This window comes from Suncus etruscus, chromosome 2 (assembly GCF_024139225.1).
Source record: "Suncus etruscus isolate mSunEtr1 chromosome 2, mSunEtr1.pri.cur, whole genome shotgun sequence".
Lineage (NCBI taxonomy): Eukaryota > Metazoa > Chordata > Mammalia > Eulipotyphla > Soricidae > Suncus > Suncus etruscus.
In genome coordinates this window covers 81,863,511-81,935,599 of record NC_064849.1, presented here as the reverse complement: position 1 = coordinate 81,935,599, position 72,089 = coordinate 81,863,511, and positions in this window count along the sequence as shown.

Here is a 72,089-nt window from a genome sequence, read left to right as displayed (position 1 = left end):
TAATACTTCATTTCTATCTCAGTGTGGATCATCATTTCTTCGAGTATTCAAAAACTATATTCTGAAACATTTGAACAGGCTTCTAAAATTTTCTCAGAATATTAAATCCTTTGTTGAAATAATTACTTTCATGCTGTTAAATACTACTCCATATAACTTTACTTTTATATGTATAAGTAATATTTAATAATATTCCTTGTGCCAGACCTGTAATAACTCATCTCTATGCAGTTTATTATGTACATTGAATAAAAATATCAGAGGGCAACAATTGGCCATATTCCAATATGTCTTTGACAAAAAGTTAATTTTAAAGAAGTCACCCTAAAGTTAGGACAAAGGTCACCTTTTGACGAAATGGTGAGATATACATGTTCCTTAAAGATTTCATGTGGAGGACACAAAATCAATAGATAATGTAGGACTTTATATTTTTGATGTTTTTTTGTCCCCTTGAAACTTTCCTTTTTGTTTCCTGAAATCCATTATATTATCTAAACTATGTATAGATAATGTCAAAGATCACATGGTGATTTTGATGATTTTTTAGTGCTTTCACTGTATGTAAGAAATAAATATATTAACTTTAACATTTAAGAGATTTCTCTTAACTTTTTCCTGTGAATGTGATGAAATACTTATTTTCCAATCTCTGATAGACCAGGCTAGAGCAGAATTATTTTTGTATCCCCAAAACATGTATTAATTAAAGTCCCGTGGCATTCTCAAGACTTTATTCTTTGCCAGGTGATTCAGATATTTTGCAATTATAGGTTCTGAACAGTGTCAAAGTTCAATGGCCTGTTTTCTGGGATATAACTTAAAATGAGAGGGATTCATGTTTCATTTTTCAAAAGGTTTTATGTTAGCTTTTACCAAGTGGGGTTCTTCACATTTATAATGAGTGGACTGACCATATGTACTGACTCAGTAGGAATTGGAAATAAGTACTCTAGTCATTTCAATGTTCAATCTAGTTGTTTGCAAATTCACAATTTTAGAATCTTCTATTATATCAGGAACTCAATACTTTTCTAGTTGACCAACTTAGATTTGATGAATTAATGGTTGTTGATGAGAGAAATAAATTCTCAAAAGAACTATGTCTATTTTCTAGGATTTTGTTGTGTATCTTTGCATCTGTGTTCATTAGGGTTATTGGTCTGTAATTTTCATTTTTGGTAGCATCTCTCTCTGGTTTAGGTATCAAGGTGATGTTGGCTTCATAAAAGCTATTTGGAAGTGTTTCCGTTTTTTTCGATTTTATGAAAAAGTCTTGCCAGGATTGGTAGTAGTTCCTCTTGAAATGTTTGAAAGAATTCATTAGTGAATCCATCTGGGCCTGGGCTGTTTTTTTTTAAATTTTTTATTAAATATAATTTTTATTTTAATTATAATGGCTTACATATCATTGACAATAATATTTTAGGTACATATTAACATAAATCAGGGGAATTCCCATCACCAAATTGTCCTCCCTCTACCTCTGTTCCTGTCCTTCTTCCCATAACCTCTTCCCTTACTCCCAGGGCTGCTTTTGTTTTTGGGCTGACATTTGATTACTGTTTTAATTTCATCAGTAGTGATGGGGGTGTTTATATATGCTACATCCTCTTTATTCAACCGTGGAAGGGTGTAAGAGTCCAAGAATATATCCATTTCTTCCAGATTCTCATTTTTAGTGGCATAAAGTTTTCAAAGTAGTTTCTGATTTCCCTTTGAATCTCTGCAATATCAATAGGGATCTCCCTTTTTTCATTTCTAATACGAGTCATCAAGTTTCTCTCTCACTTTCTTTGTTAGTTTTGCCAATGGTCTTTCAAAAAAATAAAAATACTGTCACGATTAAAAAAAAGAACTATGTCAGCTGGGTAGTCATAAAATGTGACTGTCATTAACTTCTGGATACCTAGCCTAATTTGTTGTCAGTAATTTAAGCGAAATGTGGAGAAAGGGGGAAAGGAGCCTCTAGAAAGAATGATGCTACCATCTTCCTGTTAACTTCACTTAATTTACCTGAAATAGGGCATCTAAATGTTGAGATGGTAAAATCAGCCATGACCAACCATGACATGCATGCCTGTACTGTACAGGCTGGACTAGTCAACCATCAGGCTGCACCTGAGTTCCACTTGAATTTCATAGTGTGAAAATTTGGAACCACCATGGAGTTTCGAGGGGTGTTATGGCCTCAAATTGGATAGTGGAATTATATTCTGTTGGATAGGAAAGACAATAATGTGTTGCATGTAGTGGGTGGGGAAAGGAGAATGACTGGAAAATATGGAATGAGGAAATATATTATTTATATCTCCTTATTCCACACAAGTGGAAACTTTACTTTTATTGTCAATTTACTTTTTTATTCAGTTTTTGAAAGTGTTGATCGATATGCTCATGCTATTCAAACATATTTCTTTGTCTCCTAGATCTATTAAAGCTTCTCTCTAGTTTTGTCTCATTTTCAATTCTTAGTCCTATAATTCAGTATTTCTTTTAAAATAAACATTTATGACCAGCCAACTGGTTTACAAGTGAATTCTCAAACACTATCTCATACTTCTCTTTCTATTAAAGTTATTTCTCCAGAGTGAGCTTGTTTCCTATATTTGTATATGTCTAAGACATGAAACTGCAGACATCAAAGTTTACATCTGAAAGACTGATAATTGATCTTACCCTTGAACAACACAAACACAAACTATTAAATCACTCAAGTGATTACTAATAATAAAACAAACTAAAGAAGCACAGTATTTTTGAAATAAAAACAATTGATTCTAATTCACTGGGTGATGCTTAATATTTCATTGATTAATACTAAATAAAGGATAACATTAAGTAGATTTACAATTCAAAATAATACATATGGATGGAAAATTTGTTTCACAAGCTCTATAAATAAAAGGAACTATATGGACTTCAATGTTAGACTACTTCAGTTAAATATGTAAGATATCATTATTCACCCAATCTAGGTTGTGAACACAATATATAATATTGCATTATATAAATTATATTATTTATTATATTATAAATTATATTATAGTTATTATATTATAAATTTATTATAATATATTTATTATATATTTTATTTTATATTATACACTATTATATGCATTATATACATTTCACTAAATCATGCACTATATGTAGCAATTAATAATAAGAGAACTGGGAAAGTGTAAATTAAGAAAATAATAAATAATATAGAAGTAATAAAATGGATAAATAAATCCCTAGTCCTAGGAAGAGGAAACAAAAGATATTTCATTGTATTATTGAAATCCAACGGGGCATTGACTTTTCCTCATGGAACCTTGACTCAGAATTCTCAGTGAGCATTTGAATTGTTAGGGTTTTTACCTCACAACTGAAAAAACAGGGACACAGGCGGTTGTGTGCATTGTTGTGTTCAGAGAAGCTCTAATTGCCACAGACTCTGATGGTACATCAGGAATCTGATCATGGAAAAAAAAAATCACTATTTGCTCCTCCTGGCTTCAGATATGCATGTAGGGTACTTGTTAGTAAAGACAAGTCAGAAGTCACCTGGTCAAGTGCCAAAACTTGCAGGATTGAAGTTCTAGATTTTACAAATCAGTTTACAATGTGCAAGATTTGGGCATAGAGGCCTTAAACTAGAATTAACCCAGTGTTGTATAATTGCAGATATAATTGCATGTTCTGTGTAATTCAAATTGGAGTCCAAGATTTATTAATGTTGGCATAATACTGAATATAAATCTAATCAATAAACTGTATTTATATTTCTGTGAATCTTTATTTCTTATATCCTTCATGACAGAATTCTCTAAAATATACTGAATAAAACTTTATTTTATTGATGCGTTTTTCATAAAATAAAGTTGTGATTTGTGAGAGGTTTCTTTGTTATAGTATCTGTTCTCCCTGTAATATAAAAATACTGACCCTGAATGCAATGTATTCTTGAAATTAGTTTCAATCTTTACTTAACACAAATGTAAATATAATTTTAGCAATTTGAGCATGTATTGTTAAATGGTTGCAAATTTTAATGCTCCTAATATGTAGTATTTAAACATATACAAAATATAAAATCTATATAAATACACCACAACTCTTATTTTATAAATAAAATGCATCTATTGATGAAGAAATATTTTAACAGAATATATACTTATGTGGAAATAATTCCACCCACACATTTGTGAACTTTCTGTTGATGAATACAGAAAAAACTTTTAAATGGTTTATTCTATGAAGGCAGTATTTTGTTAATTAGCAGTTTATAATTATGCACAATAATCAAGCATATTTTAAATATTATCATGTTCATTTAAACTGAGATATTCAAAAAAGAAATAATCTCATGGAGATTTTTTTATTTGAAATATTGAATTACAATATTGAGGATAAAAGATTTTCATACACAACTTTTTGTTCTGAGTCCCTGCTTTCCTCGACAATTATTATCTTGAGTCCTACTGCAAACTCTGTCACCCTTTCACTTGTAAACTTAGTTCTCTAGACCAGCTGCAAGATATGTGGCCTTTGTTATTGTTATTCCAAAGCTCTGCTTCTTTATAATCACATATGAGATAGATCATACTGTAACTAGCCATTTCACTCAACATGGTATCCTCTAGTACTAATATGTAAATATGGTTGGTAAGTGACATGATTTCATTTTTTAACTTAGACTTAGAAATATTTTATGCTAAAATATGATTATATTATAACCTCATTTATGTTTCTTCATACCTCATAAAAAGTTACAGTCTCTTGCTCCACTTTAAATTCTAAATATTTAATGCATCTGTTAGAATTTTAACTATGTTCATGAAATTAAACAATTGCAAATTCCTGATAAAATATAGATGTATTTCCTGTTAAAAAAGACCCAATCTCCAGGATTGGTAAAATCAAAACAAAAATTGAAACAAGACATGGGAATAAGTAGTCTTCTTGACATTAAGTGTATTCAGAAATATTTGAATTTGTCAAAATTGCAGCATGATATGATCAATGATAGTAGTTGTGTATCACATTTTAAAAATAATTGGTGAAATGTCAATTGAATAAAAATTGTGATCATATTCTCATTGAATCCCTTCTGTTTCAGCCATGCCAAGGTAGATTCAACTAATAATTTTGTGATTCTCCATTTTTGCCTGGCTTGTTGTACTCTGCAGCTATTGTGGTCTCACCCTCATGGTTTCTAAAATGTAAGGACAGTTTTTTGATAACTAGATCTTCATAGTTCAGCTTGAAATTGAAAAGAAAGAGACCCACTGTTTTCTTTTTCTTTCTTTCTTTCTTTCTTTCTTTCTTTCTTTCTTTCTTTCTTTCTTTCTTTCTTTCTTTCTTTCTTTCTTTCTTTCTTTCTTTCTTTCTTTCTTTCTTTTTCTTTCTTTCTTTCTTTCTTTCTTTCTTTCTTTCTTTCTTTCTTTCTTTCTTTCTTTCTTTCTTTCTTTCTTTCTTTCTTTCTTTCTTTCTTTCTTTCTTTCTTTCTTTCTTTCTTTCTTTCTTTCTTTCTTTCTTTCTTTCTTCTTTCTTTCTTTCTTTCCTTTCTTTCAGAAAAGTTTTGACTATTCAGATGGTCCCAAAACTCCACATATATTTCAACAGCATTAGACTTATGTCTTTAAAAATATCATAGGTATTATTATAAGCCCAATTTTTGAACTTGCATAATACTTTGGGCAACATTGCCAATTTGCCAATATTGATTCTTTCATTTTTAGAATAGGGGATGCATTTCCACTTATTCGTGTCCTCTTTTATTTCTTTTAATAGTGTTTACAGTATTCTTTGTATAAAGAATTTTACTATTCTGTTAAATTGGTTCCCAGCCATAAATTGTGAATAGGAATGGGGGGGGGGTTTGCTTGTTTCAAGACATTGTAGTACAGGAATAAGGACAGGCTTTCAGACCAATAAAATAGAATAGATAGATCCTCAGATAAATGGGCAATTAGTCTTTGACAAAGGTTTGAGGGTAAATACGTGAAGTGAAGCAAAGAAAATCTCTTCACTTTTAGTTCTGGGAAAACTCATTGCATGCAAATAAAAAGAATGAACTCAGACACTTTTTCTAATGTTAAGCACAAAATGTCAAATAAAACTGAATTAAGTATCTTGGCACCTGACAAAGATCCATAAATAATATGGAGGAAAAAATAGGTAGAACCCTACACATTGCCAAGTCTAGGCTATTTTCAATTATTTAATTTCATTAGCCAAGCTAATAAATAAAGATAAACAAATGAGAATACATCAAACTCAGAAGCTCCTTCACTCCAAAGAAAGAAGGGTCCAGAATAAAAAGATGAGGAGATATTTGTCAACCATTCATCAAAATAAGGGTTAATATCCAAGACATAAAAAGCACTTTACAAGGAAAATAAAAATCAATAACCATACATATGTGGGATACAAAGGAATAGCAGCACAAAGGAAATAGTAATTGAGAATGATTTCCTTTTCCATAGGAAGCTCACCCTAAGATGGAATGGGGAAGAGGGAAAGAACACTCAAGATAATGGGGGGAGGTGACACTGGTGGAAATTGGGTGCTAGAATATTAAAACATATCAATAACACTTTGTGGTTTATCTTAAGCAACAATGCTTAAGATAAAATGGAAAAAAGTAAAATCTATTTTGAGTATTTGTGTGAGTGAAAGCAAAAAAACAAATAAAATGCTGAATTTAATAAGCTCGTTGTACAAATGTCATTTTTCCATGATAGTTAACATAAAATAAAGTGCTTTAGCAATGCATTTTTAAAGATTTACTTCCTAAGATAACTCATAAACGTATGCAGTTCAACAGATTATCATTTTTGTTCATTAGCAAAATACTGAAAAGCACAGCATTACAAATGTTAGCTTCCTTAGATTCTACAAAAATATCATTGCTTCTATTTACAGAAATAAAATTTAACCATCAAACAAAAAAATATCATATGGAGATGTGAAATAAGACAAAAAAATCAGTGTTTGGAAACATTTTAATGGATTACTCCACTAATATTATCAATCAAGTAGACAAACATCTAAAAGAGAATATATGCAAAACTTGATTATAACTATGTATATATCACTTAATTCTAAGTATTCCAGATATCTACTTAGTTTATTTTAAAGCTGAGTAAGCATTGTTGCTCTAAGAAGTAACATAAAATATAGAATTGCTTAAGAACATATAGTTAGAAATCTAAGACAGCAACTGAAATCTTCGGTCCAAAAAAGAGAGATCATGTAAAATAAGAGAAAAGGAAAATATATTTATAGAATTGAATATCTTGCCCCAAACCGAAGTTAGAGAAAACTTGGCAATACAAATGTGAATTAGAGATTTTAGTAAAAATTCCAAATGTTGAAAGGGAAATTATGATTTATCAAGGATGTACCAACATTTATTCAAAATCATCAATCCAGATGCTTTATTCTGATTTGACTAGTAACTGTTGGCTTGTAATATCAATGACATTCCTATAATAAAGACAACAAATACTCTGCTCAGCCCTTGCTATCATGAGTGGTCAGAAACCATCACTTGCTTTTGGCAAAGACAACTGTGATGTTTTGCCATGGGGAAAAAAAAAACCTTTATGCATGCTGGAATTGAAAAATGATATGGGTGTTTGAATATTCACTATCAGGGAAAGACTCTAAGAAATTGCTTAGAGGAATTATGTTTGGGCCCCAAATTGAAAAAAAAAAGTAGTAAAAATAACAGGACAGATGGTAGGGACCGATTTTTTTAATTAAATAATTTTTATTTTGACCAAAGTGGATTTCAAATCTTTCACAGTAGTATTTGAGGTACAGAGTGACATTGAATCAGGGGCATTCCCACCACCAGTGTTGTCCTTCCTCCATCACTGTTCCCAGCATACATCTCATATCCCCCTCCTTTGACCCCTGGGCTGCTAGTATAAGTGGTCCCCTCTGTGTCTAGCTTGTTGTAGATTGAGTTTCAATTATGTTGTTCATGGCTTTGACTTTGGTGTTTAAGTATGATCAATTTTTATTTCTACTCTATGTTCATATACCTGTTTGGTCTTGGTACCCTTCATTCTCCCCCCCTCAATTTTTGTGGCAGAACAAGATGATTCAAGTTATGTGGTTCTGTTTGGCGGGAAGAAAAAAGAAAGAGAAAAAAGAGGGTGGGGCAAAAAACAAACAAGAAAGGAATGGGAGGAGTCCTTCTAGAGGCTATAAATATCAATTTAAGAGAAGAAAGGGAAAATTGAAGAAAAACATAAAAACCATACCAAATAAAGAAAAAATCCAAAAGAACCCAAAAAGCACCACAGTAATAAAGACAACATCCAAACAATAACCACAGTCCTGAAATAAAAACAAAACAAAGCACATAAAAAAAGAGAAAAAATAACAATAACAACAACAATAAAAAATTAATTTGTAATTTTTTTGTATAGGCATAGTAAGTATTGGGGAGATTAGAAAGGGGATTTCTTTAGCCTAAAGATAAAGGTTTTTTCCGACATTGAAGCATACTGTCATGGGAATAACTATAGGCTCCTTACATGATAGGGACCGATTTTTAATTGTTAGTGGCTTCTTGCTTCAAAAATTGTGTTTCTTTTTCTCAGATACTGCTATAAGGGTTATGGCCCAGTGTGCCGGCCAGCAGCTTTAGTTTATTATTGGTTGTGGAAAAGGTCTGCACCTGAAAAGGAAATGGGTGAGAAAAAGGGGACCACCAAAGATTCTGATTATGGCATCAATTTATTTTCGAAATGCCATGACTTATATAGTTTTTACACAAAGGGAGGAGGGGACAATGCAAACATTTGTCAAGCATGCATTCGTCATCATGCAGTTCAAAAGGTTAGGCATGTGCCTGTTAATTTAATACAAGTTTCTTGAGGAACATCCTATTATCACACCAAATGCTCTATCTACAGATCTGAGTTTCCTGAGCTAGAAGAGTGTGACATTATGGTTCTTTTTATCTGTGTCAACTCATGGCCAGTTGGCACGTACACAATGTATAGCTCAACTAAAGGACAGGCCTGTTAGAAAAATGGCAGTTTGCTACAAGATGGCTGTGCTTATGCTAAGACTGTGAGGGAGAATCTGGCTCCCTACAGCCCAGGGTTTATTTCTTAGGTTCTAAAGAGCTTTCATCTGTTTTTAATTTCTTACCATAAATATTTCCCTTTCTTTAGGTAAAACACAGAGAGTGAATCTTTGAATAAACTGAAACTATTCCATGTAATGTTGATCTCCATGAATCAATATTGTTTAATTGATATTAAGTAATCTGGTTCCTCAGAAGTTTGCCTGTTTTTGTTTTGTTCTGTTTATTTTTTCACCTGTACAGCAATGTTCTAACTCTTGGCTCTGTCTCATAACATCATCTTAATGTGGTGTTGGGGAGTGAACCAGTGTTGGCAGTTTGCAAGGCAAGAAACTTAAGCTCTATACTATCTGTCTGGCCCAAAAGTTCACCTTAAATTGAAAAAAAGGTCTATTGGGCTTTTTAATATATTTAATTAAAAATAATTGTATGTGGGAAGGTGGAGACGTTTTTAGGGATTACCCCTGTATCTCTGCTTAGGGGAGTCACTCTGCTGGGCCTCAGCATATCATATGAGGTGCCAGGGATCAAACCTGGCAACGTACCCCTAATTTCTCAAAACCTGATATTAGAAAATTTTTTTTCTGACATTCCCTATTTTGGGATCCATGGGTAGGATTATCAAGGATGGACTTCTGAATTGTTGATGAATTCTTCTTCTTTTTCTTTTTGATGATGAGCCTATTTACGACCCATATTTCATCTTTTTTCATTTTTATTTATGCATTTATTTTTATTAATATCTTTATTTAAGCATCGTCGTTACAAACATGTTTGTAGTTGGGTTTCAGTCATAAAAAATATATACCCCTCTTCACCAGTAACTTGAGGGACTAGATACTTTTGACTTAGGAAACTTACTGAAATTTATTGTCAAGGCTGGCACTATCTACCTATCTGTCTGCTTCAATACAAAAATCCTTACTTCCTAAGCAACTAACTCTCCTAGGATGATTAGCATACTGTTCTCATAATCTAAGTTTCTGTTTGTTTTGTTTTGTTTCCTTTTCTTCTACACATGAATAAAACCTTATGGTCTTTGCCTTTTTCTAACTTAGATCAGTGCCCTTTAAATTGATTTATTTTCCTAAAAGAACATTAAGCAATTCAGTGATAATGAAACAAAATTTAGTGACATTTCTTAAGTATCCTAGTGAACAGAGACCTGTAACCTTCAAAATAAAAAACAACAGTTTCTCAGGTTATCTTGTGTTGGCCATTTTATTCCTCCTTGTGATTCTGACAGACTTGAGATTTGTGACAAAACAGGTTTCCTGTGGGAAAGAAGAGAGTAGTTAACATGAATCAGTATATTTTTCTCATTTTTTTTGTTTTTTTTTTTGGCCACACCCATTTGATGCTCAGGGGTTACTCCTGGCTAAGCGCTCAGAAATTACCCCTGGCTTGGTGTACACATTAAGTTGTCTTGTAATAACCCTAGTTTACAAAAACTGATAATTTTGTATATTTTAGAAATATAACAGGACTAGTAAAAAAACTATGCTTGAAATATGTCCTTTTGATTGATATTTGAATGTCTCTTGGTAATCCACAATATATATTTGGATATATTTCATGGAGAAAAAAGTAACATATATCAATTTTCTTATTTTAAATAAAATATTTTATTTTACAAGATTTTTCTATTTCAAATTGCTGTGAGTTTTATTCTACAAAGCTATACATCTGAAGCACATAAATTCTGAGAAACTAGTCAAATAAGAACAGTGAGAAAATTCAGGGAGAAAAACAAGATCAGTCTTAGTATTCAAATATGCCTCAGAAAGAACAATTAAATAGAATCTTTCATTCAATCCATTATGGGGAATATTGAAATAGGAATATCATACTTTGATTACAGTTTGAAAAACAGATGGCAATACATTAAATTTGCAATACTATTTGTTGTAACGTTTCTAAGGATTTATATAGTAACAATTTCATAATTTATGCAGTATGATGTGTTGATATACTCCTATTTTGTGAATTAATGCTTAGGAAATACAATAATCTTATCAACATTGAATAAGAATTAGATATTTAGGGGCTTGGTAGGTAGGGTGTGGGCCTTGCATGAGGCCTATAGGGATTAGATCCTAAAATTCTCACATGTTCTCCAGAGACTGGCAGGAGTAATTTCTAAGAAAAGGAGCAGGAGTGACCCCTGAGTGCAACTAGATATGACCCCCAAACCAATAATAATACATTTGAATGATAAATACTTTATATCTCTAGAAAAAATATCATCCAAGTATCTAACAGTAAGTTGTTAAGAACTGTTGGAGTATATTCAGTCAAACTATAAAATTAAAGAAATTTATAGACTAGGGAGAAATGTGAAAAATAATTGCTATATAAATTAATGATCATGGATTTAGTATAAAATACATTTACATCTGGAGCCTGAGCATGCAGTAGGGCCTTGGCTTTGCATACGGACAGCCTGGGACTTACAGGAGTTTGATCCCCAGCATCCCATAAGGTTCCCCCACCCAGCCAGGAGTGATTTCTGAGCTCAGAGCCAGGAGTCTGAGCGCTGCCGGGTGTGGCCCAAAAACCAAATAAAAAATAAAAAAACATTCTTTTGTTTTACCATATTGTTCAGTTTCATTAAAATTATCAGAATATAAATACTGGGTTAGAGAAATAGTATAATGGGCATGGTGCTTGAGCAGCCCAGAAGTGATCCCTGAGTGCAGGCCCAGGAGTAAACCCCAAGCATTGCTCGGTGTATCCCAAAACAAAACAAACAAAAATATTTTTCAAGTAATTTAGCTTTCCTAGCTTTATTGAGGTTTAATTGACATATGTATATTTAAAGCAATTTGTAATACATCTGAACTAGAAAACAATTTCAACTCACACTAATTATTACATTTATCATCTCACCTACCTTGTTTTTGTATGTATGCATATGAGTGTCTGCCTATGTGTGTACATATTTGAGAAAACATAATGTCTCATTAATTTTGAATTTAATTGCAGTGTTAATAACTATCATCTCTTTCTTGCATATCTGTTATATTATCTAATGATGTATATATATTTTTATAGCAAATGTTGTGGTTCCCAAACACTTTTTTGGTCTATTAATTCTTTTTAAAACAACTACACAAGTTGAAAACAACTGCAGCAACAAAAAGTAAACAAACTACTCAATTCACTTGGAAGTTTTCTTAAGTAAATAAACAGAAAACCGCCACTTGATTGTACAGAAGGTTCATCCTGTCTCCCTTTCACTCTCAGAGCTTATACACTGGTTTAAATCCACAGCATATCTTGTTATCATTTCTAATCTTCTTATCCTAAAGTGTGAATGGGCTACTCTCATAAAGTAAAGGCGATTCATTTTCTATAAAAATTGAATTTAGTGGTAAAAGAACCCTATAGACTAGTTTCTCTTTGTAACCGGTTACCTCTTGCACTTTTGCCTGAGTAGAGAATACACTACTAATTGCTTCAAATGGGCCTTACAAATTAATTGGCATCTAAAAAGTTACAATAAAAATACCATTAAGGGCCATAGAAATAACACAAAGTTAAGGCTTACTTTGCAAACCAGTTGATCTTGGTTGGATCCCCAAACACTAATTATTTCCAAGAGTGTCATTGCTCAGTGTGACCATGGAGACATTATTAACAGTAACAGGGTGACTGAGTAATCCTGGCAACACAGGGCAAAAGAACATGACATTCATCTTCAGGTCCTCAAATTGAACTGCCTGTCCAGTTCGCTGAGAAATGCAGAGGGGTTACTTGGTAACTGGGATTCCTAAGGAAAGGAATTCTTTCCCCAAATAGATGTTCCTAAGCATCTTCCCAGTAAAAGAGGCATCCAGTTAAATGATTCTTTGACTAGTCCTTATAGATACAGTGTACAAATTGAATTAGTACTGAAATGGGACACATATATCACTATTCTACTAGCTCAATGTCAATTCTAATCTAAATTGAGCATATATTTGTATTTAAATCTAAGATGGAACCATATTAACTACCCTCAAGATAAGGCTAGTTAAAAAGAAAACAGTTTTCATCTATGAAAAGATATTTGTGTTTCATTACAGTATAAATGACATCAAACTGAGTGAAATTAATCAGAAGGAGGACAAAAATCCTCCTTTGTCCTATGGTTTCACTTAAATATGTCATGTAGACAGTTTAACTCTTCTCTTAAAATGAGAATAGCATGGAGATTACCTTAATCCATGGGTATTGGAAATAGGGAGGTGCTGATAAAAATGTATTAATCGGTGTGTCTCAGAGTGACTGGTACCACCCACTCTGAAATGGGGGTGCTAGTAAGAGGAAGAAAACCTAAGTAGACATTGTACAAGTAACACTTTGTGTTTGCTTAAAGATAGTAGATTTCAAAAGGTGGCTGTGATTTTTAGCTTTTTCTGAAAAGCTAGTAGTGGTTTTAGTTCATAAACTTACTATGGTAGACAACAAAAAATTGGTCAATGGCAACATCTGTAACAGAGTTACAACAATAAAAAAGCATAACAAAGGCTATGAGGATGTTCAAATAAATAAGAGCCTCTTGATAGAATTTAGTTTTAAAGTTACCAGATAGAAGCATAGAGTGGAAGATATGACACTATGGCTGGTTGTAAAGGGTTACTGGAACTTTGGTATTGGCTGTGGTGTGGCAGTATTGTCCCTGTATTGCACACATCTGTGTTGATTCTAAAATTAATAACAACAACAACAAAAAAAAAACAATTCAAATGCACAAACTCTCCTTTTACTTTAAAAACTTATAATTTCAATGTAAATATCTTTTGCAATTTCCATTGGTATTGCTGGCCAAGATAACAGGTTTATATTTTCAGTAACATTATGTTATGGGAGAAATAATTCAATAAAACAGAAACTAAAATGAAATATATTGGAAATAATTAGGTTGGCTTAGACTCTACTGTGTAATTAAAAGAAGTTTTGAATTATGAATCTGGACTATTTTTTTCTCAGTCACTTAGTAGTTATTGAATGGATTACTAAATCCTATTTAGATTTTAATTTTATTCTATTTTGCACTGACATGCATATTAAATAAAAATAAGCAATGGAAATTATATATATATATATATATATATATATATATATATATATAAATCCATGTGGTAGGGGTTTTGATACCAGGTCAATGATAGATAATGGAAACTAGTTTCCTCAAAACCCAAAGATTAGAACTACTTGTACTCAGGATAGCCTTCTATCTATAAAGTAAAATCCTTTACTTTTTGTTCAGATAAAATATACCTCCAGGGACAAGCACTTAAGAAAATTTTATTGTTCATTGCCTCCTAGTTCACAGCTCTTTCTTCACATTTATTTTCCTATAAGAAAAGCTTTCTTTAGATGAATCCCATTAAATTTGTACAATACTTTGGGGAGTATTGCCATTTTAATTATATTAATTTTGCCAACCCATAAGCAGGGTATGTGTCTCCATTTCCTGTGTCCTCCCGTATTTCTCATTTCTTTCTTTTTTTTTTCTGTGGTTTTAGGGTCACACCTGGCAGTGCTCAGGGGAAACTCCTGGCTCCATGCTCAGAAATTGCTCCTGGCAGGCACGGGGGACCATATGAGAAGCCGGATTCTAACTGATGACCTTCTGCATGAAAGGCAAACGCCTTACCTCCATGCTATCTCTCTGGCCCCCTCTCTTATTTCTTGAAACAGAGTTTGTAGTTTTCTTTGTATAGGTTCTTCACCTCTTTAGTTAAGTTGATCCCAAGATATTTGAATTTGTAGGGCACTAATGTGATGGGATTGTTTGTTTAATGCCCAGTTCTTCTCTATTATTATTAGTAATAAGGCCATTGACTTTTGCATGTTAATTTTGTAGCCTGCCACTTTGCTATATAAATCTATGGTTTCTAGAAGCTTTTTGGTAGAGTCTTAAGGGTTCTCTAAATATATTATCATGCCATCTGCAAAGAGTGACAGCTTGACTTCTTCCTTACCTATCTGGATGCCCTTGATATTTTTTTCTCGCCTAATCGCTATGGTAAGTACTTCCTGCACTATGTTAAATAGGAGTGGTGAAGCTGGATTCCCTGCTTGGGACATCAGGCGGGGAAAAGACACGAATCTAAGCCTGCGCAGAGGGGCCCAACTGTGAGTGTGAACTGTAAATATCTGTCTACTGTCCTCTTGTGTGAAACTCTTGGGAGTGGAGCAAAAGAGGCTCCAGAAATCTGCTCTCCCTATCCTGGAGGCCATTTCCAGGGCGGGATTCAGAACATAAAAACCGGCCGGCAGACTGCTGCAGAAGCTGGATTCCCTGCTTGGGACATCAGGCGGGGAAAAGACACGAATCTAAGCCTGCGCAGAGGGGCCCAACTGTGAGTGTGAACTGTAAATATCTGTCTACTGTCCTCTTGTGTGAAACTCTTGGGATTGGAGCAAAAGAGGCTCCTTCAGAGCACGGCGGCTCCGCTTCGCTACGCGGCCGTGCGCTCCTTCTAAGAAAAGAACACCATTGCAACAATAAGAAAAAATCACAATAAGAACTGTGCTATATCAGAGAAGCAAGCATTTCTCTCTGGACTGTCTTCTCTGTTGCATGCTCGGGCCTAAGATTTGACCCAGTGTGAGGCTTCATCCACGGAGGACTCCCCTCCCTTAGAGGCAAGCCAGCCCATCCAGAAAGGGAGGAGCCAGAGGAGTGTGCTGCCTACATCATATAGACAATGAATACCACCACAACACGTAGAAAAACCCACAATACAAGTGTGACAATGGGGAAACAACGCAGGCCAGCATCAGACATAGAGAATGAAGATGACAATTCTGAGGACCAGATAATGACTGAACAACTAATCAACCTCTCAGATAAGGACTTTAGACTAGCAATATGGAAGGTGCTCAACAGACTCCAAGAAACCATGGATCGAGTTGAACAGAACACTAATAAGAACCAAGAAAATATGAAGGCAGAAATGACAAAACTCCAAACTGAAATAACATGTCAACTAACAGGACTGAAAAAGTCAGTAAACGAAGTGAATGACAAAATGGATAAGCTCTGGGACAGGGTATCAGAAGCTGAGAATAGACTTGGTGCTGTGGAAGATGAGATACATAACAATTCCATACAGCAGGAGAGATTGGACAAAAAACTTAAAGCAAATGAGCAGACAATGGAAAAATTAGTCAAAGAATGGGAACAGATGAAAATAGAAGTCTATGATAAGATCAACAGAAACAACTTAAGAATCATTGGCGTCCCAGAGACCCAGGAAGAAAATTCCCAGGAAGAATCAATGGTCAAGAACATCATTAAAGAGAAACTTCCAGAGCTAAAGAATATAGGTGATCAAATCCTGCATGCTCGAAGAGTACCAACCAAAAGAGACCCCAGAAAAACCACCCCAAGACACATCCTAGTCACAATGACAAATCCCACAGATAGAGACAGAATTCTGAAAACAGCAAGATCAAAAGGGGAAATTACATTCAAGCAAGCATCCTTGAGATTTACAGCAGACCTGTCACCAGAAACACTCAATGCCAGAAAGCAGTGGTGGGATATTGTGACAAGACTGAATGAAATGAATGCTTCACCCAGAATACTATACCCAGCAAAACTCACTTTCCGGTTTGACGGAAGAATACATGGTTTCACTGACAAAAAGCAGCTCAGAAACTTTACAGACACAAAACCAGTCTTAAGAGAAAAACTGAAAGATCTAATTTAAGACAAGACTAACCATAAGACACCAAATTTCGATATAAAGATGGCATTAAATCCCAGGACAATTCTTTCTCTCAACGTCAATGGTCTAAATGCACCAGTCAAGAGACACAGAGTGGCTAAATGGATCAAAAAACTCAATCCAACCTTCTGCTGCCTACAAGAAACACACCTGAATAGTCAGAACAAACATAGACTCAAAATAAAAGGCTGGAGAAAAATCATCCAAGCAAACAACACCCATAAAAAAGCTGGAGTGGCCATACTAATATCAGATAATGCAAACTTTATACTCAGGAAGGTTGTAAGGGACAAAGATGGACATTTTATATTAATCAAGGGGTACGTAGAGCAGGAAGAATTCACTCTCCTAAACATATATGCACCAAATGAGGGGCCAGCAAAATATTTAATACAACTGTTGACAAATCTGAAAAATAATATCAATAACAACACAATAATTGTGGGGGACCTTAACACGGCTTTGTCAACACTGGATAGGTCAACCAGACTGAAACCCAACAAGAATATACTAGACCTGAGGAGAGAAATGGAAGAAAGAGGCCTAGAGGATATATATAGGACACTCCATCCCCAGAAACCTGGATACACATTCTTCTCCAATGTACATGGGACATTCTCCAGGATAGACTACATGCTGGCACATAAAACATATCTCCATAATATCAAGAGGATAGAAATTTTGCAGACTACCTTTGCCAACCACAAGGCTCTGAAATTATTTGTGAATTCCAAAGGGACTCAGAAGAAAAACATTAACACCTGGAAGTTAAACAGCCTCATACTCAATAACCAGTGGGTCCGAGATGAAATCAAGGAGGAAATAAAAAGGTTCCTGGAAACAAATGACAATAAAGACACAAATTATCAGAACTTATGGGACACAGCAAAAGCAGTACTGAGAGGAAAATTTATAGCTTTGCAAGCACACATCAGGAAGGAAGAAGGAGCTTACCTGAGTAGCTTAATGACACAGCTAATAGAACTAGAAAGTGCTCAACAAAAGGACCCAAGAATAGGAAGACAGAAGGAAATAACAAAGCTGAGAGCAGAAATCAATGAAGTGGAAACCCAAAAAACAATCCGAAAGATCAACGAAAGCAGAAGTTGGTTCTTTGAAAAAATAAACAAGATTGATAGACCACTGGCAAACCTAACAAAGAAAGAGAGAGAGAGAAACTTGATAACTCGTATTAGGAATGAAAAAGGAGAGATCACTACTGATATGACAGAGATTCAAAGGGTAATCAGAAACTACTTTGAGAAACTCTACGCCACTAAAAATGAGAACCTGGAAGAAATGGATAAATTCTTGGACTCTTATAATCTTCCACGGTTGAAGGAAGAGGATGTAGCATATCTAAACACCCCCATCACCATTGATGAAATCAAAACGGTAATCAAAGGTCTGCCGAAAAACAAAAGCCCAGGCCCAGATGGATTCACTAATGAATTCTTTCAAACTTTCCAAGAGGAACTACTACCAATCCTGGCAAGACTCTTTCATGAAATTGAACAAACGGAAACACTTCCAAATAGCTTTTATGAAGCCAACATCACCTTGATACCTAAACCAGACAGAGATGCTACAAAAAAAGAAAATTACAGACCAATATCGCTGATGAATGCCGATGCAAAGATCTTCAACAAAATCCTGGCAAATAGGATTCAATGCCTCATTAAGAAGATCATCCACGACGATCAAGTAGGTTTCATCCCAGGAATGCAAGGCTGGTTTAACATCCGTAAATCCATCAACATCATACACAACATCAATAACAAGAAAAATAAAAACCACATGATCATATCAATAGATGCAGAGAAAGCATTTGATAAGGTCCAACACCCATTCTTGATCAAAACTCTCAGCAAGATGGGAATGGAAGGAACCTTTCTCAATCTAGTTGAAGCCATCTACCACAAGCCAATGGCAAATATAATCCTCAACGGAGAAAAACTAAAAGCCTTCCCTCTAAATTCTGGTACAAGACAAGGCTGTCCTCTCTCACCACTCCTATTCAACATAGCACTGGAAGTACTTGCTATAGTGATTAGGCAAGAAAAAGATATCAAGGGAATTCAGATAGGAAAGGAAGAAGTCAAGCTCTCACTGTTTGCAGATGACATGATACTCTACTTAGAAAACCCTAAAGACTCCACCAAAAAGCTTCTAGAAACAATAGACTCATATAGCAAGGTGGCAGGCTACAAAATTAACACACAAAAATCAATGGCCTTTCTATACACCAATAGCAATAAGGAAGAAATGGACATTAAGAAAACAATCCCATTCACAATAGTGCCACACAAACTCAAATATCTTGGAATCAACTTGACTAAAAATGTGAAGGACCTATACAAAGAAAACTATAAAACTCTGCTCCAAGAAATAAGAGAGGACACGCGGAAATGGAAACACATACCCTGCTCGTGGATTGGCAGGATTAACATCATCAAAATGGCAATACTCCCCAAGGCATTATACAGATTTAATGCTATCCCTCTAAAGATACCCATGACATTCTTCAAAGAAGTGGATCAGGCACTTTTGAAATTCATTTGGAACAATAAACACCCTCGAATAGCTAAAGCAATCATTGGGAAAAAGAATATGGGAGGAATTACTTTCCCCAACTTTAAACTGTACTACAAAGCAATAGTTATCAAAACAGCATGGTATTGGAATAAGGACAGGCCCTCAGACCAGTGGAATAGACTTGAATACTCAGAAAATGTTCCCCAGACATACAACCACCTAATTTTCGATAAAGGAGCAGGAAACCCTAAATGGAGCAGGGAAAGCCTCTTCAACAAGTGGTGTTGGCACAATTGGATAGCCGCTTGCAAAAAATTGAACGTAGACCCCCAGCTATCATCATGCACGAAGGTAAAATCCAAATGGATTAAAGACCTCGATATCAGCCCCAAAACCATAAGATATATAGAACAGCACATAGGCAAGACACTCCAGGACATTATAGGCATCTTCAAGGAGGAAACTGCACTCTCCAAGCAAGTGAAAGCAGAGATTAACAGATGGGAATATATTAAGCTGAGAAGTTTCTGCACCTCAAAGGAAATAGTGCCCAGGATACAAGAGCCACCCACTGAGTGGGAGAAACTATTCACCCAATACCCATCAGACAAGGGGCTAATCTCCAAAATATACAAGGCACTGACAGAACTTTACAAGAAAAAAACATCTAATCCCATCAAAAAATGGGGAGAAGAAATGAACAGACACTTTGACAAAGAAGAAATACAAATGGCCAAGAGACACATGAAAAAATGCTCCACATCACTAAACATCAGGGAGATGCAAATCAAAACAACGATGAGATACCACCTCACACCACAGAGAATGGCACACATCACAAAGAATGAGAACAAACAGTGTTGGCGGGGATGTGGAGAGAAAGGAACTCTTATCCACTGCTGGTGGGAATGCCGTCTAGTTCAACCTTTATGGAAAGCGATATGGAGATTCCTTCAAAAACTGGAAATCGAGCTCCCATATGATCCAGCTATACCACTCCTAGGAATATACCCTAGGAACACAAAAATACAGTACAAAAACCCCTTCCTTACACCTATATTCATTGCAGCACTATTTACCATAGCAAGACTCTGGAAACAACCAAGATGCCCTTCAACAGATGAATGGCTAAAGAAACTGTGGTACATATACACAATGGAATATTATGCAGCTGTCAGGAGAGATGAAGTCATGAAATTTTCCTATACATGGATGTATACGGAATCTATTATGCTGAGTGAAATAAGTCAGAGAGAGAGAGAAAAACGCAGAATGGTCTCACTCATCTATGGGTTTTAAGAGAAATGAAAGACATTCTTGCAATAATAATTTCCAGACACAAAAGTGAAAAGAGCTGGATGTTCCAGCTCACCATAGGAAGCTCACCACAAAGAGTGATGAGTTTAGTTAGAGAAATAACTACATTTTGAATTTTCCTTATAATGAGAATGTATGAGGGAAATGGAGAGCCTGTTTAGAGTACAGGCGGGGGCTGGGTGGGTAGGAGGGAGACTTGGACATTGGTGATGGGAATGTTGCACTGGTGATGGGTGGTGTTCTTTACATGACTGAAACCCAAAAACAATCATGTATGTAATCAAGGTGTTTAAATAAAAAAATAAAAATTAAAAAAAAAAAAGAAATTCTACTAATAACAGTATAAGTTTGTAAGCCATGGTGCCTGTAATAAAATAAATCAATATACTTCACATATATAACCTAATGATTTTTCTCCATCTATGCCTAAAACAAAAAATTTATTAACTTTTAAAAAATATTTTCACATACATGTTTACTGTACTGATAATTACAATAGACAGATTTAGAAAAACACCAGGGACCAAAATACATGAGTATATAAAGAAATTGCGGTATGCTGGCATTTTTTTTTATCTAATGCATTGTGTTCAAATATATTCTCCCATTCTGTAGGATACCTATGTATTTTAGTAATTTTATCATGTAAAAACCTTTTAATATGATGCAGTCCCATTTTTTGTTATTATTATTTTTACCAATGGAGTCAAACCACTGAAGACACTCAAGTTTATATCCTGAAGATTTTTACTATTTTTTCAATGTACTTTGTAGATTTTGTTTAATTATTGCGAATGGTGTGAGATACAGTTCCAGGGTTTTTTTTTTTTGCATATGTTTATACAATTTTCTAATAACTTTTGCTGAAGAAATTTTTCTTGTTCCACTTTATGCAGCCATCTCCATTCTCACTGACAATTATTCATATATGTAAGGGTTTGTTTTGGGAATCTCATTCTAATGCATTGAACTAATGTCTATTTTTAGTTAAGTACCACACATTTTTATGATCAGGACTATAGGATACCATTTAGAGGCAAGAAAAGTATTTCCTTAAATATTTGATGAGAAATAAATGGATAAAGAAGTTGTAGTATATATGCACAGAATGGTATACTTTGCAGATCTAATAAAAATTAAGTCTTGACATTCATTTTAACTTGGGTAGAACTGAAAACACTGTGTTAAATGAAGCAAATCAGAAGAGAAACACAGTTACATGACAATATCACTAATCTCTAGTTGATAGGGAAAATAAAAACAATAAAAAATAATAATGAATAATAAAAACTCCTGGTACTGGATTACAAAAGTGAATTCATCAAGCATAGAAGTAGGTTGGAGAGGAAATAAAAAGGTGTCTAGAAATATCAAAAAAAAAATAGGAGTGGTGAGAGAAGTCAATCTTTTCTTGTACCAGATTTGTGGGGCCAGAGTGGTGGTGTAAGCAGTAGGACCCAGGTGTTGCACACGCTAACTTAGGACAGACCACAGTTCGATCTCCCGGTGTCCCATATGGTCCCCCAAGCCAGGAATGATTTCTGAGCCCATATCCAGGTGTAACCCCTTAGCATCGCCGGGTGTGGCTTATAAAGAAAAACCAGACAAACATAAACATCCAATATAAATCTGATTTTGTAATACTAAACAGAACAGATAAAGTTATTTTAGGATAGTACAATAGGCAGGAACTTGCTTTGCAAGTAGTCAACACAGGTTCACCTTCAGCACCGTATGAGCAACATTAGGAGTGATTCCTCAGCACAGAGACAAGAACATAGTGACCCCTAAAAAAAAAAAATCAAAAAAAACCAAAAAAAAAACAAGATAAAAAGTGTTCTATCCACTTGTTTACTCATGTTTAATTCTAGTACAGAAGATCTCAACTTCTGAAAAGTCTCACCTATCATCTTCGAAAGTCAAATTCAGTTTCCTTAAATATTTCAATGAGACAACTCCATAGAAGTTCCCAGATCTAAATCTAACAATTCTGAATACAGTACCTTGAAAATCTCTCTTTTACCACTTGACTTGGTAAAGCTCAATGCTCCTTAATTTTCTCCTACAAGTTGCTAGAATTGAAAAAAGCTTAGTAAATATAACACTACTACTACTACTATGAATAATAGCTCTAAATATACCTCATAAAAATAGAATATGCAATATTGTCAGATGACTCTCTAAAGTCTGTCTAAATCTTGCTTATAGAATTTTCATTAGGAGACCTTGATACTGGGCTTATAGTAGCTTTTGAGGACATTTTAACTCATGAACATGAATTATACATGTAATTAAACATGTAATTTAAAGTTATAGCAAATAAAAATAAAGAAATATAAAAGATATTTAGCATAAATGCATAATAATTAGAGAAAATGTTGATATTAACTGACACTTGATTTCAACTAGCATTTATTAAGCCCATACACTTTAAAGAATTGCACCATGTATGTTTTTTTTTATTGTAAGAATTTATTCAAGAGACAAAATTGATTAACATATTGAGGTGAACTAACATAACATAATATAGTAACATAACATATTATATAATTAATATAATATAATAATACATGTAAGTCAAAGAACATTTCTGATTAGTGTAATGGTTTATATTATTAGAGGCATTTTTAATTTATCTTTTTCACAAATCTTACACAGTGATATTTAAGGTACACAATAACAATAACTGAGCACCATGTATGTTTTATATGTGCCAAGAAAAATTCCCTACTAAGAAAAACAATAGATCAAAACATCTAGTCTCTGAACCAAAGATAATACAGAGTAAGGTGCTTTCTTTGTTCCATCTGAGTTTTTCTTTTTCCAAACTGAGTTCCATCTCTACATGTGTAATTAAGTTCACTTCTTAAAACAGAGAGTGGCATAGCACCACATATGCTATTCTAAGCACCACAAGAGTGATTCCAGAGCAGAGAGCCAGGAGTTAGTCCTGAGTTTAACTAGATATATTTCTCAATAAACAGCAGCAATAAAATCAACAGTAGAATTTTATCATCCTAAGTCTATAATTTACTGAGAAGAAAAAAAACAATGCAATAGCTCTATCAATTATTTATCTTCTGGAAGTAATAAGGTTCTATTAATAAATATATTATATATTTGTTTTATTTGGAGGGCATAAACCAGGTGGTTCTTAGGACTTACTCATGGATGAGCAATCATGAATCACTCCTATTGGGGTGGGGGGACCATAATTTATGCAAAGATCAAGTCATGATCTTTTATCTTTCTATCCCCAAAACATATATTGTTGCAAGAAAGTTCCAAGTGATTACTTAAACTTAGGAAGAACACTCCACGAAGAGATTTGACACATGTTACGCTATGCCTGAATTTAAATAGACTGTGACTTTCACATAAAATAAGCAATACAAACTGAGAAACCAAAGATTAGAGATTTCAAATAACCAGCAGGTTTTACATTAAAGGGCAGAATCTATATATAAATTAGTATGCAGCCAGAAATAAAAGAGTTCACTTTTTTTAAGTTAGGCAACCTTTTCATTATTAAAAGTATTCAATATCTTGGAAAAACTGTGCAGGAACAAAGCAGAAATACCCTAACCAGTAGACTTTAGATCTCCTAATTTGAATTCTGTTTCAAATGATACCGGGCTCACTCTCCAAAACCTCAAGCTGGGGATGGTGAGATGACTCAATGAAACTGAATGCATGCTGGGAATGGAGCTGCCCTGAGCTTGATCCCTGGAACTTCCTGTTCCTCTACAAATCACCAGAAACTTTTCCACTGACTAATCTGGGGGTTTTCCCTATGGTGTATGCACACACCCCAAATGTTTATTTTTAAATTAGATCTAAATATAAACTTGCTTTATGTTATTCCTAAAAATCCAAATGGAACAATTCATGTCGAACACTCTCTGATATAGAAAATTTAATTCTTTTTCCAGATTATTATACTAGGCAAATTCTGAACATGAAAAAAAAGAGAACATTTTAAGTTGTTTTAGATAAAGCCTAATGCTTTATATTTCCATGTAAGAATTGTGCACTGAAGAAAATATAAATCATACTTGTAGAAATAGAAGCACAATAATCAGTGTCTTCATATGTAAACAGAATGTTTAACTTCAGAATGGATGTTGAATTTTTATATACCATGCTCATAACGTAAAATTGGCAATATTTTAACCTAATTCTGAATATATTTGCTCTTTTAAGCAGTGAAAATGCTCATTATATAACAAAAATAATAGTATATTGTTTCTGCTGTTTAACTATTTTAAGCAGAGAAAAACTTTGCAATGCAACATTGGAGTGTGGTTTGGAAATATTAAAATCAATCCGTTCAAATGCATAAAGTCTCTGCAAAGAGAGAAGAGGAGGGAAAAAAATCCTTCATTATGAAATTACCTTCCATCAGAGTGGGATGCTGAATCACAGAAAAACCACAAAGGAGATTACAAAGTCAGGAAGAAATCTCATCCTTTAATATGTGGAGCAGCTATAACTTATTACATACATCTCAAGATAAATGATAACTAGTCTTCCGATAAGAGACCTGACAGCACCATTTGTCACAGGCTGTGCCTTCCAAATTTCATGGTAATTACAATGGCCACTGTTGTTAGCTAATTGGCTTTTTCAAAGGAAATATCAGTTTCTCTTATCTTTATGCAGAAGGTCAGGGCGGAACTTGGAGAAGTCTAGAGAGGTTCATTCTCTCCCACCTAATCTGAAGCTATAGACAGTGTCTTCCTTGATGATATCATCTGAGCACGATGGCATCCATGCTTTTGAGTTGAAAAGCTCTAAAGAGATTTATGCCACATTTAAATGATTTTTATGCTATTTAAAAGAGCAAAGCGAATCCACAATAACAGTTTTCTGAACCAAATACTCTTCCCAGTTTTTGCTACTTGAATTATTTTTGTCTTTTGAATTGATTTACTTTAAGAGAATATTTTATATTATATACATAATAAGGAATGTGTTACTTTCACTAGCACATGGGGAAGTTTTATGGATGCTTGAGATAAGTAGAGATATTTCTTACTATCAACTAATGAAGACATTCATTAATGGAGGAGAGCTTCATGCTGACAAAGATGTTAAAATTTACAGGAGATAGTTATAGAAAACTAAATAAGGCGCTAGATTATTTTAGTACAAAACTATAGCATTCAAGAAAGAAAATCAATGTTGTGCTATCTTTTTTTTGAAAATATATAGAAAATGGCATTTTTCTCAACAAAGTTGTTATTAAATTTTGTAAATTGATCAACCAATATTAAATATTTGAAACACTACTGTGGCAATAAAAAGTAAAACTACCTAATCAGTCAATTTTTAAATTTCAAATATGAACTATAGTGTCTTTACCCACCAGGAAATTGCATAATTTATTAACCAACTATAGCAATGGACAAAACTTTTTAAAATACTTTTTAATAAAAGTGCTAGTTAAATCATATGGCATAGAGAATTTAATTGCAGAAAGAATTGTATTGCCAAGAAGTATGAGAACAGAGGATATTGTGTGTGGTCATCATCATTAGATTTTTGTTTTGCAAAAGAAAATCTTAATTTTGGAGCAACCAAGGAAAAGTTTTATAGAGATATAAATTTAGGTTTATAATGGCTAGTAAATATTTCCCAGCGACCTCATCAAGAATAATGAAAACAGCATTTTTCGGAATTGAATACCACTTTCACATTCACTAGACAAAATCCAAGTGAAAGTATCATATGAAGAACTAGAGAACTGTTTTATTTTTTAAATTGTATTTTAAAGTTTAAGCTATTACTCCTTCCTACACATCTCAGAGTGTGTCCAATACATAATGTGTGTCCCATTTATAAGTTAGGCTTTCCTCCTGGCTTGTCTTAGATCTCTGTATGACAGAGAACATACACAAGTACACAACATGTAAGGCAAACTCTTCACCTGCTCTGCCTTCCCATCTTTTACTTTATTAAGGAGTGATATTTAGTAAACCATAGTTCATGAGCTACCTTCACTTAAGATAAAGCATAAAAGCAGATCAATTGTAAACAACAAAACCAATAATCAATTTTTCAATTTTTTTAAAAAACTGAACACTGAAGAATCTGATTTTTTCCTCATCTAAGGGATAATAACAACAGATAATCAAAATGTACATTAATTTAATTTATACTCATTTAAATCAAATGGATAAGCTGCTAAAAATAATTTTATAACTTTGCAAGAATGATGTTCCAGTCAATACCCTTTTGAGTATTAAGGTGTAAAAGTGTATGAAAAAATAGTCAAAAAATTACTAACTTACATTTTTTAGTTCAGTTTGTTTCAAATAACTCTTCTTGTGAGTTAATGATTTTTGCTTACTTAGAGTAGAAAGAAGAAAGAAAAATGACATTAAATAAAATAGTCTATATTTTTCTAGATTTTTTTTATATAACACATAAAAAATAAATTTATCAAAAGGCAAGGAATTCTGGACTGGAGAAATAGTACAGTGGTAAGGCATTTACTTTGCACACTACCTACCTGGATGCAATTCTCTACACCAGAGGCTGAGTTTTGTCATCCTGGAGTGCAGAGACTGGAGTAAGTAAACACTTTGCACTAGTGGGTACGGCCACAAAACAAAATGAAACAATAGAAAAACAATAAAACCCAAGTACTAGAAAACAGAATATAGTATAGTTCTAATATCTGCAGCCACTTAAATGAAAATTAGTTTTCTTAAAGTAACCAATGCCTCATGGGATTAACATAGTAAAATGTAAACAGGAACAAGAGAAGGAAAATTAGATTTAATGAGGAACAACAGTGTAAAAATATATGAGATTAAACTTAGCAAGACTAACAGATTTGGCTTTGAACTCCCCAATAAAACACAAAGGAAGAGATGTAAATTTAAAATGTGTTAATTTTCATTAAAATAGCAACTAGGAAAGTTTTGTCCCTATTTCTGAGATCTGAAATAAATTTTTAGTGGGAGACATTATAAGGAGAAATTATTTTGGATCAAGAAAAAACACGGTGGTTATTCTTTTATTAACACTACTTGCTCTGTTTCATAAGCTTTAAAAAATTCCATTATAGTTAATATATAATGTTTAACTGAAAAACAACAGTTTTTTATATATTATATTCTTATATATTGGTCAATCTTGATTAACCTTAGGAGAAAATTGTGTGTGTGCATGTATGTAAAAACCTACATAAGTAAATTTGGTATGCTAATCCCCAACTGCTTAAACTATGGCATGAGTTGTTTGTTTTTGTTTTTTTGACATTTGATGAAAATGTTATTTCCAAATATGTTTGAACACTTTGAAATTAAGTTTGTTTGAAATAGAATAGAAACAATTATAAATAGCTGTGTTCTTTAGGAAGCAAGGTGGAGGGAAGCATTTTTAAGTTTTCTGAAAATAAGAGATGAATTTTTTTAAATTATCTTCGGCAGAGCTCAGGGATTTCTCCTGACTCTGAGTTCAGAAATCGCTCCTGGCAGTCTCAGGCGACCACATGGGATGCCAGGGATTGAACCAGGCTAGTCCTGGGTCAGCCGCATGCAAGGCAAATGCCTTGCCGTTGTGCTACCACTCTGGCCCCAAGAGATGCACTTTTAATGACCAAACATGTTTTAGGGAACCTGGAGGATAGAACATTTGACTTGTAAATGACCCGCCCAGTTATATCCCCAGCACCACAACTGAGATCCTGAGTCCCACTTGGCAAGATCTTGAGATTATGGACAGGAGAAAACCTTGAGGACCTACCACAAGGTGGAGCCCACAAACCAGAAACTCCACAATTCAAATAAACGTTCCAGATGTAGTCTGAAACTATTTTCTGTTCTTGTCCCTTTGCTCTTATTATTCATGATGGAAAAGGACACACCCACTTAGCTATGGTGCTTTTACATATGCTTGTCTGGGAGCATATTATATATTCTGGCTCAATTTCTTGCTGAGATTCTCAGTGCCTGTTGCAGTGTTGATAGTCCCCTACTCAGTAGTTCTGGGGCCCTATGTGATAACAACAGAGATTGAATTGAAGGCCTTCTATTGGAAAACAATCCCTTTGATATATCTCCCTCCAGTCCTCTTATTCTTCTATCTTACTTATTTTCAGATTTGACTTCACAGTTCAACTTAAAAGCAACATAAGGAAATTTAAGTAACCTGACATAAATTGACTGGAGAGAGATTAGATGGATTGTGTATAATAAAGTTGATAAAGAAAAAGAACAATCCTCCAAGCCTGCCAGGAGTAATTTCTGAGCTAAGAGCCAGGAGTAACCCCTGAGCACCATTGGTTTGACCAAACACACACACACACACACACACACACACACACACACACACACACACACACACACACACACCCCTACAAGGACAAAAGACAAAATATTGTATCATATTTATGATGTCGGTATCCACAGTGTATATATAACCTCTATATTAAAGGGTGAATAATATAACAACATATCAAAAATAATTATTATAATCTAGAAAAAAAGAGCATGCAACAAAATGTTGCAAGGGCATGGGCAGAACGTACCTTGAGACCATTAAGGAAAACCCTACCCTAGGCAATAGCCCAGGTCTCTTACAAAAATCAAGATTTCTTAGTGCAGAGGCCCAATTCTGACAACAGAGACTGAGCAAAACCTTTGAAACCATAATTTCCTAGACTTCGGCTTAGGAAACGAGCAAAAACATGGAGCACATGATACAAAAAACGGAACACACCAACAATGTTGGAACAGTACCTCTAGAACGTTAAAGTCTCTATCCTAGACCTTGTCCTATGACCTGAGCAAATACCAAGATTGCTTGCTACAGTGGCCTTATTTTCTCATCCACAACCGAGAGGAAAGGTTCCTGACGCCACCAAAAAACAAACAAACAAACAAACAAAAAAAAAAACTGGGATATGGCAATGAGAAGGTATGGAGCTGGTGGTTGTTCCCATGACAATATGCTTCAAGAGTGGAGAAACCCTGAATCTCTTAGGCCACGGGAATTTCCTTCCTTCCCCAATACTTACTGTGCCTATACAAAAAGAAAAAAGAAAAAAAAAAGTGGTGGGTAACACCAAGCCCTGCCACTGTACCACTTTTTCTGGTTTTGTTTTGCTTTATTTTTTTGTTTTTTGATATTATCTCACTTCTCTTTTTTCTTTCACTTTTTTCTTTCTTTTTCACTTTTGTGGATATTATTCGGTGATTTTTTTTCTTTCTATTTTAGTAGTTGATACTAAGATTTTTCTTCTCTTTTTCTTAACCTTTTTATCTCCAACAGAATAGCATAACTCGAATCATTCAGCCTCATAAATTGAGGGAGGAAAAGAATGATACCAGGACCAGTCATATGAATACGTAGTGTAAATAAAAAATGACCAGACTGGAACACCAAACAGAATAGCTACCCAACCTATAACAAGCTGTAAAGTGGAGACCAGTTACACTAGAATTCTGGGGGGTAAAGGAGGGATATGTGGGAGACAAGCTGGGAACAGGAGTGGAAGAAGGACAACATTGGTGGTGGGATATTTAATAATAAAATAATATACTTTGAGGAGTACATGGATTGTATGACTATGATGTGGTTCATTTTCATGAAAAATTTATATTACTTCTACTGGCACTGTCACAATTTACCCAGATTCTGACTATCTAGCTAAAGAGTCATTTTCCATCTCAAGAATAAATAAAAGATACTTTTCAAAGAATTCAGGGATATCAGAAAACACTTTTGTTCCTCTTTATCACAAAGTCTTCTCAAACTTGTTTCATGAAAATGATAATGAAAGTGAATATCTGGTAATATCTGGAATATAAACGAATATCATAACTTTAGAAAGATATTGTGCTTCAGAATTAAGGGAATAAGAATTTGAGAAAGAGATTAAAATGAATTTGGCCTTAGGCAGCTCATTAATTCTACAAGAGTTGGTCTCATATGTCCTTCAAAAATGTATTTAAAGTCTCTTAGACTAAAATAGCCCTTTTTGAAAAATAATGTGCAAGTTGAAGAACATTAGTACTACATTCTCAAAACTGCTGTCTCGTACATTTCAAAACTGACAAAAATTAAAAATATGAAGGATAAAATGAATATGTTCTGAGTCATAAATCATTTGATTAGTTAATTCAGTGGGGACAATATCGATAACATATTCGAGAAGTGATTTTATATCAACATATTTGTCATCTCATGATTTTGACTTCAAGGTTATTATAATCTAAATGAAAAAAAATCCTATTAAAAATAACATTTAAATATTTAAATATAATTTATTTCATGTTTTGTTGAAGATGAGTATAAATATGATAAAAATTTGTATAAATATTATAAATATTTAATGAACACATATAAAACCAATATCCTTTTAAGTTTATTATTTATTAATAAATACATTTATTATCATTTATTATTAATAATAATTATTTATTTTTAAAAATAATGTAAAATATGATTGTATATAAATGTAATGCATTTCAATTGAAAATAATTTTTAGTTTTTAAGAAAATCATTGGTATTCTTGGAAGTAAAGTTATTTTGATGAAGGATTAATGGTCTCATACAATGCACTAGTGTTAGCCTGGGAAAGGCATTAAAAGTTATATAGCTCTGAATCAGCAATTGTCCTAGAAATTTCATATTTAGCTATTGCGTGTTGCTCATGCCTAATTCTGGCTCTGTGCTGAGGGACCACTTTTATTGTGGATCTAAGAACTATATAAGGTGCCAGGGATTGAATATAGTTTTCTGTATGCAGGGATAGTGTCACGCTCATTGTACTATCTCTTCTACACCAACTTAATTTGATCCTACAAACATCAGATAATTCAATTTCTCCATTGCCCATCAAGATTAATAAATGTCTCTGCCAAAGGATCGTTCTTTCCACTTTTACCTCCTGTACACTTTTACTCACTAGATATCAGAATAAATTATAAGAAGGAAATTTTATCCTGCTAAACTCCTTTTAATAACTTCTGTTTATCTAAAATGGATTTAAGATAATTAAGCTATTCTAAGTTATTAGTAATATGAATCTTCTGAAAAAGACTTCATTCCCACAATGTTTAAATTCCCATTTCTTTAGTTCCTTACCATATATAGTAAGTTGTTATTGATTTTTACATTTGCTAAATCAACATTTTTGGACATTCTTTGTCTCTTCAACTAACTTTAGTCCTATGAAAATAAAATTTGCTAAATTCCTCACATATATAATATATACCTTTTGGGTGGGGAGAATTTGGAGCATACGTGATAGTGTTCAGGACTTACTCCTGGGTCTTTGTTCAGATTTAAATCCCAGTGGAGTTCAAATACCATACAGGATGCTTAGAATTAAGTTTAGGTCACAAGTGTGCTGCAATAATTTGAGGCATTAATAAATCAAGTAATTAAATTATATATTACCTATGAAATATCAAATATTAATTAATATATGGTTATATTTATTAATAATGTTTTAACTTTTAAATGACAATTAAAGGACCTTCTATGGGACCAAAAAGAAGCTTGTGAATATGAGGACAGAAGTTGAAAGAAAGAAAAAGGAAGAAAAGGAAGAAAATAGGAAGAAAGGAAGAAAAAAGAATAAAAAGGAAAAGAAAGAAAAAGAAGAAGAATAAAAGGAGGAGGATAGGAGGTTTAGTAAAGGAAATGAAGGAAAAGGAGGAAGAGGAGGAGAAAAAGACAGAAGAGATGGAAGAGTAGAAAAAAGAATATGGGGAGGGAGTGAAGGAAGAAGTGATTAGGAGAGAAAGGAGGACACAGAATATGAGTAAAAAGGAAGATAAGAAAAAGAGGAGGAAGAGAAGGAAAGTAAAGACAGAAAAAGAGGTATATGAGTAGAAATTAAGATAAGGAAGATGAGAAGAATAGAAAAAGATGAGGAGTAATAGAAGGATAAAGACAAGAATTATTTATCTTTTCTGTAATCTATCTTGACTATTTAAATATTAAATAAATTATTGACAGAGTGATGGAGCATAATCATTGAGTAGAGTTGATACTGCATTAGATTTAAAATAATGATTTTCTTGTTATACCAGGTTCTATACTAGGTTTTGGCAAAAGGATAAGAATGATGCCTAAAATGATAGGGTACCAGAAGATAACTTTCTTCATAGAGACCTTGAAAAATGTATGTAGTTACTAGAGCAGTGGAGTAAGTGGTAAGGTGTCTGCCTTGTAAGTGCTAGCCTTGGACTGACCACGGTTTGAACCCCCAAAGCCCATATGGTCCCCCAAGCTAGAAGCAATTTCTGAGCACATAGCCAGGAGTAAACCCTGAGCATCACCGGGTGTGGCTGAAAAAAAAAACAGAAGAAGAAGAAGAAGAAGAAGAAGAAGAAGAAGAAGAAGAAGAAGAAGAAGAAGAAGAAGAAGAAGAAGAAGAAGAAGAAGAAGAAGAAGAAGAAGAAGAAGAAGAAGAAGAAGAAGAAGAAGAAGAAGAAGAAGAAGAAGAAGAAGAAGAAGAAGAAGGAACTATGTAGACAGGTAAAGCAAACTAACAAAAAAACCCAATATATTTAATCATGTTTTATATAATTAGACCAAATGTATACTGTGTGGAACTCAGTATGATATACAATCTATAAATATGCTTTAATCTGGTTAACATGTCGAATTCCACTGGTTATGATTTCCACTGTTATGATTTCTTCTTAAAATTACAAGTGGACAGAGCAGTGGCACAAACAATAGGGCATTTGCCTTGCATGCGCTAGCCTAGGATGGACCTCGGTTTGATTCCTGGCTCCCATATGATCCCCCAAACCAGGAGCAATTTCTGAGCACATAGCAAGGGGTAACCCCGGGTCATCACTGGGTGTGGCCCCAAATAAGAAATATTATAAAAATATTTATTGAAAAGAATTAATCTCAAATATTCAAACAAATCACTGATATGAAATTTAAACAGTAATTTGGAGGAGCCACTATAATGTTGTACTTAGATTTTCTTTTCTTTTTTTGGGGGGGGGCACACCCGTTTGATGCTCAGGGGTTACTCCTGGCTAAGCACTCAGAAATTACCCCTGGTTTGGGGGACCATAGGGGACGCCAGGGGATCGAATCTAGGTCCTGATCCTTGACTAGCGCTTGCAAGGCAGACACCTTACCTCTAGCGCCACCTTGCCGGCCTATACTTAGATTTTCTATAACAGCAGTGGTCTGTAGAAAACTACAAAAAATATTAAAAATAATGCATTTAGAATGGTCTGGGTTTTACTTTTACTTTTACATTGGAGAGTAGAGCAACTCTGAGTTCATCGTTTTATACTTAAAAGTGAAAATAGTATTTATATTTAAATGGAATTTTTAAGGCTTAATTTAGTCAAAAATACAACACAGCTCATTAATAGATAACAAATTTTCATTTAATTTCAGCATCTATTATGGATATTATTTCTGCTGTATCTCTCTAAATATAAATGATATATTTTTTATTTCTTTTTAATACCATATATTAACTAGTGTTTTGGCAAATCACTGTATCACTGTTAATATACATACATATATACATATATATATATATATATATATATATATATATATATATATATATATATATATAGTTTATGTGCCAGGGATTTGGGAACAATGAAAACCTTGTATGGATTAGGTGATACTGAGAAAAGAATTATTGAAGACACAATAGTATTGATGGGTTAATATGTATTTTTTAGTCTACACTCCTTTCTTATTCATTCAAGTAGTAAATGTGGGATTTGGTGCTAAATAATAAGATCAGGCAATTTCCTCTGGGTATGCGCTCCACGAACTCTTAATCTTCCAATGCGGGAAATCTTAATTAAAAAGGAGACTATTAGCAGTTTGCAATGCACTTAATGAGTTGGGCAACTGACATCTCAATATGAAATGGGGCAATTGCATTTAAATAGGAAAAAGATGATGATAGAGTTCACTGCAAGTTCTTATAATATAAAGGTCTCATCTCTATTAAGATCCAATTCTGATATCAAGTTCTCTTAATGGCCTACTTGAATGTTAATGGAATTTGTTAGTTCATCATTCAATGTAATATTCCAAATGAACAGAATTTCATTTCATTTCATTGAGTCTGTAGTAGTATAAACTACTCTTACTACTTATTTGTGTTTCTTTTTTTTTCCTTTTTGGGCCACACCCAGTAATGCTCAGGGGTTACTTGTGGCTATACACTCAGAAATCGCTCCTGGCTTGGGGGACTTATGGGACTTACAGGTCACTGGGGGAGCAAATCTTGTTCTGTCCTGAGTTAGTGCATGCAAGGCAACTGGCCCTTATTTGTGTATCTTTAAACTTCCTTTATGCTCAATGTCTTACAACCATATATTTTATAAGGAAATGTATATCACATAATTTTTCTGATATCTCATGGAAAGTATTCTAAAGATATTTTGTTAAGTTATTATATTTATTTTTTATAATAAATCCAAATACTGTAGAGTTAAAGTGGGCACTTAAACAATAATTACAAGTGTATCATAAAAGTTCTTCATGTTTTATTTTCAATCACATTTTTTTCTTTTCCAGAACAGAATAATAATTATAATAAATTAAAAGTAATAAATAAATAAATAAAATAAAAGTAATAAAATAAAATATAATTCGGGGGTCTATGCAAGTTGGGCATTTGCTTTATACTCTCTATCATATAATCTTGATAGTCAAAGGAACTTTATTTTTATATTGCTCTTGTAGCTGAGATTGAATTCAGTCTAAAAAGAGTAGTTCCTGATATATTATAGGTAACACTATCTGCTGATGCTTGGTATTTATTTTTATATCTTTCACTGACTAAAAATGTGAATTTATATAAGAAAATCTCCTACCACAATAATGAGGCCATCTTTACACTCCAGCGAATGAGTGTTGAAAGCAAATACAATAAAATTATATTTTTCTGGTCAATAGTCTATGTAAAACTATATATATTCATATATAAATATTTAGGATACAGAATGATATATATTTAATCCATATTATGTTACAAACTAGTAAAATGAACATTTTTTAGGAAAAGATGAATTAGTGACCACTTGTTTTAAAATACTTTCCCTGAGGCTAGAGAACCAGTAGAGTAAGAGTGACTGCCTTGCATATGGCCAAGTTTGATCCCTGGTAACAAATAACAGTCTCCCTAAAATCACCTTAGGTAATCCCTGAGTAGAAAGTCTAGAATAAGCCCTAAGCACTGCCATGTGTTCCTCTTCTCAAATTTTTTTCCTTCCTTTCAATTCAAAGCACAGAAACAGTATATTAAAAACTACAGAGAAACATAGAATAATAAATACTGTGACAATCATAATTTTATATGTGCTACATGTATTTAATGGTTCCTTTCTATCTTTTGTAAATATTAAAATTCCCCTTTCCATAGAAATGCTTTCATCTCTATGTTCTGCAACTATCAAAACCTAACTTTCAGCCAGATATGCTTCATTAACAAACTAGGATTAAAATTTTATTACATTGAATCAATGGGAAAATTAATGTGGTATGTTGTGTTGTTTCTCATACCATATGGCCATTTTTTTTCTTGTGATCAGTTTTTTCCTAACATGTTTTAATATGCTTTCATAAAATTCTGGGAAAATATCGTATACACAGATTATTTTTTTTACCTTAACTTACATTTTCCTTACAGAAAGGCAAATTAAAGCATCCACTGCTTCTTCTATATTATTGTATTTTAAAACTTTGTTGGGTCACAACTGCCATAAATTATACCTAAAGTATTTTACATGTATAATGATATAAAACTTATGAAAATTTACAAAAAATAGACTAACTCATCTGTGCCTCACAAATATACTTTTACTAGGGCAAAATGATGAGAATGCTTAACACCTACTTATTTACTAAATTTCACATATATAAATATGTGTACATATGTACATGTATAGAATATATAAATATACAGTAATATTGGCTATTATTCTGATATGCATTAGGGTTATAAGCATATCCATCACACAACTGAGGACCTTATCCTTTGATGAAAAGTTCTTAATCCATATTTAACTTTCTAGCACTTGGTATGGATGGAAGTCTAAAACATAAAATACTAACATATCAACATTTTCTGTTTCTGCATCTGTTTTGAAAAAATTAGTTGCTTGTTTTGGTTATATTTCTGTTTATCTTTTTTATTTAATTGACTAATTATATTCTGTTGGACTTAGTTGCAAAAGCAATAAATGTTACTCTTCACAGTATATTAAGCTTAGAAAATAGTAGTTTCGTCTGTTCTAGCCATATGCTTTCCTTGGACTGAGTTATGTCCTTAAATGAATTATTTAATCGACCACATTTGTCACTCCCTCTAAATATTATTGATTCTGTTCTTTAGTCTACATTCTTAGACCTCCCCTCAAAAATCTTACATTTTGTTGTTGGTGGGTTTTTGTTTGTTTGTTTGTTTATTTTTGGGGCCACACTCTAGGTGCTCAGACCTTACATATTCATGACTTTGCACTCAGGGTACCCATAAATGATATTGAGGAACTAGGCCAGGTCAGGTGAGTATAAAGCAAATGCCCAACTTGCATCAACCCCAGGATTTTATTTTATTACTTCTGGAAAGAGTAAGAAAATGTGACTGAAAATAAAACAAGAATATTTATGCTAAAATTGGCATTATCATTTTGTACCCACTTTAACTTTACAGTCTTTGAATTTATTATAGAATATAAAATATAACAACTTAACAAAATATCTTTAGAATATTTTCCAATTATTTCAGGTGAATATAATTTTATGCTCCAGTTTTCTCTTTATAGATGTTTCTAAATACAATGCTCTTGTTTGTGAAATGGTCTCCTAGAGCCTTTCAGCACAAATCTGTGCATTCAGCACCAGACCAATACTATTTTACAAAACATTCCACAGACAGGGTGATCCCTTAATACTAATATTCTCTGTCTATTTAATTACCTAAAAGTATTTGCTTATTGAGGAACTCAATTCAGTTACATTTTTTCATTTCTTTAGTGAGGACATCCCCTGCTTGAGGGGTACTTCAACAAAGAGGAGTAAATTCAAGGCTTGCTACTTTACTGTGATTTTACTGGTTTTTTATTAATCATAATAAAATAAATAAAATAAAATAAAGGTTCCCTTTAGTTTTATGTTGTGTTGGGGATACCAGTGGTAAGTAGTCCTGGTTTATTAATAGCCTGTGCACAAAGATCACCCTTAGTAGACTTTGCAGATTATGTATAGGTGCTGAAGATGAACTGGATCAGCTGTATTCAAGGCAAGGCACTTCCCCAATGCACTATCTCACCAGCCATAATAATGGCTGAATTTTTGTAAATTCAAATAAGAGTTACTTATGTTTAAGTCAATAATTATGTGAACATAGTAGTTGAAGTATTTTCTTTAGGCTTTTTCATAAGGGTACATGGATGATGAAATTAAGAGAAATCAAAAGTTACATTGTGAATGACTGTTCAACATTTAAACTTTTATTTTGAATTAGGCATTTAAATAATCAGGTCAGTTTCAAATAAAATGCCTCCATATATACTTTTTTAAAAATAATATATTATTTAAGCACCTTGGTTACAAACATGATTGTGGTTGGGTTTCAGTCATAAATGAGGACAGCCCCCATCACTAGTGCAACATTCCCACCACCAATCTCCCAAATATCCCTCCTCCCTACCCTGCCCCTGCCTGTACTCTAGACAAACTTTCTGTTTCCCTCATACTTTCTCATTGTTAGGATAATTCGCAATGTAGTTATTTCTCTTACTAAACTCATCGCTCTTTGTGGTGTGGTTCATGAAGTGGGCTGTAACTTCCACCCCTCCTCTCTTTTGTCTCTGAAAATTATTGCAACAATATCTTTCATTTTTCTTAAAATCCATAGATGAGTGAGACCATTCTCCGTCTTTCTCTCTCTCTGACTTATTTCACTCAGCATAATAGTGTCCATGTATATCCATGTATAGGAAAATTTCATGACTTCATCTTTCCTGATGGCTGCATAAGTATAAAAATGTTACTGGTATTTTGATAAAATAATAATTACTGTCAGGATAAATAAAAGCAGTATCTGAGCCAAATGAAACCATATCGTTTGGACATACTGGTCTGCTCTGTAGCATAAGTTCAACCTACAGTAAATTAATCTATTGACAGCTTCTTTTAGAGTTTATTGCAGGACACAAAGAAATTGAAGAGTTTAACATTTTTAAACTCTTAAAAATCATGCTTTTTGATGTTTAAGAGTTGCCAAATTGTCTTATAATTGCATTTTAGTGGCCTAACATTAGAGAAAATCTATTTTTAAAAGGTGTAAATATGGGGCCGGCGAGGTGGCGCTAGAGGTAATGTGGTAAGGTGTCTGCCTTGCAAGTGCTAGCCAAGGAAGGACCGCGGTTCGATCCCCCAGCGACCCATATGGTCCCCCCAAGCCAGGGGCAATTTCTGAGCGCTTATCCGGGAGTAACCCCTGAGCATCAAATGGGTGTGGCCCGAAACCCCCCCAAAAAAGGTGTAAATATAAAATTACCCATATGTAGACACTATACAGATAAAGTATTTTTTTGTTTGTTTCATGGCAAAGAAATAAAAACTGATGTCTAGGGTGAGCCATCATTTCTTTCCCAAATAAAACAGTTATGGGCTAGAAAATAGTTCATTGTATTGAGGACTTGCTTTTCATGCAAACAGTTTGAGTAAAACTTCAGACCTTCAGAGTTCCACAGGAACATTGCAAATGACTCCAAAGAACAGACCTGAAAGTATCCCCTGAGAAATTTTGTGTGTAGTCACACACAAACAAACATACAAAAATACAAAGTCTATCCAGAGGCTAAAGAGAAGAAAACAATGGATCATCATTTTGTCCATGCATTCTTTTAAGTTTAATGAAGATCCTTTGCCTAGGGAAATTTGATTATGTCACTTTCCACACTATTTTTTCTTTTCTTTTTTGCTGGAATCTCATGCAGACAACTTACTGTACTTACTTATTATTGTACTGCTGAGACACACTCATTTTTTATTAAAAATGCAGGGTTTTTTTTCATTTGTATAGCTAAATATTTCCGAATATTTAATATCATGGTGAAAATTTGACTGACACAAATTGAGACTATTCTTATTTTGATTGAGCTATAAACTTTTTTATAATTTTCCTCTGTGAGCATTTTAAAATATATGAAATCTATACTTTTTAATTATTTATTTATTTTTTTATTTTGTTTTTGGGTCACACCCAATGGCACTCAGAGTTTACCCCTAGCTCTGCACTCAGAAGACCACATGGGATGCCGGGATTCGAACAACCATTCTTCCTGGGTCGGCTGTGTGCAAGGTAAATGCCCCACCACTGTGCTATCTCTCCAGTTCCTATTATTTTTATTTTTACTTTTTACACACTTTCTTTATTAGACATGAGAATGCATAAGTATATCACATATTTTATATATACATATATAATTCATAAAAGTTGTGAGAATATTAGAGCATGAGTATGATATCATCTGGGATCAAATCTAGGCAATAACACCTATCCGTCATCAGCTCTACAGGTTGAACCACATCCATAGCCTCCTCCTCCTCCTCATCTTTTCCCTCTTTTCTTTTCTCTTGTTTTTCTTCTCTTCTCCTTCTCTTTCTCCTCCTCCTCTTTCTTCTCCTTCTTTTCTTCTCCTCTTCCTTCTTCTTCTTCTCCTCTTCCTTTTCTCTTTCCTCCTCCTCCTTCTCTTCCTTCTCTTCTTCCTCCTCCTCCTTCTACTTCTCCTACTTCTCTCTCTTTTCTTCTTCTTCCTCTTCCTCCTCCTCCTCTTCTTCTTCTTCTTCTTCTTGTTCTTCTTCTTCTTCTTCTTCTTCTTCTTCTTCTTCTTCTTCTTCTTCTTCTTCTTCTTCTTCTTCTTCTTCTTCTTCTTCTTCTTCTTCTTCTTCTACTTCTTCCCCTCCCCTTTCTCCTCCTTCTCCTCTCCCTCCCCTTTCTCCTCCTTCTCCTCGTCCAAATCCTCCTCACCCTCTTCTTCTTCTTCTTCTTCTTCTTCTTCTTCTTCTTCTTCTTCTTCTTCTTCTTCTTCTTCTTCTTCTTCTTCTTCTTCTTCTTCTTCCTTCTTCTTCTTTTTTCTTCTTCCTCTTCTACTTCTCCTCCTTGTCTTCCTTTTCTTCTTCCTCCTCCTCCTTCTCTTCCTCATCTTCTTTCTCCTCATCTCCTCCTTCTTCTCTTTCTCTCCTCCCCTTTCTCCTCCTCCTTGTCCAAATCCTCCTCCTCTTCTTCTTCTCTTCCTCCTCTTCTTTCTTCTTTATATTCTTCTTCCTCCTCTTCTTCCTATTCTTTCTCTTCTTACCTTCTATACACCTTCTACCTCTTCTTCCTTTACTTTCTCTTCTCACTCTTCCTCCAATTCCTTTTATTATTATTCTATTCCTGAGTCTCTGGTACTCCACTGATTCCTATGTTATATCTGCTGAGCTTATCAAAGACTTCAATTTTCATTTGTTCACATTTTTGGGGAAGTTTATCCACTGTCTGATCATTTGCTTTAAGGTTCTTTTCCAATTTTTTCTGCTGTATGGAGTTCTGTATTTCAACTTCTGGCTCACTGACTCTGTCCTCAGCTGCTGTTACTCTGTTCAAGAGGTTTTCTGTTAAGGTTTTCATTTATCTACAGAGTTTTTTAGCCCTGCTGGTTCATATTGGAGTTTTCTGATTTCTGTATTTGTGGACTGTTCATCTTGATCTATGTTTTCTTTGAGTTTTATGAACATTTTCCAGATTTCTTCTCTAAACACTTTATCTGGAGGATAACTAGCTGGTTGGTACTTTTCAGGTAATTAGAGCTGCCATCTTCATTTTCTATGCATGGTGTTACCCTGCATTGTTTCCCCATTGCCATGCTTGTCACATGATTTTTATTATTTGTTGTCATGGGGTTTATGGGCTAGTGTGAGGCCACTCTGCAAAGCAGAGACAGCTAACCAGGTTTAGGCCCTGAAGAGATTATGTTTTCTGTCATCTTCTTGGCTGCCTCACACAAGAAAGCAGGGAGTGAGTGAAATAGCAGCCATTTATAATTGGCTCTTTTGTGCCCAAACATATGCCAGGAATCAGCCTCCACCCTTCTTGTGCAGAGACAGATTACTGGGTATTGGTTCCTGAAGAGATTATGTTCCCTGTCGTGTTCTGGTTGCCTCATGCAAAATAGCTGAAATCCATTCTTTATAATAATCATATACAATTATCTTGGAAAAGCTGTATTTCAATAATTGAGCCTCTATTTACAGCCATTAGTACACAAAAATCTGCTCAAATTTTGAATTATGGAAACAAAATATACCTTGAAAGTGGGTTCTGTAGTATTTGTTATAAGGCAGTAGGATGATTTGGATTTTGTCATTTTGAAAGCTTCCCTACCTAATGATTTGTTAATTCTCTTCAAAAATCCTTTGCTGGAGGTTTCTTTTATAAACAGCATTCTGTATAATTTAGGTATCTGATTCTGCTCACCGCAAGGAGCACTTTAATATGGTGTTTGTCTTCAACTTTAAATCCCGCCATCACAGAAGTTCTTGCTTTGATTAGTACAACTGGACACAAGGCTAATCACAATTTTTAGTGCTTTCTGCATGTTTTTTTTATTTAGTTTATAATTGTCTAGTTCCAATCACATTACTTGATAGATTACAGCATTAACTCATTCAAATGCTTATTTAATAATTTGTGTCTCTTAAAATAACTTTCCTTCATCTTATCGCTTCACTGTTTTGAAATATGTCATTCATGAAGGGAACTCAATGATAAATATGTGATCCTGTAAGAAAAATAATGCTACCATTTTTGCATTGGAAATAGTCCAATGTAACCAATATTCCACAAAGCCAAAAAACAAAGTAGAAAATTGCATAGAGTTGACTCAGTATTAGATTCTGCTAATATATAAAAGGCAGTAACTATACTTTTGATAAGTGGAAGTCTAACTTCTTAAACTTACACTTAATGTTCATCATTTTATAAATGTCATTTTACTTATTGTCACTTTACTTATTGATTCTCTAAATTTTTTAAACAATAAAACAAAAACAATAAAAAGACTGAAGAAACAGGGGCCAGAGCGATAGCACAGCAACAGGGCATTTGCTTTGCATGTGGTTGCCTGGAATGGACCTGGGTTCAGTTCCTGGCATCTCATATGGTTCCCCTGAGCACATAGCCATGAGTGACCCTGGAACATCATGGGGTGTGGTCAAAAACAAACAATAAAGACTGTGGAAACAGTGTTTATCACAGGGCCTTATTATTCTTTAATATGGAATGCAGATGTCTTTATAATATTAGTCTATGCATAAAAATGCATTTTCATACAGAAATCCTACACCTAGAAATATTTCATCATTTGCCTTCTAAGCCACGAATTAGACAATCCATTGACGCTAGCAATTGTGGTACTTCTTATTTTTGTCTAGGTGTCCTTAAAACAAAAGGGAAAATTTGATATATGTTTGATGTTCTGTTACTCAGAAGATTTTTTTCACTTGATTTATTTTTTACTTTCTTTTCGGCTTTGGGCTACACCCAGAGTAGACATGGATTATTTCTAGCTCTGAACTCAGAGATCAGTCTTGGTGGGTTTCAGGGAACATATAGGTTGCCATATGAATCTGGGTTTGCCGTGCTATAAGGCAAAGTGTACTATTGCCTACTGTACTTTTTATCCATTCTCTATTCACTATCACTTTTTCTTATGTTCTCAAAAGCAGTGTTACAGTTATCTACTTTAGACTGATGTCAGTATTTCATGTTGAATCAGTAGTACTTATATCTATTTTTTTCTGATCCCCACCCTCCTGAGTTCTGTAATTCTCTTATCACTATCCCCATCCCCCTCCTTTATTTCACTGAACTCTCCTCTGGGTCATTTATATGTGGTTGAATTCTGGTTCTCTGGGTGAACCTCTGTTTCTGGTCCCTTATATCACATTACTAGCTATCTGTGCTTTCTTCCATATTAAATTATTCCTTTACTCCTTTACTTGTACTCCTGGGAACTCTGAAATTGTGCTTTTCACAAATCAAGTAAATAATCTTCTTTGCTACTCTCAGGAGATTTCAGCAATATGGGTGTCCTGAGACTCAATTGAATTTACAGATTTAAGAAAAAAATATGGGGGCCCGGTGAGATAGCTCAGCGGCGTTTGCCTTGCAAGCAGCCGATTCAGGACCAAAAGTGGTTGGTTCGAATCCCAGTGTCCCATATGGTCCTCTGTGCCTACCAGGAGCTATTTATGAGCAGTCAGGAGTAACCCCTGAGCATCACTGGGTGTGGCCCAAAGACCAAAAAAAAAAAAAAGAAAATAATATGGTATTGAGGAGAATAATTAAAATACTAGAGGAGGCTAGAGATGATATAGCAGGTAGGTTCTGTCCTTGTATATATCTGTTTCTATCTCTAGAACCTATATGTTCTCCTGAGCCTCAATGGGAGTAATTCTTGAGTGCAAATTCAGGAGTCAATCCTGAGCACGGCCAGGTGTGCTAGGGGGCAGTCTTTGTATGAAAAATGGCCCAGGTTTTATCCCCAGCATTAATATACAATATTAGACTAAACTAGGTTGTTAAAATCTAGGTGATCTGACAACAATTTCTCCCACAATTTTGGGGTTCATAGGTGTGAGTTTTAGAATGTCTTGGGTAGAGTGTCATGACCCCCTGGACTCCCTAACTCCCTATTATTTGCTCAATCCTCTTGTCTTCCTACATCTGTTCTTCCTGTTCTCAGTCTTCAGTGGCTCATTACTATTTCTACTTTGCAACACTTTTCCAAGTTTAGCCTCCTTACCCTTTCTCAACACAGTTAAAGCTTTTTTTTAAAAAAGGTTATTCATTCTGCAGTTTTTTTTCACAGAAAGTTGTTTATGGTTGAGTTACAACTATACAATGTATAATAACCTTCACCAAATTTTAATGCACCTAAATCAATGATCACAGGAACTTCCTTTGAGACCATAGGTTTGAGCTGGAATTCTACCTGCAATGTAATAGGAGCAGAGGGTCACAATACTTTAGGATATACATTACTTGTTCAATTAGGACACACAGTTTACTCTTGAACATGCCACATTGTATTGATCATGAAGTATTGTTATGTATATCCTTTTTTTGCTGCTTCAGGAATCTGATTCTAGGCAGAGTTTGTATGGTAACTTATTGATCTGTACTAACATGTTCGGATCTCTCTAAGCTACAATAGCAAGCACAAAGCTCTGTCTGGAAATAAGAGCAGTTTGGTGATCAAAAACACCCATTAAATCTTTATCCAGAATTAAAGAAAAAAACCTACGCTGAGTCTCAGCTAGCTGTATGTTTGTTCCTAAGGTTTCCAAGCACATTTGGATACTATTGGCTAATCATAAGATGCAGTTGTCAAAGTAGTTAAGGAACCAAAGCTGTCTAGATCTCTGTCATTATCCCACATATTGCTTCTATTATTTTAAAATCTAGTAAATTTTTAGGTTAGTAAATGACTCAAGTAGCACAGTTTAATACCAAATGTGGAACCAAAATATCCCAAGAAGACTCTATACCTTTAACAAATAATTGCTGGGTATATTATCATGTAAAAGAGAACATGATCCTTATCTTTTGGGGCTAAATCTGGCAGGGTTAGAGAACTAGGAAAAATAAGATGATGCATCCCAGGACTTCATATTGAAAAAATAGTTTTTGGTGGACATTATTGGTACACTGGGGAAAAAGCATGGCTGTAGAAACTAAATTACATGCTTATTTGGTTATATAATAAAATTTGCAAGATTTCATAAAACATATGCAGTAGAAGCTGAAATCTCAGATTAACTGTAGAACAATTTACTGTATTCTCTCATATTATTTTCTAAACTCAATGCAGTTAAGTTACATGAAACGAATTGATCAAGCAGGTAGTAATATTGATAGTGATACTAATCTATAAATACTTCATGGAATCTAGTACTGATTTTGGCTTCTGAGATGTGTATATGAGAAAAGATATTAATAATTTTTTCTTTGTTTTTGAGTCATACCCCGGCAGCACTCTTTACGCTAAGAAATCGCCCCTGGCAGGCTCGGGAGACCATATGGGATGCTTGGATTCCAACCACAGCCCTTCTGCATGAAAGGCAAATGCCTTACTACTATGCTAATCTTAATAATTTTAAGCTAATCATTTTTCCATATATGTTAGAACTCATTGGGTATGTTTCAGAATGCCTTAGGTAGAGTGTCATGATCCCCATTACTCCCTATTAATTGCTCCCTCCTCTTAACTCCCTACAGCTGTTCTGCCTTATCTCAGCCTTCAGTGGCCCATTCTTACCAGAAGATATTTTGTTGTTGTTCCATAGTCTGTAGAATCCGTGTTGAACTTCTGCAGTTGATAAGGATGGTTCTTCTAATTATACAACAGCATCTAGCAAATATATATGTTGTAGGTTTAAGAACTTCAGGGCCAACTCTGACCTTAGCTAAAAATTCATTGAGTACTTGACATTTATAAGATCCTTTATTCTGACAGATGGATCACACTGACATTTTGATATCTGTTTTAAACCACTGTCCATTTGTCCCAGAAAAGACTGGTTATTTACCTTTCCTTAGTCTGCAGACTGATAAATGTCTATATATTTCTTTCTAGAAAACTAGATAAAAGACTTACAGGGAAAAAATTGGCTGTGTATTGGGGTCTTTTATCACATTTTACTTGAGAGGTTCTGGGTCTATAAACTGACTCCAGTCTGAGAATGGAATGGCCTGTTATGAATCTCTCTCTTTTTATAATTCAAGTTAGACTTCTGTTCATTTAACCTGGAACCCTTCCACTTATATAGCTGCAATAATAATAGAATACTAGGCATCTATTTCACTTTTAGGAGCATTGCATTCAACTGGCCAAACAATACATCTTTAACTTAATCTATTAAACTATTGGCTACTTTCGTGACTTTATGTCCACCATGGTAACCTTATTCATATTGTCTTTGGCAATTTAGTCATGTCATTTGGCCCCTATATCCCTCAGAACCCATTATTTCCACTGCATTTAGGGATTATGTATAATGGTAAAATTTTCTCTGAAATATATGCTGAAAACAATAACTATGGAGGTCTTTAAGAAAGTTATGACGCTTTTCAGGAGTTTACTTTTAATTTATTAAAATTATCATTAAATTTAAATTGTTATTAAAATTAGTTTTTAATCAAATAAAACAATTTTAGTTAGTGAGATACTAGGTAAATATGAGCAAAATGAGAGTTGTTACAAATGAAAATACAGACTTTCCAATGGGGAAAAGGCTTGATTTTGCTTTGTGTTCATTGTAATTTTTGAAGAAATTTGAAAATATCTGACATAATAAATACTGCCTAATTTTAATTTTACTAAAGTATAGTTTATCTTTCTCTAAAATATCAAGTTAATTTTGAGATTTCAGTTACAGAGATCTATGGATGTTTCTCCCAACCAGTTAAATATTCAGAATTTCATTTTGGAGCGTAATCAATATTTTAGCCTGCTACTTTATATTTGTATCAACATTACCCCAAAATCTTACTATTAATTTATGCATAACTCACCAAATTTATATTTTTATCATGAAGAGGAACCATATACTTATATATGCAGCAAATTCATTATAAATGACTCTTTGTAATTTACTCCTTGAGGTCTGTCATTACTAAAGATTATTTAAGATCCAGAAGCAAAAATATGAGGCTAGACAGAAGGAAATCAGAATCAAATTGAAAGAAATATGCCCCAGTGGTTGCTGTTATGTTGTTCACATATTTTAGTCAAAGTCATACTTATCTCTTCAGGAAAACTCTGCTTCTATTGACACAACATACTCATCAGCTTTTAAAAAATCTAAACATCTGAATTTATTGTGATGTTCTATTAAGTAACTCTTTAAAGAGCCAGTTTCTTCACAATCAATATCTTGCTTGTAATATAATTCTGTAAATACAATTTTTGCTGCTATTTTTTCACTCAAAGAATGAGATCTGGGTTTGATTGACAAAAACACTACACACACAAACACACATCCACAGCCACCCCTCACACCAATTAGATACAGGAAGAAAAGGTTATCTTGCCCAATAACAGATTTTATTTGACCTTTCATAGTTTAATAGTGGAATATAGTGTCATAAATTTTGTTTTCTTTATTTTTTATTTGTAGTGAGTGGTTAGGAAATATTATGTATGTCAACCACATTTGCTTTTTTTTTGAGTAGAATATCTATGGTGGTAATTAAATGGTCATACAGAACCTCACCTTTATGGGGCAAGGGGACATAACTTTTAGTGATCAGGCTTAATGCTGGCTTTTTGTGTATGGATAATTTTTAGAGCTGCTCATCACTGTAAGTGATGGCAAATATCAAACCAGATTTGACCATGTATATGACATGTGACATAACTCCTGTACTACCCAGCCCCAGATTGCACTTGTTCTGTGTATTTGGTTAGAAGTATCCAATGTTCATCCTTACTGTATCTCTTTTGTCACATGATACACTGAACCATTAAGAAAATAGCATCTTTTGTATCAAAGATTCTAACAAGATTCCAGAAACACAAATCTGGGAAAGCAGAAAACTTCAGGAAACTCCTCATTATACTTTTACCCAAAACAAAGATCATCCCTGGTTTCTTTGTGTTTGTTTATTTACAACTTGGTTTCACCCAAAACAAAGAGCATTCCTGGATCCTTTTCATATGTTTGGTCACAACTTGGTTTTACCTCCAAATAGAGATTGTCTTACATGTAAATCTATGCAGGGCTGGCTCAGGATAGCCTGAACTATATGTCCTTACTATGTCCTTTATACCCCTCTTGGGGTGGTCTCTGTACTCAATACAAACAACTCAATACAAACAAGCACATTATGGCAGGTAACTCACTCTTGATATAAGGTACAAAATTGCCAGAATGCCTGTGTTTCTTCATCATCAGCCTGGTCTGGATTTTTTCAAGCACAACCCTGATTTAGAATCTTTCACTAAAGATTGGAGATAGAGCACATGGGGTGTGAATCACTTCTGGGGCCAAAATCCTCATCTATTCAACTGCAAATAGAGAAGCAAAATTGATTGGGATCTATGTTGTGAGCTTCATTTAGATGAGCTTCAATGCCTTCACGGTTGTGTGTCTTGTGACAAATAGTTCATTTAAAGAGTAGTTTGTGGGCAGAGAGTATGGAGGCAGCTCAGAGAGGACAGGCCAGAACTCATAGGTTTTGTTGACAGAACTTCTGTTTAGAGATGAAAACCAGTATTTCCTTTCAAGGAAAGCTTTTTAGGCTTTTGTTTGTTTTTAGGCATTTGTGGGTCACATTTGGTGGTTTTCAAGGATTACTACTGGTTCTATGCTCAGAAATCACTCCTGGCAGGCATGGGGGACCATATGTGGTGCTCAGGATCAAACCCAGTTTATCCACTTGCAAGGTAAATACCCTACCTGCTGTGTATTGCTCCATCCCCACTTTAGGATCTTATTCCAATTGCATTAGAATGAATAATATCACCTAGATTGTTATAGTTCAAGGCAGCTATGTATGAACTTTAATTAGGTCTATAGAATGTCCTTGTTGAAAACCGTAGATAAATATTTATCTAATGTAATTAAAACTAGCACAGTTGATGCATCAGGAGATCACAATTGTCAAAGGCCTCATGAGAATTTATGTGAACAAAATACTTCAACAGAAGACCATGAAGATAATTCAATTCACACTTTATGTTTAATATAAGTAAGACACTTAATTTATCCTCATCAGTGCCTAGTCTGTGTGTATGGTGACACCTGGTTCCAATGCCCTCAGCGCTGTATAGACTGCAGGCCTGAGTTGAATAATGCAAGTATATGAGAGGTCTGCTATGATCTGCTAGATGTTTTTCCTATTTAAAAAGTACCTATATTCAAAAACCAAAAGAGACAAAAATAGGGGCCGGAGTGTTGGCACAAGCAGTAGGGCATTTGCCTTGCAAGAGTTAACCTAGGCATCCAATATGGTCTTCCCAAGCCAAGAGCGATTTCTGAGCTTATAGCCAAGAATAATCCCTGAGTGTCATTGGGTGTGGCACAAAAATAAAAAAAAAGTACCTAAATAGGGGACAGATAGTATAATGGTTACTCTGAACTGTCAGGAGCAATCCTGATCTCAGAGCCAGAAAAAAACCATAAAACTCCCATAAACAAAACACAAAAAATTAAAACCTGAATGTATAATGAAACAATTCAATATGGATGGAATATTTTAGTACTCTAAATAATATTAATTATTATATATTTCTTTGTTGGATTTTCACGCCTTTAAGAAAATATTGCAATTTTTTTATATTTAGTGTGAAAATTGAGAATCCTATACCTACTGGAATATGATTAGTAGAATTTCAGTGTTAGCCTTGTATCCAAGTATGTACTGGACAATGAGACAACTTTGTATAGTTTTATTAGTTTCACCTGCACATGTAGCAGAAATCGTATTAAAAATATGGGAAGGTTAGTTGCCAACTTTGGAATTTTTTAGTATAAGAATTTTAATCTCTAAAGATGTAGGACAATAGGAAACCAAAGAAAGAAATCAAAGAAAGCACAATAGATTGATAGTCTTTTGTTTTTAATACACAAAAGCAGTGGCTCTTAAAAACAAGACAGAACACTCTCCAAGGGTTTGTACAGAGATCATTCAAAAAGTTTTATTATCATACAGAGCACAAGTGGTCTCAATAGCACTGTTTTCTCAAAGCATTGTTCTTAAAATTATTCCAAATGTGGGAATAATGAATAAAAGTCATATTTCAACAACAAGCGAAGGAGGAATGTATCTCTAGTTGTTTGGTTCCAATTTGCAATCAATTACAGTCAAGTCCTCTCAATGTCTCAATGACCTCTTACAGCAAGAGGTAGATTGAAACAATTGCCATAATTTTAGCTCCTGAATATTCAGTGCCTACATACATGTACTAACATACAGACAGACACACTCACACATACTAGTTTTTGACCTTTTTATACTGTTACCAGCTCCATATGTTATTTGATAGCATAATGTATCTTTATGTTTGATTTAACTCTATACATTTAAATACGTAATGATACCTAATGAGTCAACATTCACTGTCAATATTGCCATTAATAGTTCATAGCAAATATAGATCAGGAAATAATATAATGACAACTAAAATTTATTATAGTTACTATTAATTTCAGAGGTAAAGTGCAAGCTTTATGTGCATAAGACCTTGATGTGATAGCTATCATGCCAAATAAAAATTTAGGGACAAAACAAATAAAATAAATCAGTGATAATTATAACTTAGGAGTAAAACATACTCATTCTGCATAGCCACTTTCTTAAAAAATAAGAGCAGTATGGAATAAACTATTAAAAGACCAACTTTATTGAGAACAATGAAGACAATAAAATTCTTAAGGACCTATATCAGATATGAAGAAACACCTCATGACCTTGATTGAAGGCTGAACAAAACAGTACTATGACATCATAGTGACCAAGACGGGAAGAAAAAGATAGTGATGTTCAAAGAAAAGACAGTACCCAACTACAGTGCTGAATTTATTGCTAGATATAGATAGTTCAAATTAATCAAGATTCATTAATTTTCTCGGGGCCAGAGAGATAGCATAGTGGAAGGCTTTTGCCTTGCACTTGTCTAGCCCAGGATAGACCTGTGTTAGATTCCTGGTATCCCAGGATGGTCCCCCGAGCCTGTTAGGAGCAATTTCTAAGCACAGAGCCAGGAATAAACTCTGAATGCTGCCCTCCGCTCCCCCCAAGTAAAAGAATCAGTAATTTCCTAATATGAAAGTAAGTCTAAAATTTTTTATTTAAAATCAAATGAATAATTTGGGGAATCTTTTACTGCAGAGGAAACATTGTTAAAACAAATATTCAATATGGATGAAGCCTACCTACTCCAGAAACAGAGGCCTCAGTGATCTCATGCTTAAGAAAATTAAGTTAATACAAGGTGGCGATTTTTTGTTTTGTTTTTATTTTTTGTTTGTTTTGGGGGGTGGTCACACCAATCATGCTCAGGAGTTACACCTGGATGTGCACTCATAAGTCTATCCTGACACGCTCAGTGGATGATCTGGGATGCTAGAATTCTAACTTGGGTCTGTCCTGTGTTGGCCAAGTGTAAGGCAAAATGCCTTATCTCTGTGCTATCACTCTGGTCCCAAAGTGGTGATGTTCTAAGGACAGCTTAGCAGTCTTGATCAAATTCATTACTAAATATTACAAATATAATTATCATGTGATGAGTCACAATGGGGAACTGAAAGTCTCCAGTCTCATAAAAATGCCATAATTTACTATGCTACAAGGGCAATAGATTTGTCATGGATGGACTAGATGGAAAGGAGCTTTTCCTTCTACAGCCAAGCCAGTCTTCAATACCAGATCTTTTATTATTCCTTTAGCACTGCTAGGAATGTCCACTGAGCACATACTCAGGATTAAGCCCTACACAAAATCATGAATGATTCCAAAATCAAAACAAAATACCTATAGGTGATCCAGATTATCTTTAGAAATATTTTGTCCTGGATCACTCTGACATTGAAAAGAAGCATTATTGGGGCCGGGCGGTGGCGCTGGAGGTAAGGTAAGCCTTACCTGCGCTAACCTAGGAGACGGACCGCGGTTCGATCCCCCGGCGTCCCATATGGTCCCCCAAGCCAGGAGCGACTTCTGAGCGCATAGCCAGGAGTAACCCCTGAGCGTCACCGGGTGTGGCCCAAAAACCAAAAAAAAAAAAAAAAAAAAAAAAAGAAGCATTATTGATTGAAGATTAACACAGCCTTTGAGATTTTGATTATTTTCTTTATGACTTTTTCTCTTTTACTTTCGATCATCATTTCCACATTAAAGTACTGTTTTCTAAGTCAAAGACCAACACTATTCTTGAACCAGAGAGTCAATGTATTACAGAAACATTTAAGACCTAGTCCATGAGAATTATGTTGGTCAAGTCTATTATATAACTTAGAAAAAAGCTGAGGATTCCCAGATGACAGTCTGGAAAAAACAATTTTGATGAATTTACCAACAATCTCTCTTGGGTTTGGAATGTTGTCCTCAGGAGAGTTGATGGTCTTCTGGATGGAGACCCACAAAAGGGCTACCTTGGCTTGAGAAAATTTTCTAAGAATGACAATTTCAAAAGACTGTGGTTGAGATGTTAATCATCTTTAACCTTGGGAAAGAGGAGAGGCTAGATGTGGCTTCTGAGCATTGAGAAATATGATTTCTAGAATGGGGACAGTACTGCTGACTGAAGAGATAAGAAAAATAAAAACTTAAAAGGTAAAAATAGAACTTCAAAGATATTGCAGGTGAAGGATTTCTAGAGACCATTGCATAGATGAGTAAGCTCTTTCAAGAGTTTGAAAACATGGACAACCTCTCACTCCATACATGAAATACATTTTCATTAATAATGATGAAAGAAATTTCCAAGGCTTATTATCTTACTAAAAAGGAAGTAAACTCAGAAAACACCAAAGACATAGTTCTAAAACAGTGATACCTTCTCAAGCCATGCCTCAGGCTGAAACTTTTAGGACCTTTTCAGAAGAAGACATTGTTATCACAGCATCTTACACTTCTGGGAAAGTTATGCCCTTGAGGTCCCTCAGTGTGGCAAGATGTGGAGGTGGAGGACAGTTATCTGTTTTACCTTGACCCTATGTGGCCCCACACTAATAAGCATTCAATTTTAGCCTAAAAGTATAAAAAGAAAAAGGAATCAAATTTTAGCAATGAGTTTTAGGTTATTCATAAACATGCTCATTTGCTTAATCTGAAACTTGTCTCCTGTAGGAGTACTATGCCAACCCACTCTAAAAGCAGCCAAATAAGACCAGATTAAAAATATAAGGAAAGGAACTCTCTTGGCTATGCTTTACAATGTGAGATTTAAGCTAAATATTATATCACAGAGTGAAAAGGGTCAACAATTGAAAAATATGCAAGGCCTAAAAAGCTATAGGCTAAGGTTACTTTGTTGTGAATGATTTCTTTTCAAAAGAAATCGAGAGTGTGACAGGAGCCTGTGAAGCCTATAGGGCCTGCAGCAGTGTACAATCATAGCAGGGCTTCTGATTCACTTAGTGCTCACTCACAGAAATTTTCAGACCTGAAAACTCCTTTCTGGGAAGTATTCTATTCAATGGTTCCAATAGATGACATTAGCATGATGTTCTGGATGATTTCATTGGAACATCACACAGAGCCATAAGGTATATATGTAACAAGTAATACCACATGGGTTTGTCTAAATTTGTGTAAGCCCATTCTATGTGACTACCACAAGGATACTTCTCAGATAGTACTTCCATCACTACAGGAAAAGGGCAAGAGTTTTCTGTTTTTGTTTTCATTTTCTGTTCACACCTGTATTTTAAATTTAAAAATGCATATTTGTAAACAGCAAATCAAAGGTACTCATGAAGACTGCATAATCACTGTACATTGTGAAAACATCCATGCTACCAATACATTTCTAAATATTCAAAAGCACTTACTATATTGCTACTTTTATGTAGAGAAGATCATTTTCAAAACAGATAAAGTTCAATCTGTAGGTCTGACTGTGACAAATTACAGTATTTTATTTTAAATATCTTAGTGTTTGGGGATCCAGAAGTCTACAAAACTATCATATATGAGTTTCCATAAAGGTACCTTTATTATCTTAATGCATCAAATTAAGCCAAAACTGGGAATGCCACTGGGTCACCTAGATTAGGAGCAGAAGCATTTGACTATAAAGAGGCTATGGCATTTTCCTTGCATATAACCTACCCAAGTTTAACTCTAGGAACACATATGCTCTCCCCAAGCTGACCAGGTGTTATCTCTGAGCTTAGCGCAGGAAGAAAGTATAGTACACTGCTGAATGTGGCCCCAAAGTTAAAAAATAACAATTAAGTTATATTTCAATGCTTCCTCAGGTTCTGCCACCCACAAATATTCTTTTTCAGTCTTCATTTATCTAAGATCTGATCAATAGTACTTAAGAGAATAACAATAATGTAAAATGTCTTGGATTAACTCATCTCTGGTGAGATATCCCTCAAGCAGGACCTCTCACTAAAGAAATGGAAACAGATAACTGAATTAATTCTCTCAAATAAAAAGCATGACAATTTAGGTGGATAAATACACTGGTGACATTGGTACTAGGGGATCCCCTGTCTATGAAATATTATATTCAAATACTCTTGGTCTGGTGAAGTACTTTGAACCTTTTATGATGAATGTTATAGATCTGTGATGAATGTATCAAGAAAACCATCCCACAGAAAAGCCAATTGTTTTGATTTGGAATAATATATTTTGTAACATAAATGACTTCATATTTGCAAGATAATGATGTCCACCACTTAGAAAAAGTTCTATTTATGATTCTGGTTCATGGAGAGTGTGTTTGATATTGAGTGTCTTTCAGCAATGGAGACTCCAGTTTTAGGGTTTCTCTTTACTTGAGAGTCTTCATTGATTGAGTAGCTGAAATAGTTCATGAATTACTCCCTAGTAATCAAGAACCTCACTAGGAGCCTTCCATGCCTTTCATGCTTTCAATTCTCTTGGGCCCAATGATGGAATGGGGGGAAGAAACTGAAAAAGTCTTCAGTTGTAGTGGTATCCCCAGATACCTCTCTCACAGTTCCAGATCCTTAGCATCTTGATTGACTTAATGTCAACCTCAATGACTAACAAACTCTGCTTGAAAATAATTCAAAGTCAACACCTTCAAATAGGAACTACTTAGGAAGTTTAGATTCTGCTCAGAGCATTTTGCCTTTTCCCAAGGGCCCACATCAGACACAGAAATGCCCTCTCTCAACAAGGTAGATTTGGTTTGCTCAATTCTCTGTTGCTCTCAGAGGGTCACCTCTTCTTTCTATTTGGTTCTAATATACAACATTTTTTACTCAAAACAGGCAGAAGTGAAAAATTCTCTTCAGTCTGCTACAATCAACTTGTCCTAAAGCCCTGTAGATCTTGACTACTACCTTAGGAATTGGATTATTGACATTTGTAGCGGTCTTCTGGTTTGTCATAAAAATACCACAGGTCTGAGAAAAATCAACAAAATGTTTTTGTCTTCTGGAATTAAAGGCTACTAGTCTGAAAGCAAGGTGTCAACACTGTTTGTTATTTTTGAGTACGGTTTCCAGCTTGGCCTGGGCTGCCCGAGGGGAGTCAACTTCTTTAGCTTATCTTGCCATCCATCATATTTTCTCCATGTATTTTAGTTAAATATCTCTTTTTTAAAAGGACACCTTTTTTAAATTTCACATGATGTCTTGAATGAACTCATTTCCAATAGGCTAACTCTCTGAGGTATTGGGGAATAGGACTTGAATGAGTAAAATCTGAGACAATGTGCACCAGCCCATAGGATTCTCTCAGAAGAGACTCCATTGCCTGCATTCTTTTTGTGTTTTCTCAGTATTCACCTGTCACCCTCCTACTTGTGGGTGGATAAGTGTGTGAGGAACAGAAACCTACTCACCGGTGTAAAGGATGCTGAGCTTTGTATTGATTTCTTTTATTCAGTCCCAGAAAAGATAAAACAGACTTTGAGGTTCACCAAACTTGAACATTTTGAAGACTTTCTCTTCGTTTTATCTTTGTTTCTCTCTGCCTGTTGGCTTGACTGTCTCAGCCCAGCTGTTCAGGCAAGATTAAATCTATGGTGACAGATAATTCTAGGCTCCTGTCCATTGAGCCTCAGGCATCCAAGATATGAAACTAGACATTTTCCTGCCAGGTGCTGCAAAATAAATCCAACAAATCCAAGAAATGTTTTTAGAGTGTGTTTGTGTGTGTGTGTGTGTGTGTGTATGTGTGTGTGTGTGTGTGTCCTTGTTCCTGGTTTTGAGTGATCATTTATCTTTAAACAAGAGCTGTGGCTAAAGGCATGCACATTTTTATTAGGGTTTACACCTGTTTATTTCTGATCTTGTTGGACTGGGTCTGAAACTACAGGTAAAATTATTTAAGAAAAAAGTGTACTGCCATTAAAGCTGTCTGCTCATTTCCAAACCAAATCACCTTCAAACATGAATCTTTTATTCTATAACTTCCATTCAATGAACAAACATAAAACTGAGGATGTCTCTATTATACACTTTGGTACTCTCAGCATTCATGTCATTTACTTGGTTCATTATTGTCTTCTGTGCTATATTTTTCTCTTATATTTTTGTTTCAGAATATTTTAAATATTTCATTTTTGCATATATGATTGAATCTGTGCTTGCATTTATAGAGGAATGTGGAGATTTTTAAAATGACTCACAAAACTTTAATTGAATTATTCTGTCTTTTCCTCATTGCCCACCTGATGGCTAATAAATAAGTCACAGTGTGTATATAATATTAAATGATTCACATATTACTATCTTTTGACATTTCTTGGATTCTTAATAAAATATTTATCACTTTAAAAAAGGCAGATAGGAGGATATAATATATCCACTTAGTTGCAATTGCACTATTGGATTCCATGTACCTGTAAAAAATAAGTCATGTTTATATAAAATACTAGATCTTAATTTTCAGAAGCAAGTGGCAGGATGTGAAAAAATGCTGAAAAGTGTACAAACTACTCATCTGATCTGCAGATAACACTGGGATTACTAGCCCTACAAGCCTGAGAATGAGAAAATTCTATATATCGGCTTTCAGGGAAAAACAGTACCCTGAAAATAGAAAGATTAATTTAAAAAGTTGTCAGAGAATGGCTCCTTATTTCATCCAAATCTGCAAAGTTCCTGCTTTCATCTGTATAACCTGACAAAGTAGAATTAACCTTACACAAAGCCGACTTGTGCAGAAGGAAATGGTTGAGCCTGTTTTCAACTGCACTTAAAAGATGTAGAGGATAAGGTAACATTTCAAAGGGAATATTAGTTAAGCCTATGAAAACTCCAGATTAGAATATAAAGATGTAAAGTAAGGCTTTGAATTTGTCTTTAACATCCATCCAAGGGCTTCTGTCCCAGATCTTGTCTGTTCCTCCAGACTGTCTTTGTTCATCTAATACAAGTGAAGAATTATTAGGCAGTCCTATGTACTTGTTCCATGCCTGACTGAGTTCATGGCAAACTATTACCATGCTAGCATTTAATGAAATAAAGTGGGTCTGGTACAACATTCAATTTCTTTTCTTCTTTCCTTATACTTGAAAATGCAATTGAAGTAGAGGCCCAGTGGTGGAAGTTGCAATATTAAACATAGCTTTAAAATTATTCTTTTACAAAAAAGGACCTGTGTTACTATGTAACTGTGTTCCTGGAAATAAAAAGAAAGGGTCTGAGACTATTTTATGTATTTCAGAGATAGACAAGAGGAGTATTTCTATTGCAAATAACAGTTTCAAGGAAGTTTGAAAGATATTTTTTACTTGTAGAATTTTTTTCATATCAATAGTTATTTATAAAAATGACACACATACAAAATCAAAACTTTTAGAGTATATTACATAAAATTAATCAGCATACAAAAATCGATGCACACAGAAGCAAATCATTCCTTTTATATTTTTTGTATCTTTAAGCATCATGATTACAAACATGTTTGTAGTTGGGTTTTAGTTATAAAAAGAACACCCCCCCTTTAACATACCGTATTTTCCAGCATATAAGACAACTGGTATAAAACGACCCCCTAATTTTGCAGTTAAAACATAGGTTTAGGCCTATATTCACTGTATCAGACAGAACTTTCCTGTGCTGCAACTGTATGTACTACAGTGAGCCAATTACAACAAGCAAAGGTTCAAAGATTATACTGTAATAGACTTCCTCTCTGACTCTGGCCAATCTGAGCAGGCTTTTGACAGTGTAGATTCGGGTCCAGAACACTGTCTAATTTGCATGCATAAAAAGCGTGTTTGGATTGGCTAAGTTAGAGAGGCGGTCCGAGCAGCCTTGCAGTGATTGGTGCTGGATAGAGTTGGAAAATTCTTTTTGTGGGAATATTCAGACAATTATCGTTTAGCGGCATATTGAAACATTTTTCGGGATATAGTCAGCGTATAAGATGACCCCTAATTTTCGGTTGACTTTTTTTTGTTTGTTTCAAAAGTCATCTTATACACCGGAAAATATGGTACTTATAGAAATTTTAAGGTGAATCTTTTTTCTTTGTTGATAATTTTGGTATAAGCCATTTAATAGCATAAATTGTTAAGCAAAAATTAATATGTAAAACAAGTTGTTATATTATTTACTATGAATATCGCCTATTGGGTGCTATGGCATGTGTTTTTAATATTTGTGCTTAAATACTTGAGGAATATTTTTTAAAAATATATAGTTTAGCTTTTTATAAAAGGAAAATAATTTCTAGGCTTAGGGACATTTAATTTCTTTCTTTAGGAAAATAATATGTTTTCTAAGAATTGTAATTCCAAGAGTGTTTTAGCAGCACCCCTGCAAAGTGAGCCTGATTTGCAAAGAGAAGATAATTTGAAAGTACTAGTTCATGATCTTGATGACCAGTTTCTCCCCTTTTATTCAGAGGTATTCTACTTTCTACTCTATCTCATATTTTAAATATTTATCAAAAATTTTCAATATTATTCAAAATTTTCTCCAATATATCTAATTCTAATTAAAAACAGAGTTCAGAGCCATAGTATAGCACATATGGAGTTTGCACATGGAGGATAGATGTTCAATCCCCAAAATCTCATATAGTTCTCCAAGCATCACCAGGTGTAATTCCTGAATATTGAGACAGGAACATCATTTGGTGTGCCCCCCCCAAATAGATAAATGAAATGCTTAAAAAAACAGTATGATGAACATTACCACAATATGTCATGTGTTAAAGAGGTCAAGTAGATAGCATTCTCTTCTGACAGAGTGGTTTTGAAGATTAGACATCCTCTATTTTACTATTGATTAGAATTCTTTTGTGTGCACTTGCTTAAAACTGTTTCTACTTAAACTTATTTAAAGAAATCATGGCTGGACTAATAATAAAGTGGGTAGGTTGCTTGTCTTGCACTTTGCCAATTCAGGTTCAATCGCTGGTTTCCCATGTAGCTCTAAACAAGTCTCAAATAGAGTCAGAGCACTGACTGGTGTGGTCCAAAAATTAAAAAAAAGATAAACAAACAAATAAATAAACAAAATTCAGATAATACCACACTCTGATTGATGGTTGGGCAGATTATGGAAACACATATTTATAGTTCCAGTTCAAGGTTGTCTGGTGGCGATGATGAGGAATTAGATACTAATTATACATAAAATAATTTTTCTGGCTTAAAAGAAAAATATCATCAAAAATTCCTCTGTAATCAGTTCCATGCACTACATTTCTTGTTTCTCGGCTAACTCTCTTACTCTCCACTTCTGGTAGCAATAGAACTGGACAGGACATTTTTTTATTCCAACAATTCAGAGAGCCCTAAAAGTGATTTATGGTTTTTTGTGAAGCCTTCAATTGAACAGAAAATCTCACAGGACTAGCTCTAGATCCCAACCACAGAGTTCACAGCATTGAAAACCTGAGATCCAAACTACAGTAGCAAAAATCAAAAATGTGCCTTTCGTAGAGGGAGGTTGAGAGGGAACCTGGGGACACTGGTGGGAGAAGAGAACACTGGTGATGTGATTGATGCTGGAATATTGTTTGCCTAAAATTCAACTATGAATAACTTTGCAAATCATGGTGTCATAATAATAAATTAAATAAAGAAAATTTCACAGTCCTACACAGCCCAAAGAGTACCTTTGGAATGACTCGCTTTGTTTTGCTATAGAAAACAGACCATGTGTTCAGAAAAGACAAGCCAGAAAATCTAGGTTTTTGGTGGAAAACACTTTAGAATGTATACAGATGCTGAATTATAATGTTGCATATCTTAAACTTTAAATGTTATAAACCAATGTGCTCTCAATATAACACATGACTTTTCAGAACTTATTGTAAAAGCAGCTTCATAATGAAAGATAGAATTGATTTTCCAGAGAATGAAATGCAATATTGGGTGAGAGATAGTACAGCAGGTAAGGTGCTTGATTTGCAAACAGCTGACCAAGATTTCTTTCTTGCCATCCAGAATCTTCCCTGAGCACAACTAGAAGTAATTGTTGAATGAGGAGCTTGGAGTAACCCCTGAACATTGCTTGGCACGGTCCTGAAATTATACATGAATTTTAAAAATAATAAAATGTACTATATTTGTAAGAAAGAGCACTGGAAATAGTGTCTAGAGATATTTACCCTGTCTCTTAAGAGCTTGTGCATTTTGGAAATTCACATGCAATAAAATCACTTGATTTAAATTCTCAAAAATGGAATTAGAATCCAAGCAATCAGGTCAGCCGTGATGGGATTTTATGTGTTCATCGTCTTCCACATCGTCTTTTCTGTCTGCTCTTGTTGGACACACAGGTTTTCACTCTAATCAGGATGGCTTCTTTTGTACACATGCTTGTATCTCATGGGCTGAAAGAAACTATGGACTGGCTCCTTGCCCCAACCCCATGGGGTTGCTTCTACTCTTCCCAATAAGGACTGCAGCTCAGGAAGATCTCTCTACTCATGGTGGAACTTCATGGACAATTTTTATCTCCTCAGATTGGTGTGGATTATTTCCTGCATCGACTTTGTTTCTAGACCTATGTCTCAATCCTAACTGGGGTGTGAGGATTTATCTTTATGGTCTGACTCTTAGAAACAAGACTACTGACTGTGTTTTGCTTTGATGTGCTCTTTGGGACTGTCATGGTTAGTCCTGATTTTCCATCCTTTTCCAGATAAACCAATGTACTGACTTTCTAATAAGCATAGGTTAAGGCTCCCCAGAGATAACACTAGTGCTCCTATCTAGCAAGTGTTTGTTTCTTTATTTACTTATTTTTTGCTCACATCTATTGTTAATTTTGTCACTTAAAGGGACAGGAAAGTAGATTTCTAAATTGTTAAAAAATACAATATTCATTTTTTGTTTTTCTGTGTTTTGTTTGTTTATTTGTTTTTGGGCCACAGCCGTTGACTCTCAGGGGTTACTGCTGGCTATGAACTTAGAAATTGCTCCTGGCTAGGGAGATCACATGGGATGCCAGAGACCAAACCCAGGTATGTCCTGGGCAGCTGCATTCTATAGCTGTGCTATCACTTCAGGCCCTGTTTTTCTGTTTGTTTGTTTTTGCCAATGTATTAATGAATATATTGAAGATAAAATAATCATCACAAATATACTTGCTACTGTACTTTTTATTTTTTATTTTTCTCTTTAATTATCTTTTTATTATAAGACATATTGTTTATATTTACAAATATATGAATATGTCCTTTAAATGTCACATACTATTCATTTTTACAAAACTTCATAAACACCAATTTATCCAATTCACAAATGAACATTTATCCTAATTTTTAAAATGACTTAAACTATTTCTTTAATTATAAGTATCATAAATTATGGGAATATCCCAATATCAAAAAACTCATAATTGTCTTCAAGTTATTTTTTATCTTATTTAAACACTGTGATTACAAATATGATTGTAGTTGTATGGTTTCAGTCATGTAAAGAAAACCCCCCTTCACCAATGCAACAGTCCCACCACCAATGTCCCAAATCTCCCTCTTCCCCACCCCACCCACACCTGTACTCAAGACAGACTTTCTACTTCCCTCATTCAGTCACATTGTTAGGATAGATCTCAATGTAGTTATTTCTCTAACTAAACTCATCACTCTTTGTGGTAGCTTCATGTAGTGAGCTGCACCTTCCAGCCCTCATCTTTTTGTCTTTGAGAATTATTGAAAAAAATGTCTTTCATTTTTCTTATAACCCATAGATGAGTGAGACTATTCTGCATCTCTCTCCCTTTGGCTGATTTCACTCAGCATAAGAAATTCCATGTACATCCATGTATAGGAAAATTTCATGACTTCATCTCTCCTGACAGCTGCATAATATTCCATTGTGTATTTGTACCACAGTTTCCTTAGCCATTCGTATGTTGAAGGACATCTTGGTTATTTCCAGAGTTTGGCTATTGTAAATAGGTGTGAGGAAGGGATTTTTGTATTGTATTTTTGTGTTCCTTGGGTATATTCCTAGGAGTGGTATAGCTGGCTCATATCGTAGCTCAATTACCAGTTTTTGGAGTAATCTCCATATTGTAATCTACGGCATTCCCACCAGCAGTGAAAAAGAGTTCCTTTCTCTCCACATCCCGCCAGCACTACTTGTTTTCCTTCTTTGTGATGTGTGCCAATCTCAGTGGCGTGAGATAATACCTCATAGTTGTTTTGATTTGCATCTCCCTGAATTAGTGATGTGGAGCATCTTTTCATGTGTTTTTTAGCCATTTGCATTTCTTCTTTTATAAAGTGTCTGTTCATTTCTTCTCTCTATTTTTTGATGGGGTTAGATGTGTTTTGTTTCTTGTAAAGTTCTGCCAGTACCTTGTATATTTTAGATATTAGTCCTTTATCTGATGTGTATTGGGTGAATAATTCCTCCCACTCAGTGGGTGGCTTTTGTATTCTGGGCACTATCTCCTTTGAGGTCCAGAAACTTCTCAGCTTAATATAGTCCCATCTGTTTGTCTCTGCTTCCACTTGTTTTGAGAGTGATGTTTCCTCCTTTGTTTTTCTGGGTTTTTTTGTTGAAGTTGTTATTGTTGTCATTTTCCTATTTTGCCTTGAGTTGGAACCATGTCTGGTGATGTTCGCTGCTTACTCCTGTGCTCAGGGATAATTTTTAGAAGTTATCCTGACCACATTGCAAGGCAAGTGTCCTACCTCCTGTTCTATGTCTTTGACTCATACTTCTGTGTTTTTATTTACATCAAGCATAGAATACTTGATCAGTGCTAAGTTTTCTAACTGTATTAACAGCCACTAAACAGATCTATCCCAAAATTTTATATATATATCCATATATATATATGGATTTATCCTAACTATAGATATCTATACTGGCTATTATTGATGATATATTTTTCTATTAAATAATGATTTTTCTTTATTTATTTAATTATCTTGCATTGCTAGAGGGAAACCCCAAAGAAGTCTTTACATTTGCAAACCAATGATTTATCTTTGCTCCCCACCTATGGCCTTCAACATGGTGATTCACTTGTCTACCCTCACTATAGGAAATGAAGGAAACCACTATTGAGATAGAAGATATGATTAAGGATATAAAAATGTATGTTTTATTTATTTATTTTTGTTTTGGGGCACATCTGCTGTCACTCAGAAGTTTCTCCTGGCTCTGCACTCAGAAATCACTCTTAGCAGGCTCAGGGGACCATAAGAGATATCGGGGATCAAACCTGGGTCCCTCCCAGGTTGACCACATTCAAGGCAAAAGTTCTACTGCTTCAGTCAAAATTGCATGTTTTAAGTAAATTTTATACTTAGCACCAAAGCATATAAGTTGTGATTAAAATATAATTTTTAAACTAGCTAACTCATGTGGCCAGAAGGTTAGCATAATATGCAGGATTCTCACTTTGCATATGGTCAACTGGAGTTGATCCCCATAACTGCATATGTTCCCAGGCATCTACAGGCGTGATTTCTGTGTGCAGAGCCAGTAGTAAGCCTTAAGCATAGCTATGTGTGCCCTCCATTAAAAAATTTTAGTCTACTCCTATTCTTTCATTTATTCTCACTCTTTTTCATTATTCTTTTACTCCTATTATTTCATTATTCTTTCATATACTAAAAATATTTATTTGCATTCATAGTCACTATTTTAATATTACAGAATCTTCTGAGAGGCATTTTATATATTTTCATTCACAATATAAAATTTAAGTATATGATGCATAAATACTTTATTAATTGAAATTTCTCATATTTTTATTTTGTCCTTAGATGATCCAAAGTTTGCGTAATAGGATACTAGAACATACATAGGCTGATCAAGTTTTGTTATTTAGGCTAAAAACTTTCAAAATATTTCTTTACTATTACTTTGCATTTCTCTGACAATATCTCTTTCTTAGAATCTACAGGGAATAGTAGGTACTTAGATCTCAAACGATCCTTCGAGTTGCAAAGATCACTAATTTAAAAAATCACATTTGGTCATTTAATTATTTATTTATTTATTTATTTTTTGGGGGGTTACACCGGGTGACGCTCAGGGGTTACTTTTGGCTATGTTCTCAGAAATTGCTCCTGGCTTGGGTGACCATATGGGACTCCGGGGAATCGAACCATGGTCCTTCTAGGCTAACTCGGGAAAGGCAAATTCCTACCTATGCACCATTGCCCTGGTCTCATATTTGCTTTTTAAGATAAAAAAATTCTTGAAAAGAGGGGCTTGAGATATAGCATGGAGGTAAGGCATTTGCCTTTCATGCAGAAGGTCGGTGGTTCAAATCCTGGCATTCCATATGGTCCCCTCTGCCTGCCAGGAGCGATTTCTGAGCATAGAACCAGAAGTAACCCCTGAGCGCTGTCGAGTGTGACCCCAAAAAGCCAAACCAAATCAAACCAAACAAAAAAAGTCGCGAAATGAAAGTCTGAAATTTCTACCATATATTTCAGCAAATAGATATTTGGGGGTTTTGTATTAGAAGCAGATTTGTTTATGATCACTGTTATCTCTCAGGAATTAAACTAAAAATGTGGTTGTAAAATTTAATTGTCTGAAAATATAAACTATATTGTAATAGCACAATCCATTGCAATTCACTTCTATGGCTACTATATTTAGTAAGTGCATCATTGCAAAATCAAATTTCCACATTTCTATTTTTATGTTATTTATGAAACTTTCAATGATGGAAAAATTAAAATAAAACTTAAATCTGAACTTTTTAAAAAAAGAAATTAATACACTATAATATTTATATAATCCAAATGTAAAAAATGTAAAATTTATCATTGAAATAAAGAACTTATTGTTTTTAAGGACTTTAATATTCCAGAGAATATGCTCTAGAATAGATTAAAGAAAATGTTCTACTTTTTGCTATTTGGTATTACTATCATATGCAAAACAAAATATATTCGCAAGCATTTTTTCACCTTTTTTCATTCCCTGAAAAGTCTTGTCAAATACAGTCTGGGTTGCTAATATGTAATACTTTATACATATTTCCTCAAAAAACGTAATTGAATTCAGTTGAGGTTTTTAATAACTCAAACCAGGGTCAATTAAAAGCATTTATCAGTGACAGCATAATTTGAAGCACTAGTGAAGTCAAGAGAATACAACCAAAACTGCACTGTTTCCCATATTAAGTAAGGTGGGTTAATTAAGTCCTTTGGCTTTACAACTTTTAGGGTACATGTATATGTATACATAGTCGTCTGAGATGGACATGTAGTACTAAAGCGAACTGTGGGCTCAAAGGGAGGAAAAATGGTTACATAGCCAGAGAGAATAGCAGTGGACGTTTGTATGAGAGTCTTCAGAAAGGTTAAGCTGCACTCTGTATATTTTTAGAAGTGGGCTGACAACATTTATAATGGAAGGTGATAGAACTGGATCAGATCGACCTGTTAGACTCCAAAGTGCTCCCACTGGCTGAACACTCCCAGGGGGCCACTTAAAGTTTATAATCCATCTTATTGTAATGGGAAATTGAGAAATAATTGTTGGCATGAGGGGTTTCTTTATTTGTTTTTGTGCTGAGTTAAATAAATTAAATCAAGGTTACCACAATGGTTTTTTTCCTATATGAAAAAAATCCAGAAACTTCAGCCAGGTAGAATCCTGGAGGCAGAATAAATTCCAGTGCCATTCTTCACTGTTTAAATTTATTTTGTATTTATCATTCATCTTAAGGCTCTACACAAATATAATAAACAATTAAAAGATGTCCCTTAGGGGCCGGTGAGGTGGCACTAGAGGCAAGCACTAGCCAAGGAAGGACCGCGGTTCTATCTCCTGGCGTCCCATATGGTCCCCCCAAGCCAGGGGCAATTTCTGAGCACTTAGCCAGGAGTAACCCCTGAGCATCAAATGGGTGTGACCCCCCAAAAAAACAAACAAAAAAAAGATGTCCCTTAAACTATATCATGTCCCATTCTTCATTGTTTTAAATTAATTTTGTATTTATTATTCATCTAAAGCAGTGGTCCTCAAACTATGGCACACTCTATACAAATATAATAAAAACACACATATTTTAATGACAAATATGATGTCTCTTAAAAGATAACAGAAAGCCTAAATTAGATATTCTGATTAATGTGTCAAAATATAATACAACATTTAAGTGTTTGTCAGAAGGGACAATATATTTATGAAATCTATTATAACATATTAATTCGTAGTTTTTGTTGAAAATTGGTAAGAAGCATGAATTTATTGTTTAAAAAATATGGAGAACAATTTGTGTTGGTGGTGATGTGGTGAAAATGAACTCTCATTCATTCCTTGTAGGGATGTTGTCTACTCCAACCCCTCTGGAAAATAACATGGAAGATTTTCTGTAAACTCAGGAGCCAAGTCTTAAAAATTTCACTCAATAGATTTACAGAAATACTACTACAGGTAGGGATCTTGTCTTGCCTGCAGCAGACCTATGTTCAGTCTCCAGCATTCCATATGATAGTCTGAGCACTGCAATAGTAGTAACTGCATGCAGAGTCAGTTATAAACCCTGAGAATCACTGAATATGGCCCAATAAAATCTGTGTTCAGTGCATTTATTTTATACAGTAGTCTATAATTATTTGTTGTATATAAACTTGATATGACTCATCCATAATGCCATATGCAGCCATCTTTAAATGAAAACATCTATAAAATATGCAAGTATTTTGTATTAAAACTTTCCACACTCAAAAAAAAATGACTCAGAAATTCCACTTGTGTGTCTTTCCCCAGGACAAAAAAAAATACTTCTTTTCATAATGACACATGTACACCATTATTCATTGCAGAACTCAGTAAAATAGTAAAGATTTATAATCAAACAGATATACAATGGCAGATAAATAGATCATAAAAATGTGTTATATGTAGACAATGGGATACTACACATCTGTAAAGAATGATAAAGCCATAAAATTATGTGCAAGATGGGTAGAACTGGAATATATCACATTAAATGAAGCAAGTCAGAAGAAGGTGGATAAACGTATGATGATATTACTTATATGAGACATTTAGAATGACTGGATGAGGGAACAGAATGATTTCAAAGTAAAATGTCCTTTGCCCCAGAGTATAGGGAGGAAAGGGGAAAAATTAAACTGTATATGGGAGAGACCAATAAGAAATAATAGTGAAAAGGTTTAAGGGAATTGGGTACATCCATGCTTTTAAGGAATGATAGAACTAAATACCCGATTCAGAAATTCATAAACACTGGAATCCTGAGATTCAAATTTTAACAATCAAATGAAATATGGTTGTCAAAATTTTAAATTTTGACACTGGTTAAGCAGTGTCAGGATAGGGTGGAGATATTTGGGAGGTGACCTGGGAACAATGAATAAGGGAATTGACATTGGTGGTAGGATCAATACTAGAAAATTATGTGTCTAATATGCATCTCTGATTAACTTTGTAATCCATAGTGCTTTAAGAAAACCAATCAAAAAGCAATATCAATTTATTTCTAAAATCATTTAAATAAAATGATTTTAGTTTTTTCTACTTCTTCTATTTTTTATAGATGTAGTCAGATGTTTATTATGTACAGGTAGCAAATTCTTTTCTGTAAAAAATAACTGACATTATTTTGAAACTGACTGAAAAGACATGTTAATATTATTACAACTTTTCTTTTTGGTTTTTGGGACACACTTGGCAGCACTTAGGGCTTACTCCTGGCTTTATGCTCAGAAATTGCTCCTGGCAGGCTCCTGGCAGGCTCAGACCATATGGGATGCTGGGATTCGAACCACTGACCTTCTGCATGCTAGGCAAAAGTCTTACCTCCATACTATCTCTCCAGTCCCCTTATTACAATATTTTAATGTGAAAAATTGCTTAGAGAGTAAAGTCTGTAAAAATAACATGCTCCCTTTTAAAATATATATTATTATTGTAATTTAATAAAGAGAATGTGGAAGTAAACACTAAAAGAAAATGTGGCCATTGTGGTAAACACACACTATTAAAATCAACAGTGATGCTTGAGGTTGAGCTATTATCAACATAGTTTTTCCGGTATATTAAGAAATTTATGATCAACCAAATAAAAATAATAAAATCAAAACGTTTGATTTTATAGTACCTAATAATTTTTACTATTATTTGACAATCGTTATTTCATTTAATTTTCCCAAGAATTTGAAAAAATAGCAACTATATTGGTTCAGAGACTAGTCCTAGTCTTAGATCAGCCCAGCGAATCATTCTTGCATGTAATAAAGTGATAATAGTGCTCAGAATATATATAGGTATTATGATAGTGTGGTCACTCTGATCTCCTAAATCATTACTGAGAGCTCCAGAGTGGTTAAGCATATTACCATCTCTTACTTCTTACTTTAATTCTACAATCATTTTTGTTTCTTTACTGATCGAGTTTGTCTTTAATCTCACCTCCATATATTTTCCTGTGAGATTTCTATAGCAGCTCTGATTAGAAAAGTTAGGTTACAATTGGGCTGATTCTTTGAAAGAACAATAAGCCTTTTTGTCTGTAACTTGAACTTATGGTCAGTTGAGGCCACTGTTTCTTTATTGATTTCCTGTCTAGATGATCTATCCATTGATGAAAGAAGTATTAAAAACTCCTTCTGCCATTGCATTGCTGCCTATTTCTCCCTTTCGGGAAAGCTGATGATTTTATTACCCAATTTATATATAAAATACTGAGCTGACTGGAAAATATGAGGTATTTAATAAGTGGAAATATGAACAATATCATTTAATCAAAACATGGTGAGGGTGATATCATTATCTAGGTAGTTTTTATTTCCCATAAATTCTATCTATAGTTATTTGCTATTCATTATTGAATTTCTGCATAGATCTAAAGCTATTTACTTTAAATTCTATGAAAGTTGGCAAGTTAAAACAATGAATTTGCTGCCATGGAATGCTTTTAAAACCTATTTTTATGAGTATACAATAGGTGCTTTGATGATTCTACTAGAATGAAAGAAAACAAATTATTTATTTATTTATAAATTAAATTTAAAAAACCTCTACCTTATGTTTTTTATGGACAGTTACTTGCATTCCTGTTAATAATCATTTCTTTCATTAAAGGTTATAATTCCACACCCACAACCAGAGTGTCAATATCCTTTCACATATGACCCTGGGTACTTTCTTTTCCATCCCCTAGCCCAATTATATTAAGATGCATACAGATTTCTCTAAATAGGATAGGACCTCTGTTCCTTTGATAATACCTGTTATCTCCCATCCAAGTACTAACCAGGCCCGACCCTGTTTAGCTTCTGAGATCAGATGAGATTGGGGGCGTTCAGGGTGGTATGGCTGTAGACAATACCTGTTATCTCAAGTAGTTGTCATCTCAGTTTTTACCTCTGAATAAAAGATATTTACAGGGGATATATTAATGCTTTGAGGAAAATATTTAATTTACTATTATTAAATAACAAAACCCACAACTCTTAATAGCTACACCAGAAGACAGTATTTTATCTCACAATTCTGACATTTTATCTCACAGTGCCTGACAGTAAATATTTTGGATGTCATTGTCATCAATAAGTTTTACTTATGCCACAATATTTATTTAGCAGATGACTAGAAATAAAGCATCAAAGACAACAGTTTCATAACTAGGATTAAATCACAGCATGGCCCAGAATGTGATATGCTAAGGTCAATAATAAAAAAGCTATATCAACAAAGGAGCTACAAAAATTAGTTAAAATATGTATTAAGAGTTTACATGAAATCATCATCTATATCTAAGAAAAATGTCTCAATTTCTGTGATAATGCAACTCAGAATAAAAGCATACATAAATCTAGTATCTGTTAGCATACATACATCATGTCTGATCAGAAGAAATCCAGAAGATGAAATTATCAATGATAGTCAGAAGACACGGAAATCATGAGTGTTATCGACAATATTCTGATTTGAGTGACAGACGACTGCTAAGAACTACAGAGCAATTAAAAATAATTTATTTTACTTTTGTGTGTCAGAAGAATGTGGTTGATATAGCTTTTTTGTTGTTTTTGTTTTCGTTTTTTTGGGCCAAACCTGGTGAAGCTAAGGGGTTACTCCTGGCTATAGACTCAGAAATCGCTTCTGGCTTGGATTCGGGGAATAGAAACTTGATCAGTCCTAGGCTAGTTTGGGCAAGGCAGCCTCCTTACCGCTTGCACCACTGCTCTGGCCAATGATGTTATCTTCTAATTGACTAAATAACCTTATAAGGAAAAGTTCCAAGAAAGCTGTGAAGTTCCTAGTAACTAGTAAGGAGTGGTCAAAGGATACCACTGTAAGATTGTGCCTGTTTTATGTGAGCCAAGAAAAGTGACCAATAGTGCATTTATCTTAATACTACTTCGGGGGCCCGAGAGATAGCATGGCGATAAGGCATTTGACTTGCATGCAGAACGATGGTGGTTTGAATCCTGGCCTCCCATATGGTCCCCTGAGCCTACTAGGAGAGATTTCTGAGCGTAGACCCAGGAGTAATTCCTGAGTGCTTCCTGGTGTGACCCCAAAACAAAAAACAACAACAACAAAAAAATAAAACAACAAAAAATACCATTTTGTTCTTGGATGTGCAATTTTCTGAAATTGGAGACATAAATTTTCTGTTTTATTTGGCAACGAAATAAATACTAATATAACTTATGGTCTATAATATCATATCTACAATGATAAACTAAGCTCTTTCTAGTAAAGAATGTCTAGTTTCTTTTTTTCATTACAAATGATATAAATTACAACTCCTCAAAGAAATCTTCAAAGAATAAGTAAACTTTAGGTTCAAGTAATATTTATTAAGTAGATGCATTTGAAAATGATACTCAAGGATGCTAATATTAAAAAATAATGATTTATCGCTGTTCTCAAATTTTCTCAAAAATAACAATTTTCAAGCAGAGTTCCTAATCAGGAGATGAATAAGAATCAGATAATCTGGGTAAGACACATTGTACTCTTTACTTTTCTTTTATACTTACTTTTGTAAATTAGACAAATATTTAAAAGAAGAAAATTTAAATTAATTAAAAATATCAAAGTATCAAAAATTTCAAAGTATCAAATCAACCAAGCATTCATTTTTTAAAAATGTATTAAAGCTCCCTAATGTACAAATGCATTAATAGTTAAGTTTTAGACATACAATGTTACAGTACCAATCTCACCACAAGTGAGAATTCCATCTACCAATGTTCCCAAGTTTCTCTCCCATACATGCCCTCCTCCTGGCCTATAACTGTTTGACA